This window comes from Bubalus kerabau, chromosome 1, assembly GCF_029407905.1.
Source record: "Bubalus kerabau isolate K-KA32 ecotype Philippines breed swamp buffalo chromosome 1, PCC_UOA_SB_1v2, whole genome shotgun sequence".
NCBI classification, from domain to species: domain Eukaryota; kingdom Metazoa; phylum Chordata; class Mammalia; order Artiodactyla; family Bovidae; genus Bubalus; species Bubalus kerabau.
The window spans coordinates 55,639,521-55,711,609 of NC_073624.1; positions in this window are offsets into that span (position 1 = coordinate 55,639,521).

Below are 72,089 nucleotides of genomic sequence, written 5' to 3' on the forward strand. Positions count from 1 at the left end.
AGTAACAACCTCCCCTCAGAGACTACATTTATACTTTTGGTGACAAGGTGAAAACAAACAAACAGACCAGACTCCCTATCCCAAGGAGAGAGCTCAAAAAAAAAAAAAAAACAAATAAAAATGCAGAGACAAGTGGAATTGATCTAGAAGGCTTGGAACTCAGGAAGGGGGAGTAAAATTTGTAATTCTCGCCTGACCTTCCTAGAGCCGGTGCTGGGAACAGCTTCCCGCCTAGGCCTTGTCTGTCTTTGCTACGGTTGCTGCCATTTTCTGGTGGTTTCTGAACTTTTCTATTTGTGGAAGCTCAGTGCTTCAACACTGACAGTAAATAAAGTTAAGGTGAACATATTTCTTTAGAAATAGGCTCTGCCTTCTATTGCAAAGTTGTAACAGAAATATAAATACTGAGATTAGTGAAATGAATCAGGGATAGCGATGTTATATTCTTAGCAATCTCTCTAAGGGAGACAGAGAAGACATACATTATTTCTTTTATACAATGAGGAAAACAATGAAAGACCAGTTACAGTATGTGATCACAACAAAAATGAATATTATGATGCCTTCCTAAGTGGTACTTTTCCACTAGGATCAATCCGAAAGCCGTGATTTTCCTATGAGTAAGAAAAACACATAGAACACATACACACATATATCCCTAACTTAGACATGATGCTTAAAGGAGGAATTAATGGGATCCAACACCTTCAGCTTGTGGTAGATGTCTTGCTTTCCTAACGAAAGACCTTCCCTAGATGAAAGAACCTTTAACACTGGAAACCTCTAACTTTAGATCTTTTTTTTTTTTTTAATTTTATTTTTAAACTTTACATGGAGGGTTCAGGATGGGGAACACATGTATACCTGTGGCGGATTCACTTTGATATTTGGCAAAACTAATACAATAACTTTAGATCTTTTAAGCTCTAGCAGGCATGAGAGCCATTTGCTTACTATAAACAGACTACAACCTGTGTGTGTGTGTGCTCAGTCATGTCTGACTCTTTTCTACCCCATGGACTATAGCCCAGCAGGCTCCTCTGTCAATGGAATTTTCCAGGCAAGAACACTGGAGTGGGGTGCCATTTCCTACCCCAGGAGATCTTCCTGACCCAGGGATCAAACATGTGTCTCTTGCATCTCCTGCAATGGCAGGTAGATTCTTTACCACTGTGCCAACTGGGAAGTCCAGAGATTTTCTAGCGCCTAGCTTAATTTCAGTCATCTCTCTCTGTGTATTAACCAAAAATGTATCCATGTAAAATTTTTAATTACATTTATTTATTTTTGAAAGATAATTGCTTTACAGTATTGTGTTGGTTTCTGCCAAACATCAACATGAATCAGCGATATACATCTATACCTATGTCCCCTCCTTCTTGAACACCCCTCTATCCATGTAAATTTGTATCAGAATTTGTTTCTTTTATGTGGTTACCGCCAGTACTTTCTTATATTCTGGAAGACTATGTTCATAGAGTGGCTGAATATTGTACAGGTAATGCAAGTATTAGAAAAGTGATATGGTGTGATGAGCTTGGAGGTTCTTGTCCACCCTGCTGCTGCTGCTGCTGCTAAGTTGCTTCAGTCATGTCCAACTCTGTGCGACCCCACAGATGGCAGCCCACCAGGCTCCCCTGTCCCTGGGATTCTCCAGGCAAGAACACTGGAGTGGGTTGCCATTTCCTTCTCCAGTGCATAAAAGTGAAAAGTGAAAGTGAAGTTGCTCAGTTGTGTCCGACTCCTAGTGACCCCATGGACTGCAGCCTACCAGGCTCCTCCGTCCATGGGATTTTCCAGGCAAGTGTACTGGAGTAGGGTGCCATTGCCTTCTCTGCTTGTCCACCCTAAGACACTGGAATTCTGCATCTTCCTCTTCTTTATTCAGCTGTGATGACACCATTCATGTTTCCACATTCTAGAATGTCATTCCTGAGTGAGTTGTTTTTGTTCAATAACTAAGTCATGCCCGACTCTGCAATCTCGTGAACTGCAATATGCCAGGCTTCCCTGTCCTTTACCATCTCGCAGAGTTTGCTCAGACTCCTATCCATTGAGCCAGTGACGCCATCCAACCATCTCATCCTCTGTCACCCCTTCTCTTCTTGCCCTCAATCTTTCCCAGAATCAGCGTCTTTTCCAATGAGTCGGCTCTTCGCATCAGGTGGCCAAAGTATTGGAGCTTCAGCTTCAACATTAGTCTTTCCAATGAATATTCGGGGTTGATTTCCTTTAAGATTAACTGAATGAGTTAGTGTATGCATAAAAACCATTCAGAAGAAAAATAACCAAGTTTTACATTCATTAGAAAATAACTGATTAATAAACTAATTTATCTTGGTTTAAAACATTCAGCTCCACAGGACACTGTGCAAACCTAACTCTGTCAACCTCACCCAGAAACCTGGGTATCCTGTGTGAGGTGACAAGAGTCATTTTACAGTTGGAAAAATGGAAATGAGAAGAAGCTCGAGTCAAGAACCCAGGTCTCAGGCATTTGCGTTCTACAGTGTTCTCAGAAAACTCCCATTTCTTCATGTTGTATTACACCTGATTTTGTTGACAGAGATCACTCAAGACCAAAGTTCCAAACTGCAAGGGCTGGTCATCATGAGGGCACGGGGGAACCCAGGACAAGACAGATGTTCAGCATAATACGGAGAACAGTTATGTAGTCTTCAGCAGATTTCGGTGTTATTTATATTTTGTCCACAAGATGGTAGCGTACACTTTCCATTTAATGTAAAGCTGGCCTGTGATTCTAATTTCCCAGAAAGTAGAGAATGGTTTGTGTTCAGTTGAGGTCAGCCACTCACTCTGGATGTCCTTCAGTATTTGTGTGTGTGTAATGAACTGTTGATCTGGAGTATATTTAGCTCTGTTGTAGCAAGGTGGAGTTTCATCCGAAACAAAGAAAACCCAGAAATGTATTGCATTCCAGCTTTTTAAAGGAAATTTGAGAAGTGGGAATACTTTAGACATCTAAAAACCACACACCGAGTATCAGATACTGACATTTTCGAAAATACTACCTCAGTGCATCATGCGAAAGACATTCAGGATGTCAAGTTCAATTAATCTTGGGTGAAATTTTTCACAGTATCGAAGTTCCTTCCATGAAACCAGTTCAAGAGGGCTATAGGAGGTTTCCCCTCAAATCCATGGGGAAAGCCAGACCTTAGATGCTATGAAATTTCCATGAGCTAAATAAGAGGGCAGCATCAGCAAGTTGGCCTGATCCTCTGCTGTGAACCTCCCTTCCTCATCCAGCCCTCATGCCAGAGGGACAAGACACAGATGGGAAAAACATCTGGGCCTGTCTGCCTCCATTGACCAGAGGGCCTCCTTTGAGGTTCAGGTCTTGGGCTCACATCATCTTTTTTTTTTTTTTTAAACTCTTTTTAAAATGAGAAGCTCAAGTGGGATTCCCTTTCATCTTTCTGTATTATTTTCAAATTAAATTAGGTCTAATGCTCTGTATCAGAACCACAAAAGCAAGGCTCCAGGGCATCTAAGCGACTTCCCATTCTGTTGTCCAGAACAGCTGAGCACCCCACCTAAGAAAGAGAGAGGGAGATGAGCCAGGAACAGAATCTGGGCCAGGATAATGGCAGAGGGGCAGGAGGGGAGCCCTTACTGTCCCAACTTTGTGGTTGCCTTTCCAGTGGGCTCCAGAACCATGTCAAGACTTCAGCCCTCCATGGTCATATAAGCTAACCATTCCATATTCCCTACTCCCCTAAAGGCCTCCTCTGATCTAACCTAGAGAGCTCACCTCACTGCCCCATTGATTTCCTCCAGTTTTTTGTCTGTCTGTTCTTTTCAGCTTCAGTAACTCTGACCTGAATCAGAAACCCCATAGCTCCTGCTTGCACAGAAGAAGCATTCATGTGTCAAATGTTCTCTAAGAAGTGATGCAAATAGAGGGTGTGGTGAACTTTTTTTTTTTTTCAGGAGGTAAAGGAATACAGAGATGGGTGAAGAGACCATTAAAAGAGAGAGGAGAGTACTTTAAGAAAATGCCACTTCAAGTGTAACCATGGTTATGATTTGGTAACTCATCTGCTTTCCATAAAAACTGGAAATTTTCTCTTTGAGGTGAATGCATTTTATCATTACATCTGCCTAATTATATGGAAAAGTCAATGGTAACTTAACGAGTTTTTCTGTTCTCCATAATCTTGATAGGGTTTTTTTTTTTTTTTAATGTAGATCATACCTTAAATTATATGTGATGGACTGAATATCAGCAAGAAGAGTTCATCTCAATAATGCCCCATTCTGATACTTCTAGAAACCCTATACCTGCTTCTGTGGAGGACTATAAGGATCTGTTCATGTTAGGATGGAGCTGAGATGCTGCAGAAATGTCCAAGGATGGAAAAGCCATGGAGAGAGAGAGGAAACAATGGGGAAGGGAGACCAGTGGAGGAAGGGCTGGTTCCTGGTGATCACTGCTGACTCAGTAGATGGACTGGAAAGGAACAATGGTGTGGCACCATCCCCTGAATTCTCTGCATTTTTGTGTTTGAATAACTATAAGATTGTTTTCCTTCTAGAAGTCTCTACTAATCTTTCTAGATAGTGTAAGGCCAAATATGGGCTTCCCTGGTGGCTTAGATGGTAAAGAATCAGCCTACGATGCTGGAGACCCTTGATCCCTGGGTCAGAAAGATCCCTTGGAGAAAGGAATGGCTACCCACTCCAGTATTCTTGCCTGGAGAATTCCATGAACAGAGGAACCTGGTGGGCTATAGTCTATGGGGTTGCAAAGAGTCAGACATGACTGAGTGGCTACCACTACAAGGGCAAAATGGAAGATTATAGAAACACAGTTCCTTAGGGTGGAGTTAACTGTTTCAAAGGACTCATCATTCTTCAAGTCCACTTGCTCACTCACTCAATCACCTATTTATCATCTATCTATCTGGACTGTGCTATACATATCACTCTATAACCTGCTCTTTTTATTTAATAATATATCATAAACCTCTTCCCAGGGGATTCAATATTTTTCCCTAAAATGGGATCTTTAATAGCTGCATTACATTCTATCACATGGAAGCACCAGTTTTTCATTTGCTTGGTTTTTTAGCCATTCCCTAGTTGGGCATCTAGGGCATTAAGCAGCAAATTCACTTGATTTAAGCAGGGCTTTCCTGGTGTCTCAGATGGTAAAGAATCTGCCTGCAGTGCAGAAGACCTGGGTTTGATCCATGAGTTGGGAAGATTCCCTGGAGGAGGGCATGGTCAAACACTGTAGTATTCTTGCCTGAAGAATTCCATGGACAGAGGAGCCTGGCAGGCCATATAGTACATGGGGTTGCAAAGAATCGAACATAACTGAGTAATACAAGCTGTCTGAAGATGAAGTGAAGATAGATCTCAAAGACATCGCCACCTCCTTGCCCACAGAGAAGGGAAAACAGGCTGGACTGAACAAGCTGAGGAGGAATACTAGCTCTGGATGGGTGAAGAGGCCACACCTTCCAACTCTGAGAGTCTCAGATTACAGCTGCCTGAGGAGTGAGCTCCCGGGCACCTAAAGTGGAGCAGGGCAGGAGGAAAAGGCAGACAAGCAACAGGATCGTAAGCTATTGTTCAAATCTCCTAAAACTGTAGACTTTTTTCCTTTGGAAAGCGGGGTCTTGGTTTTCTGCTCCAAAGGACAATGTGTGCTTGGCCTCACAACTCACCTATAAAGGCAAGTATCAGTGGACCTCAGTTCACAGAAAGATTTATGTGTGGGAAACTGGTACTGCATGAGGCCCACACTTGAGATTTGCAGATGTTCCACATACAGTATCATTCCTCTGTGTGGTGAAAGTGAAGAAAATGTTCCATTTTTAATTGAGAATCTAGGTGGAGTCACCCTGCAGGAGGCATGGTCCCAAAAAAACCCATGGATGTGGGAGGTGGGCCAGTGCCTGCACAGAATCACTCATGCAAGGAAATGAAATGGATGCTCTTTGTCTACGAGGAATGTGGAACAGATTCTCAATCTTATTACTATTGTTGTTAGATGCCCTCATTTCCTCTTTCACTACAAATTTTGCACTTTTCAATAAAATATAAATTCTCTTCCACAGTTCTTGAGGTGAGGCATGCAAACAGGAAATCAGTGGGTTCCCATCTCTCTCTAATTCCCCCACCCCCACCCCAGCCACCAGGCTGAGAAGCAACACAGAAAAGTTCAGGTAGGGGGACTTTCTTGACAGTCCAGGGTTATGACTCCAAGCTTCTACTGCAGAGGCGGTACAGGTTCCACCCCTGGTCAGAGAACTAAGTGCAAGTCACTCAGGGAACTAAGTGAAAGTCACTCAGTTGTGTCTGACTCTTTGCGACCCCATGGACTATACAGTCCATAGAATTCTCTAGGCCAGAATCCTGGAGCGGGTAGCCTTTCCCTTCTCCAGGGGATCTTCCCAACCCAGGGATCAAACCCAGGTCTCCTGCATTGCAAGTGGATTCTTTACCAGCTGAGCCATGAGGGAAGCCCAAGAATATTGGAGTGGGTAGTCCATCCCTTCTCCAGTGGATCTTCTTGACCCAGGAATTGAACTGGGGTTTCCTGCATTGCAGGTGGATTCCTTACCAACTGAGCTATTGGCAGAGGATCAGGGAACTAAGATCCCCTACCAAAAGCAAACAAACAAACAAACCAGTTCTGGTGGGCTTCAAGTGCTTCCCAGATGGCGCTCGTGGTAAAGAACTCATCTGCCAATGCAGGAGACATAACGTACGCAGGTTCCCTGGAATAGGAAATGGCAATCCACTCCAGTATTCTTGCCTGGATAATCCCATGGACAGTGGAGCCTGGAGAGTTACAGTCCATAGGGTCGCAAAGAGTCAGACACAACTGAAGCAACGTAGCACACATGCAGGGTGGGCTTCAGTGGTTGTTTGTACTCACTCAGAAACAGGGAGTGCTGGAGTAAAGCACCAGGAAGAATGAACCAGAATATGCCTCCTGCCACCATCCCCATCTTTGAAATCGTAGCTCTGATTCAAATCAGTATTTGCTAATAAGCACCAGTTCTATGTCAGAGACTACTATGGACTTGGTGATTGTGTCTCCTCAAAATTCATATGCTGAAACCCTAATTCCCAATGGGATGGGATTTGAAGGTGGGTCCTTGGGGAGCTAATTAGATTTAAAGACGGTCAGAGATCATGAGAGTAGAGCTCCCAGGATGGGATTAGTGTCTTTATAAGCAGAGCAAAGGACGAGAGTTTGCTCTCTCTGCCTCTGTCTGTCTGTCCTTCTCTGCCACATGAGCATACAGCAAGACAGTGTCTGTCTGCAAACCACCCAGAAGGCCCTCACCAGACACCAAGTCTGCCAGCACCTTGATCCTGGACTTACTGGCTTCCAGAACTGTGATGATAAATGTCTGTTACATAAGCCACCCAGTCGATAGTGATTTGTCACAGCATCCCAGGAAGAGGAAAACAAGGGCTGTACTAAAAGAATAATTAAAAGACAAATTCACGTATGTACTCTAAAATATATATGTGTTGCCTACTGTATACCAGGCACTATGATGGGCACTGGGAGGACAATGGTGAAACAAATAAATATAGGAGCTACGCTTTCCATGAACCTGTCAGTCTAGTAGGCAATATAGATATTAGATTGAAAATGACTTTATCATTTTAGGATGTCACATTATTATACCACTTTTCCCAGATCCAAGTTCTAAAGTACCTAAGAGAGACAAGGAGTCAGACAGGTAAAGTCCATGCACTTCCTTATGACAGGTAAAGCTGTTTGGAGCATGCGGTTCGCTAAATCACCTAAGCCGGCTAATATGCCCCTGAATTGAATTTTCATGAAACTGCAGGCCTCCTTCACAGTACAGTACAGTAGTTTAATCGTCTAATTGAGAATCCCTGCAGGAAGACAGAGCCAAAATCATTCAGATCCTCTGCCAATAGCATGCATGCTCAGCTGTGTCTGACTCTTTACGACCCCATGGTGTAGCCCACGAGCCTCCTCTGTCCATGGGATTCTCCCAGCAAGCATACTGGAATGGGTTGCCATTTCCTTCTTCAGAGGATCTTCTGAACCCAGGGATTGAACTCATGTCTCTTGGTCTCCTATATCAGGCAGGTGGCTTCTTTAACCAACTACAATACCTGAGAAAACCCCCTGCCAACAATCTGGGACCAGCTTCACCTCCTATTTGACCAGGAGCTAACCCAGGATGGCCCTGCCCTTTGTCTGGGCTTCTCCACCAAAGGAAAGAGCCCCTTCCCTGGGTAAGCCCTATTGGCTAAGAACAAAAAGCCAGATGGTATAAGAGACCAGGTTGATTACTCTAGTGGAGATCCTTCCACAGAAAGTCAAAGCAATGAGGACTATGCCTATTCCTTGTTGGCTCAGCTGGTAAAGAATCCGCCCACAGTACAGGAGACCCCAGTTCGATTCTTGGATTGGGAAGATCCCCTGGAGGAGGGTGTGGCAACCCACCCCAGCATTTTTGCCTGGAAATCCCCATGGACAAAGGAGCCTGGAGGTGCAGAGTCAGACACGACTGAGTGACTAAGCACAGCACCCACAGCACATACCTATTCCTTACAATTCTGATGAGCGCTTCAGAAGGGGAAGCCCAGGGTATTATGGGAGGACATCAGTTGAGGACTTAACTTACTCCAAGTGGGAGGGTGTGTGAGCAAGGTATGGTTCCTAGTCTCAGGTAATTTGCAGGTTAACTCACAAGGAGAGAGACTCTTCAAACAACAGTAAGGATAAATTCTGTACTAGCATCATAAGTTAGAAACACAAGGAGCATGGAGGGACACACAACTGATGTTTGGCCACCACTGTTTACTGTTCTTTTAAATATGTATCTTATCCTGTTCTTATGCAAGAGATAATGTCATGCACAGATTGTCTACCATCTTAGTATGAGAATAGAACAATTACAAAGTAAAGACCTCAGTCATACTAGGGACAAATTCCAAGTCTGAGTGGGTTTTTTGTTTGTTTTGTGTTTTGCTATTAAATCTGTTGGTTGTCTAAGAAACTACCAAATCAATTGAGCTTTATGGCATCACGTAAACAAAATCCTAAATCCACCCAAAAGTGCAAACACATCTGAAAATACTTTTAAGAAGCTGTTTTTTATTATGAAATTAGTGTGTATTGGTTAAACATTTTAGAAAATACAGAAAATTTCCACCAGTGAACCTCATCCACGGTGATGGCTTTGATGAACTACTTCCTTTGCTTGTTATTATTTTTTCCTGTGCATAGTATTTATTTTGCTCTTTCAGTGATTTTGTCTTGTATGCAACTTTCTATTACCTGCAGTGGCTTAGCTCATTTGTGGACTATTTATAATCTAAGACAAAGAATCTGTGAGAAAACAGTAAAGCTATCACAAATCAGTGAAAAGCTGCATTCAACTGCATATCTATTGAACGCCTATTCTGTACCAAGCACAGAATTGCAGCGCAACCTGCTGGCACACATGGAGTTAACTCTAACAAGAGGAAGCCCTGTCCCCTCCCCGACCCACTGGGGAGGGGCCAGCCCCCAGCTTGGTTCCCTTGCCCCTAACCCCTGCATACAGGGGTTTGTGGCCCAACAAAGGAAATACTTGAGAGGTTCTGAGTTTTTATAAACTCAGGACTGGAGACAGAGGGATTGGGTTAAAAAAAAAAGGAAGAGAGAGGGAGTAGACCTCAATTCTACTCCATTATGAAGAAAGGAGAGGAACAGGTAACAATCCCATTTTTTAATCAGTTAATCCCTTGGCCATTTCCACCCAAGCAATTAATATGTTATGATTCTTATTTTATTTTATAATTTTTAGAATTTCAGACAGTATCCATGGAATGATAACTAGATTCCTAATTATAGAGGTTAATTAAATAATGTTTACACTCAACCCACTTCCTATATTCTGTGGCTAGTATAGTTTTAACTTTGATTTGGGAATTCTCTATAAGATCTAGTTGTCTACCAGAACTACTCTCTGATTTCCTACAGCTGCACAGGTGAGGTTTACTGGGAACCGTCTACAACTCTGATTCTTGGAATAGACTTCATTTATTATTTTTTGTAGACATGGCAGATACTGATAGTTGTTGACCCAATGCTGATTCATTCTCCTTTCTTACTGAGTCTTGATTTAGTTGGGTGTAGAAATAGTCACAGCTAAAACTACATTTCCCAACCTACCTTGCAGAGGAGGTTGCATGTATAACATGGTTCTGAGCAATGAATTAATCACAGGCAGAAGTCACCAGGGGGGCTTCTCAGAAAGGCCACCAAATGGGGAAGAATCAGTCGGCAAATGTCCCTTTCCCCTCATCTTCCTGCCTCCACGCAATGGCTGGAGTCCTGGCAGCATCTTGAGAGGGTCACATTAAGGACTGCAGTGGAGAAAGCTAGAAGGAACCAGGGTTCTTGAGCTGCCTCTCCAGTTCTGAACTGCCTGTTACTGAACTTCTTTTTATATGCGAGAAGAATAAACCTTATCTTATTTAGGCCATCACCAAATATTTGGATTTTTTGTTTTAGGTAGTCAAGCAAGTTCGTGGGTAATTGTTTTTATCGTCAATACTTGTCGGATTTTTATTTACATGATTTTTAAAAAAATGTTCACTCCCTTGGAGTTTATTTTTATATTTGCTTACTTGGAGTTTAGTGGGCTTTTTGGAATCAAGGGCTTAAGACTTTTTCTAGGTAAAGAAAGTTTTAATTACTTTTAGCTTGCCCACTGTTCACTGCCCTCCGTATCTATCATCTTCACTTTCAAGCAGAACTGGACGGCAGTTAATTCGCAGAGCTACTGGCAAGCGCTGAGCAGGAATTCATCTAGGATAGCTCTCCTGGTCCACAATGTGTCCCACCTTTATGGCATGGTTCTCTGAAACTCTGAACCGCATAGTTCGAGCTGTCACCCCAACTGCTGGGTATCTGTTACCATCTCCTCTAGAGTACTTTGAGGGAATTCTACTCCCAGAATGCAAAAGCACAACAGTAACCAGATGACCACCACCATCATCCCTGTCCCACCAGGTCCGACCCTGCTTTCTGGAAAGAACACTTTGTAAAATGATACTGAAAGATGGAGCAGAGGACACCTTGGGCTGCTATAAGAAATACTGCATACTGGGTAGCTTAAACAACCAGCATTCATTCCTAATCATTCTGGAGGCTGAGAAGTCCAAGATCAAGGTGCCAGCAATGTCTGGTGAGGGACTTCTGACTTGTACATGGCCATCTCCTCTGTATATCCTCACATGGTAGAGAGAAGAGAGAGGAAACTCTCTCATGTATCTTCTTATAAGGGCACTGAAAGTGAAATGATAGTCACTCAGTCATGTCCAACTCTTTTCGACTGTAGCCCCCCAGGTTCCTCTGTCCATGGAATTCTCCAGGCAAGAATATTGGAGTGGGTTGACATTTCCTCCTCCAGGGGATCTTTCCGACCCAAGGATGGAACATGGGTCTCCTACAACGCAGGCAGATTCTTTACCATCTGAGCCACCCACCTGCCAATTATGAGAGCACTGCTACTGCTAAGTCACTTCAGTCGTGTCCGACTCTGTGTGACCCCATAGACAGGAGCCCACCAGGCTCCCCCGTCCCTGGGATTCTCCAGGCAAGAACACTGGAGTGGGTTGCCATTTCCTTCTCCAATGGAGAGAGCACTAATCCCATTGTAATAGCTCCACCCTCATGACCTAATTACTGCCCAAAGGCCAACCTCCAAATTCCATCATATTATGGTTTTAACTTGAATTTTGGGGAAAAGACAAATCTTCAGTCCAGAGCTGACAAGGAAGAAGACAACTATGGCCTCCTCAAAGCACAGAACCTATCTGATTTCAACATGGCTACCTGGTTTTCTAATGAGGATGAGATGGTTGGATGGCAACACCTACTCCATGGACATGAATCTGAGCAAACTCAAGGAGATAGTGAAGGTCAGGGAAGCCTGACCTGCTGCAGTTCATCGGGTCGCAGAGTCGGACATGACTTAGTGACTGAACAACACAAGAAATATCCTGAGTCACAGAACCAGAGGGCAGAGAGTGGGAAAGGAATGAAATATTATCCCACCTTGCCCCATATTAGTCCAGGCTTTCTTAGTCTTGACTGGATGATGCATTGGTATGCCACTGATTGATTTTTATCAATTCAGTTCCACTGATCAGAAAATTATCAAAGATTCTAGGTTGTGTGTCAGTAGGAATGTTTAGTGTTGTGATTTTTTTTCCTCCAGGTACAATACCATAAACTTTCATATCTTATTCCTGGAAGAAGAATCATATCACATACTAATGCTGTGATTTTTAAACACATTGTATAAGTTGTCATTGTGTTTTTAAAGACAAGTTGGAAGAGACTCCATCAGGAGCTATAGAATCATAAACCCATATTAATAAACCCCATAATAATCCATAAAATGGCAGCCTATTTTATTAATCATTAGTTAAATATTCACTATAAAATATTTATAATTTATGCTATCAAAAAATAATCCCAAATATTATTTTTATTAAGAAAGATTTACAAGAGGGAGATTATTGGGTAGGAGTTAGGATTATGATTAAAGCTCTCAATATATATTAAAAACAATTGATCAAGCATCTTTAAAACTCATAATCTTACCTTTCTTAAATTCTTCTGGATCTTTTACAAACTACAGAAGTAGATGAAGTCTTTCTTGACTAGTTTTTAATTCTCCTTTACTTTTTAATCTTTTTAGTAGCATCGTAAGATGTCTATGTCGGCTGGCCAAAAAGTTCGTAAAAACCCAAACCACATTTTGGCATTCCGATATCATTCTCATTGTTTACAGATAAGGAAACTATTGTTTAGAAGGGCCATTTGTCCAAGATCACAGAATAAATGAGTAGCAAATTAGAGGCAACTGAGTTAAAGCTGTCTCGGGAAGCCCACGTTTCTCTGGCCTCAGATCCAATGCTCTTCCACCCCTCCGTGACCACATCTCAAGCATTGTTGTTTTGCACTTAGAGAAACTTGTACTCAGAAAGACACAAGAATTTGTCAAAGGCCACACAGCTAGGTAATGAAATAGATCCAGCTCTGCAATTCTTTATTAAGAAATTGCTATTATTCAGGATCAATTGTAATAACAAATATAAGTAATATGAAGAACTAGTCAAATGCAGTTTAGATACAACATGCTGGAACTCTATGAGGCATAATTATGCTTATAATTTTATGGTCCCTAATAAAAGTTTCTCCCACATCCTCTCAGTGCACTCACTTTTCACTTAACCTTTCTTCTCTCAACAGAACATGGTGGAGTTCAAATTCATCCCTTACCTGAATCCAGACTTAGAGGAAGGGGCAATCAAGAAGGCAGATTTCAATGACAAAAGAATGATGAAAAGGACAGCACCTTCCCCATGCACCATGCACCGTGTGAGGGGCAATTGGCACAGCTTGCCCAGGGAAAAATCCATTTTTGGAGTAACCTTTTCTACAAAAAGAATTTTCTTTCCCACCTTCATGCACTTGTCATTTTTATATGACTATGAGGGGGGCTTCTCAAGATATCTCTCCCCTTAACCTTTGTACTCTCTTTCATGTATTGTCCACACTGTGCTTTGAAAAATGGGATTCTTGTTCTCAATACAATGACTAGCCAGCAATTTCAGAAGAGTTTCATAGCTTCCCAATTATAAAACTTAACTTTGCTATGAAAACTTCTTTACAAAGACATCAATTAGGAAGCTAATGTCACAATGACCTGATCCACCCCTGCTACTCTCTCCATCTTTACGTGGTTAAAGATGACAGTATCAGTTGTAAAAAAATGACTCATCTGGAAAGCTGCAGCTCTGATGAAGACTGCAATGAGATAGCAAGGGGATTCCCACGTTACAGTTAAAGAGTTTGGGAGGTTTTCTCCCTCTCTCTGTCTCCAGGACCCACCCACCACTAGCCTCCCTTACTCCTTCTGTTCCCCCCACACACCAGATGCTACAACTGCTTGTGCTGTGCTGTGTGCTTAGTCACTCAGTCGTGTCCAACTCTTGCAACCCCATGGGCTGTAGCCCGCCAGGCTCCTCTGTCCATGCGGATTCTCCAGGAAAAAATAATGGAGTGGGTAGCCATGTCCTTCTTCAGGGGATCTTCTCAACCCAGGGATCAAACCCAGGTCTCCTGCACTGCAGACAGATTCTTTACCGTCTGAGCCACCAGGGCAACTTAATGAGTGATTCCTAGACTTTCTGTTTACTTCCCACCTCCTTCTATCACACCGAATCTTCATCTGAATTACATCTTTCCTACCCACTGAGTGAATACATACTATGATGTTTGACTTAAACTTCATCTCTTCTTCAAAGCCTTTTAAAAAACTTTTCATGCTAAGAACTAATCATTTCCTTCTTTATAATCTCATTCTCATGGTTTACACAATTAGAAAAAAAAATCTTCACTGCACTAGGTGGTTTTCTTTTCCAATCTCTACCCTAGTTTGCAAGCTCTTTGAGAGCAGGAAAATGATGTGACTAAACAGCCTCAGCATCTACCACAGGGGTCAGCAAATTTTTTTCTGTAAAGGTCTAGATAGTGAATATTTTAGGTTCTGTGGGCCATATGATCTCGGCTGCAACGACTCAACTCTACTGTTATTAATATAATGTAAAAGTAGCCAACACATAAACAAATGGGTGTGGTACCTAATATTTTGTGGCAGCCTGGAAAATCAAACCAAACTTACACCCATCCTATGGATTTGTGAGTTGTAAATCAAACTATTTTATTCAAAACAGAGTTGATGAAACAATCAAGTTAAAAGTGACATTCTGTCAGGTTATAATTCTTGCTTAGGGTACTTGTAATAGTTCCCTAATGATACTCTAATGACTAGTGTGAACTTCAGTCAGTTTAGTTCAGTCGCTCAGTCGTGTCCAACTCTTCACAACCCCATGAATCGCAGCACGCCAGGCCTCCCTGTCCATCACCAATTCCCGGAGTTCACTCAGACTCACGTCCATCGAGTCAGTGATGCCATCCAGCCATCCCATCCTCTGTCACCCCCTTCTCCACCTGCCTCCAATCCCTCCCAGCATCAGAGTCTGTTCCAATGAGTCAACTCTTCGCATGAGGTGGCCAAAGTACTGGAGTTTCAGCTTCAGCATCATTCCCTCCAAAGAAATCCCAGGGCTGATCTCCTTCAGGATGGACTGGTTGGATCTCCTCACAGTCCAAGGGACTCTCAAGAGTCTTCTCCAACACCACAGTTCAAAAGCATCAATTCTTCGGCGCTCAGCCTTCTTCACAGTCCAACTCTCACATCCATACATGACCACAGGAAAAACCATAGCCTTGACTAGACAGACCTTTGTTGGCAAAGTAATGTCTCTGCTTTTGAATATGTTATCTAGGTTGGTCATAACTTTCCTTCCAAGGAGTAAGCATCTTTTAATTTCATGGCTGCAGTCACCATCTGCAGTGATTTTGGAGCCCAAAAAAATAAAGTCTGACACTGTTTCCCCATCCATTTCCCATGAAGTGATGGGACCGGATGCCATGATCTTCGTTTTCTGAATGTTGAGCTAGCTTATAAAAACACAAACTTTTGGTTGTATAGTTCTGCAAGAAGTCAAAAATCAGTCTCACTGGGCTAATGTCGAGGTATAGACTGCACTGGGTCCTCCAGAGCCTTCAGGGGAGAATCTACTTCCTTGCCGTCTCCAGCTTCTAGAGGCCTTCTGCGTTCCTTGGTTCATGGCCCCTTCTTCCATCTTCAAAGCCAGAAGCATAGCATCTCCATATCTCTCTCTGATGCTCTGGTTTCTGCTTTTGGCATCACATCTTTCTCTGACTCTGACTCTCCTGCCTCCTTTTTTTAAGGATTACATCATCATTACATTGGGCAAACCAGAATAATCCAAAATAATCACTTCATCTCAGCCTTCTTAACTAAAGCTCATCCTTGAAGTTCCTTTACTAAGTAAGGTAATTCATAGGTTCTGAAGGTGAGGGCACGGGCATCTTCAGGACACCATGACTTAGCCTACCACAGTAGCTGATACTAATCACTAAGAGTTCCTATAGAAGACACTGCTCTTCTCTCCAAAAGCTGACTGCCAGCTTTAGCTGTTAAGGAGAGGGGCTGTATCATGCTCCAGTTCTGTCTCACACAGGTCCACTCTGAATCTGAGTTCTCTGAGATGGCTGTGTGTACTTTCAGGACCTGGTCTTTTCCATGGGGATGCTCAGTTGGGATGTGCATCTTAGAACTTATCTGGCAGAGTCAGTACTTTTCTCCTTGGAGTTGCAGACAAAAATAGACTCCCTTCTGTGCGAAATCTGAATACCCTCATACTTGCCATGAAAATACAATTAACCTCCTTCTCCCCTCACTTAACAACGTTGTTAAGTTTACACAGACTTGATAAGGAGAGTACCTTTTCCCTTTGCCTAAATTCTGAGTCAGTGAAGAAATCAGACCATCAAGAAAGGAAGAAGAGAACTCAAAACATCACCTTTATCATTATACTTCAGAATTTAGCTTGAGGCACTAAGCAAATAGGCTTTCTACCACTAAATTCCATAATTAGATGGATTTATCCACCCTGTACGGCTTCCCAGGTGGCTCAGTGGTAAAGAATCTGCCTACCGATGCAGGAGATGCAGAAGACATGGGTTTGAGCCCTGGGTCAGAAAGATACCCTGAAGGAATGTGTGGCAACCCACTTCAGTATTCTTGCCTGGAGAATTCCATGGATAGAGGGCCTGCCTGGTGGTCTACAGTCCATAGGATCACAAAGAGTTGGACATGACTGAGCACGCAGTCACATATCCACCTGTCCAAGCAGTATGGATTCTATTGGTCTCTCCAGGAGGGGGGTTGCCCAAGGAAAACTTAGGGCAGGGAGGCACAGAGCGAATGAAACACCTGTTTCTCCAGGCAGCTCACACCCAAAAGGGCCTGGTTGAACTATGAATATACAGCTCTTTTCCCAAACTCACCAATAAGAATAGTTACTCCACTTCCATCGTGGGAAGAAAGAAACGGGACAAGATCTAAGAGGGCTCCGTTTAGTAGAGCTCCGCCCTAGTGCCAGAAAACTTCAGCATGGTTGGAAGGAAGTTCCAGCACCATCAGTTTCCTACTCAGCTCAAACCGGTGGCCATAGCTAAGGAGTAGCCCAAGACTGTTACCACTGAATCAAGAGACTGGTAACAACATTGCTAAGAATTCCTCAAACACGGCATGGTGTTTATTTTTAATTGTTTATTTTTTTAAAAAGCAAGGACAAGGTAAGAAATGTCAGTTATCTATAAATTCACTCATAAGGGATTGAACCTTAATTCATACATGAAATTGCTTAAGAGCAAGCATGGCTCACTTGGAACTATTTGCTTTAAAAAGCATGAGTGTTATGTAAAAATATACAAAATTGAGAACTTGAATAAAGCATAAAGAGCAGTCAAATGACACATTTTTACCCAGTCTCCCTGACCATACTCTCTTTCCTTACTGATGTTCCTGCAAGATTAATTTACCTAAAACATACTTAGACCACATCACTCACTCACATGACTTCCTACAGCATGAAAAGCAAACTCAGCTTGGACTTCAAGGTCTTAATCTATCTCCGACCTTATTTCTTACGACTTTTCTTTACATACTCTTTGCTTTACACACAGTCAGCCAGTTCATGTCCCTTTACAACTGGTCACTCTGTTTTCCTTTTCAAAGGCCACTCCCTGCACCCACTTCCCACCTGTCCCAAACCTATATCCACCTTAACACCCAATTCAAATGTCACAACCCCCCAGGCTAAGAAGAATCTTTCACTCCCCCCAGCTGTCATTTAAGTCCTCTCTAGGGCCTGGACTGTAAGTCTCCTGAGGGCAGGAACTATACCTCGTAGATATCTTTATGTCCCCTACGCAGGAATGCTGCGGACGGATGCAGGCTGTGCACGGCAGCCCTGCCCTGGAATACCTAGCACACCGCCTTTACATGATAAGCATTTGATCAGTAATTCCTAATAAATGAGTGAATATCAGTTCAGTTCAGTCGCTCAGTCATGTCCAACTCTTTGTGACCCCATGGACTGCAGCACGCTAGGCTTCCCTGTCCATCACCAACTTCCAGAGCTTGCTCAAACTCACAACCATCCAGTTGGTGATGCCATCCAACCATCTCATCCTCTGTTGTCCCTTTTTCCTCCTGCCTTCAATCTTTCCCAGCATCAGGTCCTATTCTAATGAATGATTATAAATTAATTGACATTGCCATTATCCTCACATACCAATTTAATGAAAACTCAGTTCTTAAGATACCAAAAAGTCTGAAGTCAGAACTTAAGGAGTAATATAAAAGAGAGACAACATGGAGAGAAGTTTAAGTTCTTCATAGGATGACATCTGGGTCTAAACACCCTCTAAAAGGGCATCTAATGAGAGCACACCTTCATCACCCCCCCAGTCCCCGCCCAACACACACACACAAATACACAAGGTATACAGTTCCTCCCTAGCCTTATAGATGCATCCCTGCCAAGCCCACAGTGTATGGTCAGGAGAGCATGTCTGTGGCAGCCCTGTGCTGGCCCCACAGTTAGGCTGAGCCCTCCTCCTCCCCACCCTCACACCCTTGCCAGGATCCCTCTACTGTGAGTGTTATCTTCCCACTCGGTTCCTGTAGCCAGTACTAGGAAAACTTCTACTGGAACGACTTCCAGTGACAAGACCGAGATTTCTTTTCATGGGAAACTACCTGGCTTGGTAAAGAAAGGGTTAGAGTGCATGGCAATCACAATAATGCTGGGAGCCACCATTGCCAAGAGATGAAATTCTGAATATGTGGCCTGTGTTTAAGCTGGGGTGAAATACAGCTTGCTTATTCAAAAGAGCTCTGTCCCGGAAGAGGTATCATCACACTCAGCAGACTGGGTAGAGGCCAGGCTCACCCAGTGAAACCAGGACCCTGACTCACTTTCAGCACCACATATGTAGCCAACTAACAGTAAGCAAAAAGAGGCACCCTGACAGGGTCTGGGGGTCACTTCATATCCAGGTGGCCTGACCAGGTAGTGCCCCATCTGACCTCCATGACAGAATTTGGACCACACCCACCCGTGCGGAAAAGCTACCCAGAATCTAGGATGGGAGGCAATGGTGCCCAGCATCACAGATTTCAGGTGTGGCAGTTGACAGACTTGGGTTTGAATTCTGAGCCACTGCTCACAGGGGAAGTTCACTTTCACTCACTCACCTCTACCATTTGGGAAAGTCCAGTCATGTGGTGGGGGGACTGAGCCAGTTTTCCTTTGTACCCACCAAACAGAGCAGTGGTTACGAGGACTGATTCTGGAGCCAGGCAGGCCCCAGTCCAACTCCAGTCCTGACGTTTAACCACTTCTCTAAACCTCCTCATCAGTTTTCTCATCTATAAAATGAGACTGCTTAAAATAGCACTGAATTCAGAAGGGTTTTTTTGTGAGGGTTAAATATATATGATCATGTGGGTAACGTATCTGACACAAAGTCTTCAATTAATAATAGATACTCTAAGGAGGAAGAGTTCCGAAGAATAGCAAGGAGAGATAAGAAACCCTTCCTCAGCGATCAATGCAAAGAAATAGAGGAAAACAACAGAATGGGAAAGACTAGAGATCTCTTCAAGAAAATTAGAGATACCAAGGGAACATTTCATGCAAAGATGGGAACAATAAAGAACAGAAATGGTATGGACCTAACAGAAACAGAAGATATTAAGAAGAGGTGGCAAGAATATATGGATGAATTGTACAAAAAAGATCTTCATGACCCAGATAATCACGATGGTGTGATCACTGACCTAGAGCCAGACATCCTGGAATGTGAAGTCAAGTGGGCCTTAGAAAGCATCACTACCAACAAAGCTAGTGGAGGTGATGAATTCCAATTGAGCTATTTCAAATCTTGAAAGATGATGCTGTGAAAGTGCTGCACTCAATATGCCAGCAAATTTAGAAAACTCAGCAGTGGCCACAGGACTGGAAAAGGTCAGTTTTCATTCCAATCCCAAAGAAAGGCAATGCCAAAGAATGCTCAAACTACTGCACAATTGCACTCTTCTCACACGCTAGTAAAATAATGCTCAAAATTCTCCAAGCCAGGCTTCAGCAATACATGAACGGTGAACTTCCAGATGTTCAAGCTGGTTTTAGAAAAGGCAGAGGAACCAGAGATCAAATTGTGAACATCTGCTGGATCATCAAAAAAGCAAGAGAGACTCAATGGACATGAGTTCGGGTAGACTCTGGGAGTTGATGATGGACAGGGAGGCTTGGTGTGCTGCGGTTCATGGGGTCGGAAAGAGTCGGACACGACAGAGTGACTGAACTGAACTGAACTGAAGGAGGAACAAATGACATTCAATTAAATAAGCTGCCTTTTCTAAATGCAACAAATGAGAACCTGCACTGATTTCCTCTTTTATCATTTTTCAATGGTTCTTATTTTAAGAGGTAAATAGTCCCTGGCTTTTCTATAATTCTTTTTCAGCTCATATGGCTTGAGAACCTACTATTGGTCTGGCCAGGTGAACTTTAAACACACAGAGTATCTTTCAGTCCTTATGGAGGAGGATGATATATATTATCCCCACCTCACAGTTGGGGAAAGTGAGGCTCAGGCATGCTGAATGACTTGCCAAGTACATTAAGTCAATATATTTGAGCCAGGGCATGCTGACTTGACATCTCCTCAGAGCATAAGACTATTTCTACATAACCAAAATATTGACTTTATCAATGACCCAATAAATGTGGAAATCAGGTACATGCGAGCATGCTCAGTTGCATCACTGTGTCTGACTCTTTGCAACCCCATGGGCTGTAGCGCAGGCTCCTCTGTCCACGGGAATCTCCAGGCAAGAAAACTGGAGTGGGTTGCCATTCCCTTCTCCAGGGGATTTTCCTAACCAGGGATCAAATCCTCATCTTCTGCAGCTTCTGCATTGCAGGCAGATTTTGTTTACCACTGAGCCACCAGGGAAGCCCATGGAAATCAGGAGATTTCTGTTCTGTTTCTAAATCTATACCTGAAACTTACTGTAATGAGAACTGGGCCCACAGGTAGCCCCTAAACCTACATATTGAGCCAGTCACCTTACCTCCTAGCTCGCCCCAGAAGAAAGCAGCCCAAAGAAGCTGGTGATTTTCCCCAAAACTCTGTGCTGTTCACATGGAGATAGGAAGCAAGGGTCAGAGGCTGCAAGTGGTTCCTCCAGCAGAAGTAAGAAACAGAACCTAGCTAAGAACTTTATACCATATGATCCCACTTATATTTGGAATCTAAAAGAACCCAAATTGCCAGCATCTGTTGGATCATAGTAAAAGCAACAAAGTTCCAGAAAAACATCTACTTCTGCTTTATTGACTATGCCAAAGCCTTTGACTGTGTGGATCACAACAAAATGTGGAAAATTCTTTAAGAGATGGGAATACCAGACCACCTGACCTGCCTCCTGAGAAATCTGTATTCAGGTCAAGAATCAACAGTTAGAACCGGACATGGAACAACAGACTGGTTCCAAGTTGGAAAACGATTACATCAAGGTTATATACTGTCACCTTCTTTATTGAACTTATATGCAGAGTACATCATGTGAAATGTTGGGGCTGGATGAAGCACAAGTTGGAATCAGGACTGCCGGGAGAAATATCAATAACCTCAGATATGCAGATGACACCACCCTTATGGCAGAAAGCAAAGGAGAACTAAAGAGCCTCTTGATGAAAGTGAAAGAAGAGAGCAAAAAGGTTGGCTTAAAATTCCACATTCAGAAAGCTAAGGTTATGGTATCTGGTCCCATCACATCCAGAGAAGTCAATGGCAACCCACTCCAGTACTCTTGCCTGGAAAATCCCATGGGTGGAGGAGCCTGGTAGGCTGTAGTCCGTGGGGTCGCGAAGAGTCGGACTCGACTAAGTGACTTCACTTTCACTTTTCACTTTCATGCATTGGAGAAGGAAATGGCAACCCACTCCAGTGTTCTTGCCTGGAGAATCCCAGGGACGGGGGAGCCTGGTGGGCTGTCATCTATGGGGTCGCACAGAGTCGGACACGACTGAAGCGACTTAGCAGCAGCAGCAGCCCATCACATCATGGCAAACAGATGGGGAAACAGTGAGAGACTTTATTACCTTGGGCTCCAAAATCACTGCAGATGGTGACTGCAGCCGTGAAATTAAAAGATGCTTGCTCCTTGGAAGGAAAGCTATGACCAACCTAGACAGCATATTAAAAAGCAGAGACATTAATTACTCTGTCAATGAAGGTCCGTCTAGTCAAGGCTATGGTTTTTCCAGTGGTCATTTATGAATGTGAGAGTTTGACTATAAAGAAAGCTGAGTACTGAAGAATTGATGCTTTTGAACTGTGGTGTTGGAGAAGACTCTTAAGAGTCCCTTGGACTGCAAGGAGATCCAACCAGTCCATCCTAAAGGAGATCAGTCTTGAATATTCATTAGAAGGACTGATGCTGAAGCCAAAACTCCAAAACTTGGCCACCTGATACGAAGAACTGACTCATTGGAAAATACCCTGATGCTGGGAAAGATTGAAGGCAGTGGAGAAGGGGATGACAGAGGATGAGATTGTTGGATGGCATCCCTGACTCAATGCACATGAGTCTGAGCAAACTTGGGGAGTTGATGATGGACAGGGAAACCTGGCGTGCTGCAGTTCATGGGGTTGCGAAGAGTTGGACATGACTAAGCAACTGAATTGAACTGAAAAGAACTCAAACTTATAGAAACAGAAAAGACTGGTGGTTCCCAGGGCTGGGGTGTTGGGGGAAGGAAATGGATGAGGGTAATCAGTGGAGACACACTTCCAGTTTTAAGCTGAATAACTTCTGGAGATGTATATCATGGTGAGTATAATTAACAAATACTCTATTACGCATTTGTAAGTTGCCAAGGGAGTAAGTCTTAAAAGCTCTCAACCCACTACATCATACACATACACAGATTGTAATTGCATCAGTTGATGGATGTGCTAACTAACCTTACTGTGATAATCATTTTGCAGTATATAGTCAGCCCTCCTTATCTTTAGGTTCCACATCCTTGGATAAAAGCAGCCCTAGATTGAGGACTGGGGCCATGGAACTAAGCACTGGTGAATTTTGGTATCTATGTGAGCTCCTCCCAGCATCAATTCAATACCCCATGGATAACGAAGACTGTGTGTGTGTATAATCATTACCTTGTACATCTTAAATTTATACAATTTTATGTTAATTATATCTCAGTCATGATATATAAAAATAAATTAAACACTATTCAAAAAAACAGTAATGTGGGTAAATTGTTATTTGCATAGTGTCATATGGAGTGATCCATATATTTTATAATTTTCGGGTTCAGTTCAGTCTCTCAGTCGTGTCCAACTCTTTGCGACCCCATGGACTGTAGCACACCAGGCTTCCCTGTCCATCACCAACTCCCGGAGCCTACTCAAACTCATGTCCATCACGTCGGTGATGCCATCCAACCATCTCATCCTCTGTTGGCCCCTTCTCCTCCTGCTTTCAATCTTTCCCAGTATCAGGGTCTTTTCCAATGAGTCGGTTCTTCTCATCAGGTGGCCAAAGTATTGGAGTTTCAGCTTCAGCATCAGTCTTTCCAATGAATATTCAGGACTGATTTCCTTTAGGATTGACTGGTTGGATCTCCTTGCAGTCCAAAGGCCCTCAATAGTCTTCTCCAACACCACAGTTCAAAAGCATCAATTGTTTGGCGCTCAGCTTTCTTTAAGGTCCAACTCTCACATCCCTACATGACTTCTGGAAAAACCATAGCTTTGACTAGATGGACCTTTGTTGGCAAAGTTACATCTCTGCTTTTTAATATGCAGTCTAGGTAGGACTTCCTTGGTGGCTCAGATGGTAAAGCGTCTGCCTACAATGTGGGAGACCCAGGTTCAATCCCTGGGTGGGAAAGATCTCCTGGAGAAGGAAATGGCAACCCACTCCAGTGTTCTTGCCTGGAAAATCCCATGGACGGAGGAGCCTGGTAGACAACAGTCCATGGAGCAAGTGTCTTTTAATTTCATGGCTGCAGTCACCATCTGCAGTGATTTTGGAACCCAAAAAAATAAAGTCTCTCACTGTTTCCATTGTTTCCCCATCTATTTGCCATGAAGTTATGGGACCAGAACTTAGTTTTCTGAATGTTGAGTCTTAAGCCAACTTTTCACTCTCCTTTTTTTGGGGGTAAAGAAGTTCAAAAATGTTTTTCATTTCTACTATGTTCCAGTAATATGACTCTTATCAGTAATTTATAAATGTATACATACTTTTCATTTTCCATTCATTTTTTATGAAGTGTCCAGATTTACACAAACATTTTCAAATAGGTAAAATAGTATATCAACTTCAAGTACTTTCTTTCTTTTGTAAAAAAAACAGAAAACAGTGGTTTCAACACATAAGCATTTGCTTTTTTCACATATCAAGAAGCAGAAAGGAAGTCTGTCTAGGGTGATGCAGTTGCCCAACAATGCTGTCATAGATTTAACCTCTTTCTCTCCTTCTGTTGCACTGCCTTTAAAGGAACAGCATCATTGTTGCTGTCCTGGTGGGTGGCTGCTGCACCAACAGGAATAAAATCCAGCCTTTGAGCCGGTTAACAGAAGGTGAAAAGAAATAAATGCTAAAGAACCATGCTTTCTGGGTACAGTTCTTTGAAATAGCTTTCCCTAAAGTCCCATTCAGCAACTTCGATTTAGAGCTCACTGAGTCACATACACACACCTAATCAAAGTCTCTGGAGCTGCAGAAAGACAGAGAAAATGTATGCCAAAGAAGACTGGGACTATGTATGAGTATTAACAATAATAATAATGTAACATAGCTAGCAATAACAAATATTTATCTAGGACTTACTATATATTAGACACTGTCCAAGAGGTATTTTCATTAATTACTTCATTCAATGCTTGAAACAACCTTATGAGATAGGTACTATCATTATTCTCATTTACCTATGAGGAAATGAAGGCACAAAGAAATTATGCAATTTGAAGAAAGTCTCTTGGTGAATAAGTGCTCAAGGTGCAACTGAAACAGATGGAAGAACAATTTTAACCTAGGTTTACTAAGAAATTAAGAAAGGGATCTTTTGCTTCTTTTACCTTCTGTTAATAATAAGGCTTTTCACTGAAAGTCAACAAGTGTTTAACTAACCAATGTGAGTTGGGGATTTAAATTTCCAAAAGTCATGTGACAAAAAATACCAGAGTAAGAACACCAGTAGGTCCATTATTTAGCGAAGAGCCCATTTGATTTGGCTTGGTTATCCTAAATGATGGTCCTGGGGATGAAATTTGCCTTGATTATGAAATTACTGCTGCTCATAATATTAATCAAAATTCTCCAAGCTAGGCTTCAACAGTATGTGAGCCAAGAACTTCCAGATATTCAAGCGGGATTTAGAAAAGGCAGAAGAACCAGAAAGCAAATTGACAGCATCCATTCAATCACAGAAAAAGCAAGAGAACTCCAGAAAAACATTTACTTCTGCTTCATTGACTACACTAAAGCCTTTCACTGTGTGGATCACAACCAAATGTGGAAGATTCTTAAAGACATGGGAATATCAGACCATCTTACCTGCCTCCTAAGAAACCTGTATGTTATGAGAAACCTGTATGTTATGTTCTCAGAAGCAGCTGCTGTTGCCTTGGCCACAGAACAGCGTTTATTTGCTGATTTGGGGACATTTATGTGCAACGTTGGCTGAGCTGTGGGGATGCTGAACTTCTTGGACTACGAGGCTACAAGTCATGGGTCATAGGTCTGTGAGGCACCTGTAAGTATAATACCCTTGCTGGTCTGTAACCTCACAGCCCTGACTCTCTACTGACTACAGCCTAAACACAGAGGAGGCTTTTACCTGAGATGCGTAAAGTCCGGCCTTCACACACCTACCGTGAAGCAAAGGTTTTCTACTGGGCTTCCTCAAAGATCTCAAGACTCACTACTTAACACATGCTTATTTGTCTGACCAACTTTTTTTGCTTAACTGAGAAAAGAGGGACGCAGTCCAAGTCAAGTGGACGTTTCTGGAATCTTGCAGTCTTGAGAGTTTTGACCCAAACTCAGTTGACTTCCAGAGACTTACTGCTGGCCTCATAAATTCAGAGTAAATGGTTTTCTATACCCCCAGGCCTAGGCAACTGCCATGGTTCAACATTATACTGTCCTGAGAACCTTGCTAAAGAACAGGAGAACTCTAATAATGATGTAGTGGGCAGTGCCACCTCTGATTTCCCTGTCTGTTGAAAGCCTTCAGAAGCTTGTGATCTAGGGGCCTAGTCCCTGCCGACCACCTCCATCGTATCTCTTCTGACTCCTTACCCTGTGTCTTATATTCCAGCAATTCCAAGCCATGTAAAGTCCACATCCTCCCCAAAGACAGCCATGCTCTTCTTACCTGTCTGTTTTTAAGTTTCTTTGAAATGCCCTCTTCCCAGTAAATGCTCATCACCCTCCTCCTGCACCCACCCCTTTGTTCCCTGTCTTATTGTTAAGACCTTACACTGGTATCATTTCCTTCCTGAGCCTGGTCAGTCCAGTTAGAGGGTGTGCACACACCACACTGTTTCAGAACTGTACCAGTCATGTGTCTGTCTCTCCCATAGATGGTAGCTTCTTTAGAGGAGATACCAAGACACTTTTATCTTTATTTTTCTGATGCCTGACTCACGGACTACAGCAAAGTAGGCTCTCAAAATAATGCCGACTAAATTAAATGAATCCATAAGCATTTCTGGATGGGTAGGAGATTATGGTTTTCTTGTCTAGAGTTTTATTCAAAGGCAGACAGAATAAACAATGTCACAATAATAATAGTTATAGTCTATCTGAACAACTATTATCAGACAAGTATTTTCAATATATGGAACCCCTGCAGTAATAATCTCAAATAGATACTGTGATTATCCCTATTAAAATATAAGGGAGTAATTATGATGATGATAAATACTGCATATAGCAAAAATCAAGAATTTAAAATTAAGAAATTTAAGAGATCCACACAAGAGAGAAGTTAAATAACTTTTTCAGGCCACATATAGATATACATGTGGAACCTAGGATTGCTATCCAGTGCCATTTGCAATATGCTTAATACATGACATCTTATTATTTGGAGGTGAATGTAGAAGCTGGCTATGTTGAAGACCAACTGAAATTCCCCCAAATACCATGAAATTGAACTACTCTACTGGGAAAACTCTGACAGCAGGAGAATCAAGAAATACTCCATTCAGTCTGGGGCTGGCAGAATCTGTGTACACATGTACTCCAAAGGCAGGAACAGCTTGTTATCTGGCATTTAACTACAGAAATTACTATTCATCATTATTACTGGGAAGAGTTATTGATACATAATGATGGCCCTAGGGTATTGCTTAGTCATGAAGTACCTTCTGAATCATCAAAGAAAACTGAAGTTCTGTTCAGCTGAAGTTTAGTATTAAGTCTGCTTTATTGTCTTCAATTTTTTTAGGTGTTAGTAATCACTGAATAACATAGATACATCGAACTCTCTTAAATATTTTATTAATAGTAACCAGAACCTTCCCCTAAAGAGAAAGTTTGTTATTATTTCACATCTGTTTATTTTACTTGAAAAGATATATAAATGTCTGTGTAATTTCAGAAATGCATATTTGTGAGAAAATACCAATTCACAGTAGCTTTTGGTTATTACAAAATTTTCAACTACTAGGTATAATTTGCTTATTTAATAGATATTTGCCAAGCATTTACCATGTGGGCAGGAGCCGTACTGAGTACTGGAGTTGCAGATGTGATTAAAATGGGTACAGTCCCTGTCCTCCTATAATAAGGAAATCCATGAAAGTTTTTGATGTTAAGGTAGGAATTCTGATTTTCAAAGATGAATGCTATCATTAGTAAGACTAAGAGTCCCAGGTTGAATTAAATAAGTATTAAAATTGAACTATAAGCACATTTCTGAGTATAGAAAAGAAGTGATCTGCATTGGGAACTGAGAAGTAAGACAGTGTGGTGATCTCTTGGGGGTGGACAGATAAGCAGGAGGCATATGGTCCTGTAATGGGAAGCATTATTTGGTCAGATTGTTGGAACCCAAGGAGTTTGGACTTTATCCTGTAGAATAAATGGAAAATAGACTTTGGTCTGTATGCAAATTCATTGGTAGTGTTTACTTGAAGCACTCTTTGGGGAGCTTTATGAGGTCCCCTCTACATTTCAGAAAAAGTGCTATGAATGAAATTTGAGGTCCATTGATGATATTGGAGGAGGAATGACTACTCCAGTGCGAATGCGTTTGTCATCCTGTCTATAGAAAATAGGAAACAATCAATCATTCCATATTTATGGGTCATCTTCCATCCCTTGGATAAAGTATTGCTCCAAACCAGACTCAGCACCTTGAGAAGGAAAGAGTTCTAAGCATCTAGGGTCTAAGTACCTAACGTATTAGCATTGCTCTTAACAGTGTAGCTGCAAAGAAGCATATTCATGGTATAGTCAGTTTTCAGTACAGGCTCAAGGAGATATGAAATCCTGACGTTTCTTCATGTCCCAGACTTTGATGTATGGAAATGTGCTATTTTCTTACAGGAGAATTCATAGGCAAGGATGGAGAACTAGATAGACTGCTTGCATCTTTCCCTAAATCTCTAATGACAAGACACAATCAGGGCATAGGGGAAGGAGGTTAGCACTCTGAAACGATCATCCAAGCAGGGCCTCAGTAGTGTGCTAACCAACCAAATGCAGATGAAGTACTGTGGGCAGTGAATTACAGTTTTAGGTCCCCAGTTCCCTTCTCACTGCTGCTGCTGCTAAGTCGCTTCAGTCATGTCCGACTCTGTGCGACCCCATAGATGGCAGCCCACCAGGCTCCCCCGTCCCTGGGATTCTCCAGGCAAGAACACTGGAGTGGGTTGCCATTTCCTTCTCCAATGCATGAAAGTGAAAAGGGAAAGTGAAGTCGCTCAGTCGTGTCCAACTCTTAGCGACCCCATGGACTACAGCCTACCAGGCTCTTCCATCCATGGGATTTTCCAGGCAAGAGTATTGGAGTGGGGTGCCATTGCCTTCTCCGTCCCTTCTCACTAAGAATCTCCAAATCAAGGGTCCACTGCTTGAATTGGCTCTAGCTGTGGATTGGCAGTCCTCTTAGACTGCTGCAGTGCTGGGATTTATTTGCTTTAAAGTTTTCTCCAAAACATCTTTAATAGGCAGATGTAAATCTGGTTTTAGAAAAAGGCAGAGGAACCAGAGATCAAATAGCCAACATCTGCTGGATCATCGAAAAAGCAAGAGAGTTCCAGAAAAACATCTATTTCTGCTTTATTGACTATGCCAAAGCCTTTGACTGTGTGGATCACAATAAACTGTGGAAAATTCTGAAAGACATGGGAATACCAGACCACCTGACCTGGCTCTTGAGAAACCTATATGCAGGTCAGGAAGCAACAGTTAGAACTGGACATGAAACAACAGACTGGTTTCAAATAGGAAAAGGAGTACATCAAGGCTGTATATTGTCACCTGCTTATTTAACTTATATGCAGAGTACATCATGAGAAACGCTGGGCTGGAAGAAGCACAAGCTGGAATCAAGACTTCCGGGAGAAATATCAATAACCTCAGACATGCAGATGACACCACCCTTATGGCAGAAAGTGAAGAGGAACTCAAAAGCCTCTTGATGAAAGTGAAAGAGGAGAGTTAAAAAGTTGGCTTACAGCTCAGCATTCAGAAAACTAAGATCATGGCATCTGGTCTCATCACTTCATGAGAAATAGATGGGCAAACAGTGGAAACAGTGTCAGACTTCATTTTTGGGGGATCCAAAATCACTGCAGATGGTGATTTCAGCCATGAAATTAAAAGATGCTTACTCCTTGGAAGGAAAGTTATGACCAACCTAGACAGCATACTAAAAAGAAGAGACATTACTTTGCCAACAAAGGTCTATCTAGTCAAGGCTATGGTTTTTCCAGTGATCATGTATGGATGTGAGTGTTGGACTGTGAAGAAAGCTGAGTGTAGAAGAATTGATGCTTTTGAGCTGTGGTGTTGGAGAAGACTCTTGAGAGTCCCTTGGACTGCAAGGAGATCTAACCAGTCCTTCCTAAAGGAGATCAGTCCTGGGTATTCATTGCAAGGACTGATGCTGAAGCTGAAACTCCAATACTTTGGCCACCTCATGCAAGAGTTGACTCATTGGAAAAGACCCTGATGCTGGGAGGGACTGGGGGCAGGAGGCAAAGGGGACTACAGAGAATGAGATGGCTGGATGGCATCACCTACTTGATGGACATGAGTTTGGGTAAATTCTGGGAGTTGGTGATGGACAGGGAGGCCTGGCATGCTGCGATTTGTGGGGTCGCAAAGAGTCGGACACGACTGAGCAACTGAACTGAACTGAAACCTATATGTTCTCCTTCCAACAAGTCTTGTAAAGGTTAAAGAAGGGACACAGAAAGTTTTGCTAAATTCTCCTTCTACAGGAAACTAGAATAAAAGTGAATTAAAACTCCAATGCAGGTTTTCATGGTCAATAACTCTTACCAATAAATATATACACCTTGTGTTTATGCAAAATAATGTGGAGAATTTGTGGAGCTCTATGTGCAATTTGTGGAGTTTCAGATGATTATGGCCCACATTTTTTGAGCATAGTCACCTAAAACATTTGGACAATTGAGGAAAACAGCATTTATTAATTGAATTATCTGAAATTCTCCACTTCAGCGGACTGTATAGACCTGTATGTAGGTCAAAAAGCAAGAGTTAGAACTGCACATGTAACAATGGACTGGTTCCAAATTGGAAAAGGAGTACATCAAGGCTGTATATTGTCAACCTGTTTATTTAACTTTCACCATGCGAAATGCCAGGTTGGATGAAGCACGAGCTGGAATCAAGACTGCAGGGGAGAAATATCAATAACTTCAGATATGCAGATGACACCACCCTTATGGCAGAAAGCAAAGAGGAACTAAAGAGCCTTTTGATGAAAATGAAAGAGGAGAGTGAAAAATTGGCTTAAAACTCCACATTCAGAAAACGAAGGTTATGGTACCTGGTCCCGTCACTTCACAGTAAATAGATAGGGAAACAATGGAAACAGTGAGAGACTATTTTCTTGGGCTCCAAAATCACTGCAGATGGTGACTGCAGCCATGAAATTAAAAGACACTTGCTCCTTGGAAGAAAAGCTCTGACCAACCTAGACAGCATATTAAAAAGCAGAGACGTTGCTTTTCCAACAAAGGTCCATCTAGTCAAAGCTATGGTTTTTCCAGTAATCATGTATGGATGTGAGAGTTGGACCATAAAGAAAGCTGAGTGCAAAGAATTGATGCTTTTGAACTGTGGTGTTGGAGAAGACTCTTGAGGGTTCTTTGAACCACAAGGAGATCCAACCAGTCAATCCTAAAGGAAATCAGTCCTGAATATTCACTGGAAGGATTGATGCTGAAGCTGAAACTCCAACACTCTGGCCTGATGAGAAGAATCGACTCATTGGAAAAGACCTGATGATGGGACAGATTGAAGGCAGAAGGAGAAGGGGCCGACAGAGGATGAGATGGTTCAATGGCATCAGTTTGAGCAGGCTCTGGGAGATGGTGATGGACATGAGTTTGAGTAAGCTGTGGGAGATGGTGATGGACAGGAAAGCCTGGCGTGCTGCAGTCCATAGGATTGCAAATAACTGGACATGACTGAGTGACTGAACAACACAACAACTAATATTAGTAATGTCCTGATTATAGGCCTTTTATATCAACAGGTCTGAGGACATTGCAGAGCACAGTAGATACAGTGAAAGAAAGGACCACTTTAATGAACGTGGCCTGCAACAAAAGTGCAGGACCAATTTTCACATCCTTGGGTAATACTGCCTGTGTTTAAAGTGATAGACTTATGACTTTAAAACTCATTCTGAGAAATGAGACTGCTTCATGGTGTCACCAAAATTCTAATAAGGGATAATATCCCCCGCCCCCCAAACACTTCAGTTAAATCTTGCCACTCTCAATGCAGTAGTCATTACTGCTACCAATGCTTTTGGAGCATGCAGTTAAGACTGTAAACATTACCCCCATGCGGTTTGGGAAGTGCCATATGTCTAAATCTGCCCGTTGTGCTGTAAGTGAAAGTATCACATATTACTTCCAGGCCAGAATATGCCATTGTGATTTAGAAACCTATAACTCTCTTGTTTCTACCATTCAAGATGAAAACTGCTTTCTGAGCCTTGGTTCCACAGAGAGGAGGTATAGTGTGGAGCAGAGCCCCCAGCTGACCTGCAATATACATGAAATAAACCACCAAGATTTGAAGGTTTCTTGTTATTGCAGCACAACCCAGCCTACCCTGACTGTTTATACTGGGTCAGTCACTTACTCATTTAAATGAATAAGAACCCACTCTGTGCCAGACACTGTCTTAGGCCCTCCTAATATAAATAGGCCAGTGCTTGGCTTCCTGGAACTTAGACACTAGTGGAAGTATCTAGTGAGATCTAATTCAACAACTCTTCAGCCCAGAGAGGAAGGAATAAACTATAGAAGAAAATTAACCCTTCTCCTCGAAGACAAGGCTAAAATTAGAAAACTCCTTCCTGTGATATTCTCTTAATAATATTCTCTTAAAGGAAGCCAAGTCCAGAGGGCACTCGTCCCTCTGCTCCTTCCCCAGGACACCAAAGGATGTTCAATTCCTATTTGAATTTTGAACTTTTAAAGTAAATGATTTGGAAAGCTTACAGAAGGGAATTCTGGAGAAAGAGCAGGATTTAGTAAAGTGTGAAGGTGTGAAGGAGTCTTCTCGATTGCAGAAGATAAAAATCACAGAGATGTGAAAGTGTAGATTCTTCTCCCTCAAACCAAATGGACCACAGAAGCATCAAGTTATAGGATGAATAAATTCACCAAAACATCAACTTGAGCTCCTGAAATAGTTATTTCGTTTTGCCTAAGACTCTATAGTACTCACAAAGGTTCATTTCCCACAGGATGAAGCCCGTTTTTCCTTGAGAGGAATCCTGAGCAGATACACAAATAATTAAACTGAAATAGACCATTTTAACCCCCACTGCAGTTCAAACATCCCAGCCATCAAAGCGGGCCAGCCAAAACCAGCTGCTTAAGATCATCCTTTGAGGTTCAATGAACTGGGGCTTTGTTAGACCAGGAGTGAGAAAGGATTTCAAAGACAAGGGCCCTCCTTGGGAAATGATTTCCTGATGACCTCTTCGAATTACATGCTTTTTCTCATAATACAGTTAGCCCCCTAATCCTTATTCCCTCCACTGTGAATCTCTCCTAAGCCCCTCAGCCAGCCCCTCAGAAGAGAAAGATGGGAGGAATGGCCACATCTCCCCAACCCATGACGAAATTTCACAAATTAACTTTGTCCTCCATGACACAAAATGAGCAAGAGACAAGTTTTTCTCTTGTTTCTGACTCTACACGCTCTGGATAACTTGAGTCTGTGTTTTTCTATAATGGTTTAATTTGAAAAACAAAAAGATGCTAAATTTAAAGACTAGTAATCATATCACTCTGAGATGCCCGCATCACTGTCACTTTAACAGCTCCATTTACAACAATTTCTGAAGTTTTTTTTAATACTTTTGTCATTTTGTTTAGATTTTTTAGCTAAAACAAACGTTTGAGCTTTAACATCAGGTGTTGCTTTTTTTTCCCTGTAAATTATGATAACTTTTAAAATGATACTTACCATAAATTCAGCTGCCCAGCTTTGACCTAAGGCTATTATTATTGCTTAGAACTTTATTAAAGGGCTTTCTTACCTAAGGAGTTAATATTACAGTACCAGAAGAAAAGGGAATAGGAGGAAATGAATATGAACCCAGTTCCTAGAAGCAAACACACACTCTGGGACTCAATATTAGTTATGCTGAGAGCGTTCATAATAATCCGTTGTTTAAAAAAAAACAACAAATGCTTGCCTGGAAAACAGGATTGGGGGAGAATTTTGTATTTGGACATTCGCTTGTTGGATGACCTCAGGAAAGTAACTCTGTGCACAGACTGTCTGCCAGCCATTGTACAAACCATTTGTCATGAATTAACTCACTTACTCTTCACGTCATCACCTTTGTGGCAAGTATTACTATCATCCCCACTCATGAGATAAGGGAATCTGATGCACAGAGAAGTTAAAGAAGTTACCAAAGGTCACAGGTTTCAAGGTAGGTCCTTGCCCTTAACTTCTTTTTTTACCACTGAAAGTTCTGGAAAGTCTCATATAGGTTCACTAGCATAAGCTTCCAAAATCTTTACTTTTGAAGACACACCCTACCGCTTTGTTTTCTAAAATTATGTATAATTCCACCAGTGACTTCAGGTTTTCTGATTTTTTTTTTCCCCTTTTAAAAATATTTTTTTGAAGACTTTAATCAAGACCTTAGATGAAATCTTTGGCTTAGGTTAAAATTTTTAAAGAAGAAGATGAAAGATGAAGAAGGGAGAAAACTCCATCAATTATCTCTTTTTATTGTCTTGTTTTTTTAAGTTGATTTATCATTAATTCTTGGGCATCTCAAAGGAGCCACTTTGAGCTCTATGCATGGTCTTAGTTTTCTCAAGGGGATTGAGGCATCATCAGTGCACTGAAAAAAGCTTAAAAAGATGGAAACCAACAAGAATATGTCATGTAAGTATATATTCATTCCTTTGTGTTGTTTTTGTTTTGAAATAGCCAACCCCATTAAAACAAGAATAATCTACCAACCTAACACATTTCACTTTTATCTTAAATCTTGTGTGATGCCAGAAAGACATTACAGCATTGTGGCTCAGCTCAAGGACTCCAGAGGCAAATGCCTGGTTTAAAAACCTGTCTCTCCAACTTGTTCAGAGTGTGAGAATGTTATTTCACCTCTTTGTGCCTCAGTGAACTCATGAATAAAATGACATCAGTACCTTTCTCCCAAGGTTGTTTTGAAGTCAGCATGCCACGGGATGAATATTAATCACACGATAAATATGTAATGGCTATTATTCTAATTATTTTATAATTATAAGAACCCAGTTATGGCTCTAATCATAACCTTCTCACTTTTCTGAAGCAAAACTTCTTTCATTAACTCTACACATAGGAAAATTAATTACTTAACAATTATTTTTCAGCATTTTCTGCAAACCAGGCACTATTTTAAGTGCTTTGCAAGTATTAAGCTATATAATCTTTCTTCCCACCCTACCAAGTGGGTACTGTTACCACACCCATTTTACAGGAAAGGAAATTGAGGTGCAAGGAGGTTAAGAAATCTGCCCAACATCACTATGGTAATATAGGATAGAGCTGGGGTTCATATCCAACCCACTGGTCCCATAGCCTTCAGTCCTGCCCCACTCTGCTCTGCTCTGAAAGCTCACCAGCTGCTTTGCTCCTCCCCCTCCACTCCACCCCCACTCAGGACCTTTGCATAAGCAGATCTGTCAGCCTAGAACACATGCGAACTGACCTTGAATACCTGTTCACTTGGATACTTCTACCCCTTTCCTCCCCCAGGACTGGACTGTCTCCTCCGTCACCTCCTCCTTTCCACCAGGTGCTCAGCAGGTCATTCATTCATACCTCCCCTAAGGTTCATCACTGCAGTCCAGCAATCACTCCTCATTATCGCTGCTGTGCTGTTTGCCAGAGGGCCTCGCAGTGCCCTGATCTCCACAAGGGCAAGAGCTGAGCTTTAGTTTTGTTCGTGCCTACAACCATAACACCTGGGAGCACGTTAGCTTATGTATAATATTTGCTCTTGTTGTTGTTCAGTAGCTAAGTCGTGTCCAGCTCTTTGGGACCCCATGGGCTGCAGCATGCCAGGCTCCCCTGTCCTTCACTATATCCTGGAGTTTGCTCAAATTCATGACCATTGAGTAGGTGATGCTATCCACTATTTCATTCTCTGCCACCCCCTTCTTTTGCCTTCAATCTTTCCCAGTATCAGGGTCTTTTCCAATTATGCAATATATTGTATCATAGTATAGATAATACTGTTTTTATATATTACCTAGTATTATAATTTATTTATACTATTATATTATATATTATATAATATTTTTACATATAATGCATATATATGCAACTCCTATGGGGTTGCTCTGAGGATTAAATGAGCTTTTTCATGTAAAGTGTGTAGATCAGTTTTGCCCCATAGTAAGTGCTCAGAAGGACAGTTCTTATTATAATTAACTATCATGGACCTTATAATCTGGGGGTGGGGTGGGAAGAGGACAGACAGAGCCTGTCCCCAACTACAATGCAATGGGATAAAGAGATATTTGGTCAAACAATGTGAAGTCATTTTTGTCAATCAAAAATGGTTAAGAAGAGGCAGTTTTGTTTGATACAAATTAAAGTGGTCAGAGAACATAGAGAAAGGAGCAGTTGGTTTTGCTTGGAGAAATAAAGAAAAACTTCATGAAGAAGCTGGACCTTGATGGAATCCTACAGGCTGAGTAGACAGTCACTGAATACAAAAGGAGAGAGATGAGAAAGCAGGACCAATAGACCAACAGAGATGAGAAAGCAGACCATGCCAGAATTGAGACTAGAAGAAACCAAATTACAGCTCTTATTCAAAGTTCAGTCACAATGTTATAAGATTTATTAGTGGCTTCTGAAGAGTTAAGAGCACTCTTTTGAGTGCCCATGGACTCTGGTGCCAGACAGACCTGGTTTGAATCCCAACTCCACTATTTACTAAGTGAACTTGATCAGATGACAACTTCTGTGAGCATCATTTTTCCTTATCTGCAAAACGAGTTCAATAGGACTTTATCTTGCAGGACTGCTATAAAGATTAGAGATGCTGCAGATACAGTCGTCCTTTGGTATCCAGTGTTCCAGGATACCAGGCATCCATGAACAACAAAATCCACTGGATCCTAAGTCCCTTACATTCTACCCTCCTGAACTGTAGTTTTGCACTGTGAATACAGAGGACTGACTTTATATAAAGTACTTTGTGGATTATCTAACATATTAATAGTTTTCCATTAAGAATGGCCTGTATTAATAGTATTATTAATGTCTTGGAGGACTCAGTGCTCTATAGGAACCAACTCACTGGCAACATTCAAGGACTAGTAGCATCATCTATTAAGTCCAGGCAACTAAAGATAAATACTATGATTTCCCAATCAGAAGGCTTTAAAGCCCAAGAACTATTGTGTTAAGACGATGCATAGCCTCCCCCAAAACATCAACTAATATTTGTGTAGCAGTTTTCCATATGTGAAGCACTTTCCTATGGATTAACTCGTTTGCTCATCTCAGCAGCTTTATGAAGAAGTTTCTATTATTGTCTACATTTGAGGGGAAATAAACTTCACAGAAGTCCAGGCTTCAGAGAAATTCCCATCATAGCAAGTGGCAGAGTTGGGAGGCTCAATATAATTGAAAATGTAGACAATGTCTTTGTCTATTCCTTAAAAGACTGAACACAGAATTTATTTTGAAGATTTAGGAAGCTGTAACCTGACAGTCTCAGTTAAGAATGATAATGTGGGAGATTATACAATCATAAAATTTTGTGTGGAGCCCATCAACAATCATCTCTCTTAGTCTTCTCATTTCACAAAAAGAACATTGAGAAAAGAGCAACTAAATGACTCTCCTGTAGTCACTTTGAAAATTCATAGCTGTGCTTCTAGTTAGAGGTGGCAGATTTAACATATGCTTTACATTACACTCCATCTCCCAAACTCACTAAAAAAGACAATAAAAGGACTGATTTTAAAGACATTAACCCATAAGGACAAAAAGAATAAGAAGGAAAACAACAACAACAACATTTTGGAAGATAGAAAGCAGATGGTTGAGGGGCAACAGGCTTAGCAGACCCATGAAGCTGAAATTTAAGTTGACAGTGGGGAAGCCCAGAAGCAACCTGATTTGCACTGCAAAATACCAGAAAGCCTCAGAAAGCAGCAGCAAGAAGTACCTCTGAAAGTGGGTGTGCAGCCGAAGCTGATATAGGACTTGCTAACTATGGCACCCCACTCCAGTACTCTTGCCTGGAAAATCCCATGGATAGAGGAGCCTGGTAGGCTGCAGTCCATGGGGTCGCTAAAAGTCGGACCCGACTGAGCGACTTCACTTTCACTTTTCACTTTCATGCACTGGAGAAGGAAATGGCAACCCACTCCAGTATTCTTGCCTGGAGAATCCCAGGGATGGGGGAGCCTGGTGGGCTGCCGTCTATGGGGTTGTACAGAGTCGGACACAACTGAAGCGACTTAGCAGCAGCAACTGTGTTTGAGAAGTGGTCCCCTCACCCTCTGGCAGAAGACTGAAGACTGACTCTCCAGTAAGGCTGTTATCAGTAAGATTCCAAACCAAAGGATGACAGGCATGACGGAAGGCAGGAATATCCAACTGACAACAAGGGATTCATTACAAGCACACATTCTGAATGATGAGAATCTCAGCCTCTTGTCTCAGCTTAGTTCCTGGAACTGACAGCCATGCCGTAATCCCCTAGGCTAAAGGTTGAATGACTCTGGTCTGGGAACTCTGACCCAGCCCAACATTAAGATTTAAAGATATTGATGGCCAGGTATCCAGCTGATCCATTTAGATCAGCTTAGTGACACATAGGAGTCAACAAGCCTTATCCATGTACACAGATCTTTCCTCAGCTGCTCTGTGCTTCTCTCTTAAGATGGCCAGATTTAGCAAATAACAAATGGGATATTTAACATATACTGAAAATGTATTCATTGTTTATCAAAAGTTCAAATTAAACTATTCTGTATCTCATCTGGCAACCTTATCCTCTCTTAAATAAGAATGGGCAGCCAAGAATCACCAAATGTTTGAGGAAAGCCTCAACACAAAGACAATGACTAAATCACACAAATGGGAGAAAAGGGACAAAAAAAAACAAAAAAGGATGCAAAGAAAAAAATAATTTCAAAATTTCTGCCATTTCTTTTCTCAGAAATTTAAGAAAGGATGTTGTACCTTTGAAATAGGATCAGCTTGTTTTTAAAAGAAATAGTTAAAAAACACTGAAGAGCTACTGCTAATTAAAGTTATGATAGCAGATGAAAAACTCAATAGAAGGTTTTTAACGGAAAATACAGTTATAGAAAAAGAAAACATGGGGAATGGGGCAGGGGGAGAAATAATAAAAGAAATAATTCAAGAAAATTCTCCAGAACTGAAGAATATGAGTTTCAGATGCAAAAGACCCTCTGAGCACAAAGGATGACATAATGCCCTCAGTAATGGAAACGTACAAAAAAAAAAAAAAAAGGAGGGAGGGATTGAGCTAAGAGATATGTCTGTTTTAGTACTAGGAGTTCAGGATGAAAGATAATATGTTAATATGTTTGATAAATATTAAACAATTTGGTTATAGTTGCTCTAGCCTAGGACTTTCTGGCTGGCTCAGACAGTAAAGAATCTGACTGCAATAAGGGAGACCTGGGTTCCATCCCTGGCTTGGGGAGATCCTCTGGAGGAGGGCATGGTATCCCACTCCAGTATTCTTGCCTAGAGAATCCCCAAGGACAGAGGAGCCTCGTGGGTTACAGACCATGGGGTCACAAAGAGTTAGACATGACTGAGCAACTAAGCACAGTACGGCCTAGAAATAATACAAGAGTTTAATAAATCTATTAAGCTTTAAGAAATGAGGTTTTATAATAATAATGATATACATGAATAAGCACAATGTAGTGCAAAGAACTCTGGATCAAGAATCAGAGACACACATTCTAGTCCTGTGTCTGCCCCTGTGTGACTTCATACATATCACTTCATATCTCTGGACCCAGTTTTATCACGAGGGTTTAGAATTTCTAGAATCCTATTTGCTTAGGCAATCATGAAATATATGGCATTAAACATAACTGAGTACACAATTAAAATAATTTTTAAAATTCATATCCCAATAATACTTATTAAATATACAATCCTTTTTTCCTAAATTTTACATATTATTTCATTTTTATATAATAACAAATTTATATTTCTATGGTACTTCACAGGTTTCATTCATTCTCCAAATTCCAAATGATGTGAGGTATACATAATGACAGAGAAGGCAATGGCACCCCACTCCAGTATTATACAGGCATTGCACGTGCTCTCTTGGAGCTTTTATTCTAATAAGGAAGATAGTAATTTTTAAAACAACAAATAAATATATTTCCATGTAGGATAAATGTTATGAAGGAAAATAGGATTCTATGAAAGAAAATAATAAAGGGAATCACTTTTAAAGCTGGTGATTAGCAAAGGAATTTCTGAAAAAGTGGCTTTTAAAATGAGAATAAATAAGAGTTTCGGCAGGTAAAGAGTAGGAGAAACAGCTTACCAGGTAGAGGAGGAAATACATATGAAGGCCTTGAGGGGGAAATTGTGCTTTCAGGGAAATGTTGGTTGGCCAGGATGGATGTGTGATATTCTCCAGAGGAAGAATGGTGTGGGATAAAAGACAGAGACCAGATTATTCTGGGTCTTTGAGTCCATGAAAGAAGGTTGGGTTTTATTTTTAGGGCAACAGGAAGGCACTAAATTATTTTCAGCATGGTGTGACCTCTAATATACAATGTATGATCACTCACCATTATTTTATCTCTTTGGATCTTAAATACTATGCTTTGAGATAAGCAGTGTGTTGATATACTGCACTGAGAAAATGAAGCAGAGAGAGGTTAAGTGTCTGTCTTGTGAACAGGTCCAACAGTGAGTTAACATGGGCAGACCCAGAGCAAGACTTGGGTTTTCCTACACCACTTAGTACAGTGCCTGATGCATAATCTCAATAAATATTTGTTAAATGAATGTACATTACACCAAGACATTCTAGCTACTAAGATCCATGGTCTTTTGGTAAAGAAAAATGTGTTAAATCAGCCGCCAGAGGGAGTGTATACTTCCCCCATGTAATAGAAACATTGACCTTGGCAAAGACAACTGGCAGGAAAAAAAATCTTTAACTGAACAAAGTGCTTTCTCCAGTTTATACCAAAAAAGATTTCATGAAATAGAACTGGCAGCATCACAACAGAACCTTTGTTATGTGTTTGAGTCGGCCATCTGTCCATGAGACTCAGTTGTGGACAGCCTCCTGACTTAGAGTTCTCCTGACTTTGTAAAAAAAAAAAAAAGTGGTTCCTCCAAAGTAAAGTGTAATGAAATGGAAGTAGCAATATTTCCTGACACGATTCAAACTGTACATGCTGAACAAAAGACTTCTTATTTTTTTCACCCAACCCTGCTGTTTTGAATTTCCTTGAACTTGCTTCAAAATAGAGCTTGGGAAGAAGAAAACTTTGCCTGTGGCACAGAAGTGGTCCAAGATGGCTAGAGGAGTCTACCTGTTGAAGAGTGAGATCAAACTGTTGTTTCCACTGTGCAGCCAGGGGAAAAGAACTACATACACAAATGCATCTGGAAACAACACACATACACACACAAATACGTGGTTTAAGACATGGTTTTAAAAGATTTGGATCCTACCAGCCAACCACATTTTTCTCCATTTAATAAAGATATAATTTTGTCAACAGCCATTTGACAAAATTTTTTGTAGTTCTCAGCCAATGCGTGAACTGGATACAGATATACAGGTCATCAACTTTTACCTGAGTTGAGGGATCAAGGAAAGTTTCCAAAAGAGTCCCCTAAAAGTAAATCTGCTACTGCTGCTAAGTCGCTTCAGTCATGTCCGACTCTGTGTGACCCCATAGACTGCAGCCCACCGGGCTCCCCCATCCCTGGGATTCTCCAGGCAAGAATACTGGAGTGGGTTGCCATTTCCTTCTCCAATGCAAGAAAATGAAAAGTGAAAGTGAAGTCGCTCAGTCATGTCCAATTCTTCGCGACCCCATGGACTGCAGCCTACCAGGCTCCTCTATCCATGGGATTTTCTAGGCAAGAGTACTGGGGTGGAGTGCCATCGCCTCAGCCATCTATAATCAACCAACAAGAACTAACTGGTCAGGCACTATGTGCTAAGAACAGGATTTAATCTTGTGGGAGAAACAAACAAGGGACTGACACACAGTTCCTACACTCAACAGCCAACTCTTTTTTGTTAGTTATTAAGGATATTTTCCAAATATTCTATTTTTTTAAATTTAGAGAACTAATATCCAGGGAGTTGACTGAATTTTATTTGTTTGCTTCTGGTTGTATAAGGTCATGAAAAAACAAAGACCAGTAAGGGATCTCCTGATGGATCCATAGTGAGGTGCAGAAACTTCATTTATTTGTCTTTCCTTAAATCCTCTTACAGGCAGAATGTAGAGGAAGAGAACTGGGTGTTGGGAGAGGGTCTAGGGGACTTTGTGCTTGTCACCTTGGAAGTCTCATTATTACAAAGCTTTGTTATTTTTAGTTGCTAAGTCATGTCCAACTCTTTGTGACCCCATGGACTGTAGCTGGCCAGGCTCCTCTGGTCATGGGATTTCCCAGGCAAGAATATTGGAGTGGGTTACCATTTCCTTCTCCATACAAAGCTTTGGGCATTTTTTTTTTTTAATAAGAAGTATCAGTTCCATAACATCCTGGCCCTAGAAGCTTCTGGGTATATTACAATTGGACTTTTATATTTTCTTTTTCCATTAACTTATTTAAATAGGAATCCATGATCACTCTAAAAATGTTGGTGAGAGTAGTATTTTTGAGTATAAATGAGTTTGTGGTGAGAATGTTTATGTGTGGTGACTAGTTTCTAGCATTTCCAGTCATTAATTAAAATAAAAAATAAATAGAAGAAAAAACTTTTCAAAACAGAAGAAATTGATTTTAAAGTTTTATAAAATTACAGTGATTTTTTTTTTTAAAAACTTCAACATTCCAAAATATGCATCAGAGACAACTATGTAGAAGATATTGGCTCAGGTGCTATGCAAGATTCTAAAAAGGTCTATGATATATTCTTTCCCCCTAAAGTTCTTGGGAACTGGAGAAGTGAGAAGCAGGGATGTCAAGCTCTCAAAATAGGCAATATTAAGCTGACAGTGGACAGGACCACAACGAAGCCCAGACTAAGCATTGTAGGAATATAGGGAAGAGACATGGAGAAGGAAACGGCAACCCACTCCAGTGTTCTTGCCTGGAGAATCCCAGGGACGGGGGAGCCTGGTGGGCTGCCGTCTCTGGGGTCGCACAGAGTCGGACATGACTGAAGCGACTTAGCAGCAGCAGGGAAGAAACAGCCCCCACTGCATTTGAGTGAACATGCCCTTGAGGATGTTGGGCAAAAGAAAGAATATAAACAAAGGGACAGAGATTGGAAATCACTCTGGGCGTAACTAGGAAATACTTCCATCTCGTTTGACTAGGAAATAGGTTAATTATAGGACTGTAGGGGCTTCGCAAATGGCACTAGTGGTAAAAAATCTGCCTGCCGATACAGAAGATGTGAGATGCAGGTTCAATCCCTGGGTAAGGAAGATCCCCTGGAGAAGGAAATGGTAACCCACTCTGGTATTCTTGGCTGGAAAATCCCATGGGCAGAGGAGCCTTGGTGGGCTACAGTCCGAGGGGTCACACAGAGTCAAACACTCGGTGACTAGTCAATGAGTGACTAAGCATGCACGCACGCATAGGACACTACTGTTAAGCCTGGAAATATCTTTAGGATCAACTTGTGGAAAGACCTGTATGGCATTTTGAAGACTCCAAATTTAATTGAGAAGAGAGGTGAAAGGGTGAAAGAGTCCTCAGAAGTGGGCTTCAAGAAGATTGATTTGGCTGAGGAGCACAAGACAGAAACAAAACAAGAACACAAAAATCACAAAAACAAAACAAGAACACAAAATCAAGGAGACAACCGCCTAACAGGGTATTGCAGGAATCCAAGCAAGAAGAGATCATGTAATGTAAACTGAGGTGAAAACATGTGGAAGGAAAAGCAGGGGGCAGAGGCATGAGAAAACTCAGAGAACAAATATAAAAAGTGAGTTAAATAAATGGAGTGAGACAGTCACATAGTTTCAGTTTGCTAATGTAATATTTGTAGCACTTATAAGAATAAAGAAGTCAGAAGGCTGACTAGGTTTCAAAAAGGAAATGTGATTTTGGTTTTGAAAACTCATTTATGCTAAAATGCCAGCGGTACAGACAAAGAGAGAAGTCCAGCAGATTGTTGGAATTAAGGGTCTGGAATCCAGGAGGCAAGAGAGTCCTGGAGGGAAGCTCTATAGAGGTAAGGAGTGGTCACTGAGGCCATGGCAGTGGATAACACTACTGAGAGAGAGAAGAAGAGGTGGGGGAAGGGGAGGAGAGAAAGAAAGGAAGCCAAGGGAAAGACTCTTTGAGAATATTTTTCTTTTTCTTTTCCTCAGCTGAGGAGGAGTCACTTAGAAAACCTGAGAAAGACTATTCTTTGTTGCAGGAGAACTACTGCTATTACAATGTACAGGAGTCATTTCAAGAAGAAGAGGATGTCAACAGGGTCATTTTAAACCCTGGAGTGGGTAAAGGTGAAGGTAAGATTTGACAGAAGAAAAAGCTGGTTTGGGACTTACCTGGTGGTCCAGTGACTAAGACTCTACACTCCCAAAGCAGGGAGCCTGGGTTCAATCGCTGGTCAGGGAACTAGATCCCACATGCCACAAACTAAACATTCCATGTACTACAATAAACATCATAGATTCTGCACATCGCAGCTAAGATCTAGCACAGCCAGATAAATAACTTTTTTTTTGAAAGAAAAAGTTTGTTTGAGGAATTGATTCGAAAGTGAAGTCAGTATGGCACCATTATTAAGACAGATTCAAATGATGTCATTTGGGCAGAAGTCAGTTTGAAAGGATGTATGGTTAGGGGAACTGAGAAAGAGGGGCCAACCAGTGGAGACTACCAGTTCAACAATCCCAATGAGGAAGGAAACAGGAGGACTGTGGTGCCAGTTTTCAGGTTAAGAGGTGTATGTGTTGATTTTACATGCTGGGAGGGAGTGAGGGTCCTTTTTAAAAATGAGGAAAGGAGCTTTTGGAAAGCATGAGGCCGCCCAAGACAGGATAAATTAATTACCCAAGAGAGGAGACCATTGGGTGATCATGAGCCCAGGGGGTGCCTTCCACTTAGCAAGGAGGGCAAAGGTTTTGTCAGCTGAAGGAAAGGAGGGGAGTAGATAAAAACAGAGACAAGAGAACAAATCTTCAAGGAGGAGAGGAATGGTGAGTGAGGAAGATGGATCTTCTCAATAAAGTAGTTGAGAGTCAGCTGGGAGGGTGGGACTGAGGGTTTGAGAATCACAGAGAAGCATTACGCAACCCCTCGGGTGCGGGTCGGGGGCTGCAATGGGAGGAAAATATAAAGGAAAGAAATGACTGCTAAGTGGCAAAGATTTTTTTTCTCTCTGGGTTCCTGTGGGCCCTCACTTTCAGGCCTGAAACTGCTCCCTACCAGACTTCAAAGCCACTTGCAGGGTTGGCACTTGTAGCTTGGTAATTCCAAGCATTCGGACCATGCCACCCGACACTGCAGTGAAAGGCTTTTCCAGGTCCCTCATGAAAGAAAAGAGACGCCAAGGAGCAAGGCAAAGAAGTATCAACTAAAAAAAAAATAGGACTGGACCCCGGCCATCTTTCTACCTCTCTCTCCGCTAACATGTCAGAACCAGAGAAATGCCTGACTTCGCTTCTTGGGAAGAGTAAGGTATGTGTATCAAAATACATAAATCCTAAAAAGCCTATTGTGAAGGGCAGAGCCCTCATTATTTGTATTTTGATCACTTTTAAATATTTTTAAAGTGAGCGCTTCCAGGGGCAAGGTAAATAGTCCCATTTTGTGGGGCGCTTGATTAAATTCCAAACATATCATTTTGTGGGGCGTGCCTGCAGATTCTGATACCTTTGAGCAGGTTTGCCAAGAAAGAGCAAATGTGAAGGGAGCCCAGCGAAACAAGGAAACTATTCTCCCAGTGGCAGGTTGCAGGGCTGTGCAAGGGAGAGCCATCCGACTTTTGTCTCCCCACTGAAGGGGAGATTAGAATGGAATAAATTAGCAATGTGGGCCTGAGTTGTTACTACATAACAATAACACTCTGTGCTCCATTCAAGGGATGCCAAGCCCTTTGACAAGACTCTTGCTTTCTCTTTGGACTTCACCCCAGGGGTGGGGAAGGGCACTGGCTAAGCACATCCCAGGTCCAGAGAGAAGTGTGCCTCGCCACCCACTTACCACAGTCTCACTCTCTGCTCCTTCCCTACCAACTTCTTGCCTTCCTTTCCTTTCTGACCACCTCCACCCATCCTTCATCATGAAGAAACCTGCCCAGAAGGAAACCAAACTACTGAGCATCCACTTATAGTAGCAACCAAGGCATTCATTTACTGGACCATTATGTGATCATCACAAAACCTGAATAGACAAGGGATAGTCAAGTGATGGTCACATATATTTAATGATTGATTTGGCATTGATCCTTGGCTTGGGAATATCCCTTGGAGAAGGGAATGGCTATCCAGTCCAGTATTCCTGCCTGATGAATTCCATGGAATGAGGAGCCTGGTGGGCTACAATCCACGGGTTCGCAAAAGAGACAGACATGATGGAACAACTAACACTTTCACTACTTTTACTTTTTTGGCACAGCTACCAACCAAACAGAATGATATGGAAGCTGCACTGGAGCCCAGGATGAGAGGCACTCATCACGCTGGGCATTACCTCCTAGTTGCTGGAGTGTGGAACTTTCATCACCTGGAACAGAATTATTTCAATGTTTAGACAACAAGGACTGTTGAATCTTGGTCCTGAGCTATCGCCATATCACAGATAAAAATGGGTCCACAGAGGTTTTAAATACTTTACCCCCAAACCACAAATTGATTATAGGCTTGGGACCCAGTGACTCAACTGGAGGGTCTTTTCCGCCCACCTTGCTGGCCCTCTGCCCTCTTTCCTTTGTCATTTTGTGTGTGTATATACATATATATATTTCACATATATGATATGTGAAAGTTGTTCGGTCATGTCCGACTCTGTGGCTCCATGGATCATACAGTCCATAAAATTCTCCAGGCCAGAATATTGGAGTGGGTAGTCGTTCCCTTCTACAGGGGATCTTCTCAACCCAGGGATAGAACCCAGGGATCAAACCCAGGGATTGAACCCAGGTCTCCCACATTTACCAGCTTCAATTCAGTCAGTTCAGTTCAGTCGCTCAGTTGTGTCCGACTCTTTGTGACCCCATGAATCGCAGCATGCCAGGCCTCCCTGTCCATCACCAACACCCAGAGTTCACGCAGACTCACGTCCATGGAGTCAGTGATGCCATCCAGCCATCTCATCCTCTGTTGTCCCCTTCTCCTCCTGCCCCAATCCCTCCCAGCATCAGAGTCTTTTCCAATGAGTCAACTCTTCTCATGAGGTGGCCAAAGTACTGGAGTTTCAGCTTTAGCATCATTCCTTCCAAAGAAATCCCAGGGCTGATCTCCACCAGCTTAGAGATGAAAATATGCAGTGTTCTGGAGAGGACATGCAAGGGCACCAGAAGACTCTCCCAGGGAACTTCTCAAGTTGCATATATTAATCTCTGCTGTTCCCACGAAAAGTCTTCTCAGTAGTGGCAAAATGGGAGGGGAGGGAGTGAAGGAGTGAAGAAACAACTGACTGAAAAGAAAGCTTCTATTTCTTCTTTTCCCCACAAAGAGGCAAGGACCTTGTTTTATTTTGTTCCTCATGGTACCCCCTGGGGGTTAGCACATGGTTGACACCCAATGCAATTTGGTTGAATGAATGAATAATAATTTCTCAAGTTTCTACAACACTGTATATTCTTGAAAAGAGCCTGTACACCTGCTCTTATTGGACCCTCAAGGAGTTCAGCAGGATTACAGGGCAAACATTGTTATTTCCATTTACAGATGAAGAAGCTAAGATGCAGAGGGCCAAGATGGTTTGCCTGCATCATAAACCAACCATATTGGGCCCTGCCAACTTCCTGGTCTGGGGCTCCTTCTCCCACAGGGCAGTGTCTCCTAAATATGAATAAAAGTTAGCATAACTGGAAACAAAACAACTTACAATTTACAACCTACCGCATACTTAGGGTGACACTGAAGGAGTGCCAGCACACAGGAGGCCTGGTCTCCCTCTCCCTCTTTCTTTCCCCACGCTCGCCTCAATTCACCAGATCACCAGCTCCAAGGAAGTCCCTCAGTATTCCTATACCTCAGCCATACCACCTGCATATAGTGCTAGCTTTATATCTTTTCATTTTTAAGTGAATTCTCCCCTTAAGTAAACAATTTAAGTAAAATTACTTAAGGGAATGATTTTTGTAGCCTATATCAATTGGCTCAGGACTCCCTTTCTTATAAAGTTCAAATATGACATTTAATAGACGGAAAAGAATAGCATGACTCTAAAGAATAACATTAGTCTATCTAACTATGGACAATTCCTACTGATGAACTCCCTCTCTAGGGCCTCCAAAAGGCAAGGGGCAGTGGCCATGGCTTTTCCCTCTTTCTACCTATTACCAGTTCCTGCAGTGTGGTTTCTGGACCAGCAGTATCAGTAGAATCGGAACCTCTTATGAATGATAAAATCTTTAGTCCTAAACCTACTAGAGTCAGAGTCTCTAGAGTGAGGGGTCCAGTGATCTATTTTAAAAGGCCTCCAGGTGATCCTGGTGCAGGTAAAAGGGTGATGGCTACCAATCTATTATATCCTATTATTTTCCTGCCTGAGCCAGGAACACCTTGTATTCCCAATGGGTGCTCTGGGACTCTCTGCCCACTCAGGTCTTTAATTCTTCTTCCCTCCACACGAAAACCTACGATATAGTCTTATTAATGACATTATTAACTTACCTCCTTGGAGTAAGGGGTGGACTAGATAACCTTCTGAGATTTTTTTCAAGTCAAGAAGCTCTGATTCTTCAGGGGAGTCACAGCTAAGCAGATGGCCTTAAAGAAGAGGAGTGTGAAGTTAGCTATGTGTTTATCATGCATTGTGTGCTAAGTTGCTTGGGTCGTGTCTGACCCTTTATGACCCTGTGGCATTTAGCCTGCCAGGCTCCTCTGTCCATGGGATTTTCCTGGCAAGTATACTGGAGTGGGTTGCCATGCCCTCCTCCAGGGGAATCTTTCTGACCCAGGGATTGAACTCATGTCTCTACGTCTCCTCATTGGCAGGCAGGTTCTTTACCACTACTGCCACCTGGGAAGCCCTGGGTTTATCATATGTGGCCTTTATTATGGTGAGGTACTTTCCTTCTATACATACTTTATTAAGAGTTTTTATCATAAATGGGTATGGAATCTTGTCAAATACTTTTCTGCACCTACTGAGATGATCATATGGATTTTATTATTTTTTTTGGTTAATGTGGTATATCACATCGATTGATCTACAGATGTTGAACCATCCTTACAGCATTACAGCATTATTTACAATAACCAAGATATGGGCCCATCAACAGATGAATGGATAAAGAATATATGGTGTATATATATATATACAAAGGAATCCTACTCAGACATCGTAAAAGATGAAATCTGACCATTGCAACAATATCGATGAACTTTGAGGGTATTATGATAAATAATAGATATTATTATTTGTCTTTCTATTATTATATTTGTCTTTCTCAGCTAGAGAAAGACAAATATCATGATTTCACTTATATGTAGAATATAAAAAACAAGCAAACAAAAAATAAATGAACAAACCAAATGAAAGCAAACATGTAGACAGAGAACAGAAAACAGTAGTAGTTACCAGAGGGGGAGTGACCAGAGAGAGAGCAAAATGAGTAAAGGGACCAACTGCACGGTGATGGATGGAAACTAAATTTTTAGTGGTAAGCATGCTGTAGTGTCGGAGAAGGCAATGGCACCCCACTCCAGTACTCTTGCCTGGAAAATCCCATGGATGGAGGAGCCTAGTAGGCTGAAGTCCATGGGGTTGCTAAGAGTCGGACATGACTGAGCGACTTCACTTTGACTTTTCACTTTCATTCACTGGAGAAGGAAATGGCAACCCACTCCAGTATTCTTGCCTGGAGAATCCCAGGGACGGGGGAGTCTGGTGGGCTGCCGTCTCTGGGGTCGCACAGAGTCGGACTGAAGCTCCTTAGCAGCAGCAGCATGCTGTAGTGTACACAGAAATAAAAATATTGGGTTGTTCATTCAGGGTTTTCCATAGTATCTTACAGAAAAATCTAAATGAACTTTTAGGTCAACCCAATAGAACGGTGCACAACAAGAAACTTATATAATGTTTTGAACCAGTGTTATCTCAATAAAAATTAAATTATAAAAAAAGAAGACAGAAGAGAACTTCTGCCTGGTAAGCTTCCTTTGCTACAGGCTCCAAGGCTGGAGTAAAGTGAGGACATAGGCCAGTTGCCAGCTCTTAGTTACAGCCCCAGGAGATCTTTGATGTTCTCCCCTTGCAGTCTGGGGTCCCTGTTTTCAAGAATTTATCAGAATGACCTAGACTTAGCAAACTTGCTCTATGTACCTTGGACAAAATATCCGCTGAGTCAATTCTGTGAGGAGCCTTGGATTGTCAGCCTAAAAGCCTGTTTATAGTTGACTGCCTCTGGCAAACTGCTATCAGATGCAAAAAAAAAAAAAAGTGTCATAGGTTTGGCATATACTAAATTATCCTCAGCATTTGCATTAGGTAGGTGGTCAAGCAACAGCAGGTAGCAAATACAAAAGGAAGGATCTAGTCCCTGCCCCACTTTTCCCTTACCACCCCCTCCCTTCTTTCCCAGATTCCCACCATGAAAAGACAACCTAAAGGACTCAAAAGAAGGATGACTTCTCCACACCTGGATATTCTCACACAGTTAAGAAAGAAAGAACCCAATCTCTGTTCAGTTCCTGGGTTCTGATATGCTTTTCCTTTCTAAGCTTCTACAACCTACTGCTCATGACTTCATTTTGCCAACCACAAAATGTAGCTAACTCCTAACCTTCGGCTTTACTTTCCTCCCTCTTCTAGGTTCTTTGAGTTATGAAAGCACAATGAGTGAATGGAGAGACAGTCAAGTAGGATAAGATAAGAATGTTACAATCTCCATTGAAGACAACAGGCAAAGGTCCTGGAATTGGAGTCATGAGACTTGGGTCTCCAGCCAGGGCTTTGTCACTGGTGAGCTGGGAGGCTGAGGCAGGTTACTGCCCCACTGGGTGTCACTGCAAAACAAGGGGCTTGAGCAAAACAAATCTCTGGGCTGTTTTCCAACTGCTTGATACTGTGAATAGAAAGACAGGACGTAATTATGTCTTATTTGGGAGCTGCATTGCCCTTGTCTGAAAACTCAAGTTTGGGGACAGCAAGTAGACTTCACTTTGTTTACCAATCTGTTCTATCTGTGTTGATTGCCTGAAATGTGGGAAAGGGTAGCGTAAATGACTATAAGATCTTCCATGGGAGGGCAGGTAGTTACATCCCTAGTGCCTCATTTGTCTCTTTTCCTGCTCTTTCACAGCTTATAATCCTTCTGTGAATACTTTTAATTGCATCTAGGCTGCCTAAAATACAAGTACCATCAGATCATAAAGTCCAGTGCCCAGTACAAAGCCTGTTACCTGACAGGTACTCAGTAGCATTTTTTGAATGAATGAATATGGGTCTGTATATTAAGAGCCTGTCTAGAGCGATAGCACAACCAAAGGAGAGGACCACATTAGCACTGGACTCATGTAGAGAGAACAGTCCTATTTCACGTGTTCTCTAAGGGTACTTGCTAACACTGGTTTTTAGTTTCTCTGAGACTGAATGTCAGCTCTTAACTTGATAGAGGAGAGTACAGCAATAATGGGAAGAGGAATTTCCCTGGGATTCAGTGAACACTTCATTTGGATATTGCTTCTTTCTTGAATGCTTTCACTGAGAGTTTGAATAAGAGGCCATCAGCTTGAGAAAAGATTTAAAATGGATCCTAGCTGCTCTTTATTGCTCAGATTTTCCAACCACAGGTGAAGTTTCCCTGTGTCTTGAAGACCTCATTCTGCTCCCCTGTACTCTTCGTTTGTGTTGGAGGGGGCACATTATTATAGTTGGGTATTAAGCTTTTCGGAAGGCTGAGAGAGAAGGAGGCTTTCTTGGTAAGCCTGGCTCTGTGGCTTGGCAGTCACACAAGAAAATGACTTTATCCCCAAACCAGATGTTCAAGTTGTTTTAATAATATCTTATGAGCCCTCCTCTAAATAAAACAAAAACTCACTCTATCAGAATGTTCCCTGGGATTAGGAGGTTGATCCTTGCTATCTGGTTTTACCCACCAGAGGGTAGCACCAAGACGAATTTGTAATAAATCCCTGACAAAATTCAAATTTGGTTCGGAATGATTTGCTCAGGATTCTATGTGAAAGTATCAGTACCTGAGAACATCAAAATAAGTCCCTAAATGCCTCATAAAATTTCTAGTTAGACAAAGGTCTCTATTTATTACCAGAAATAGTGTTAGGACATTGAATAAATCCCCATGAACTGGGACCGATTCGCATTTTTCTTGCACAATCAGTTTACCTGGAATCTTAAAATGAGGTTTTCCAGTGTACAGGAAGTTGGCTTCCATGATTGTTATAGTTTTTCTTTAACTCAACCATTCTAAGACTTTTTGTAGGAATCATTGACTTGTCCAGACTTTTCAAATTTGCATTCAATTGTCCTGCTATCTCTTCAAGAAAATTAGACATACCAAGGGAATATTTATGCAAAGACGGGCTTGATAAAAGACAGAAATGGTATGGACCTAACGGAAGCAGAAGATATTAAGAAGAGATGGCAAGAATACACAGAAGAACTGTACAAAATATCATGTATGAAACGAGTTACCAGTCCAGGTTCGATGCACGATACCAGATGCTTGGGGCTAGTGCACTGGGACCACCCAGAGGGATGGTATGGGGAGAGAGGAGGGAGGAGGGTTCAGGATGGGGAACACATGTATACCTGTGGCGGATTCATTTTGATATTTGGCAAAACTAATACAATTTTGTAAAGTTTAAAAATAAAATAAAATAAAATAAAAAAGAGCTTCATGACAAAGATAATCACAATGGTGTGGTCACTCACCCAGAGCCAGACATCCTGGAATGTGAAGACAAGTGGGCCTTAGAAAGCATCACTACCAACAAAGCTAGTGGAGATGATGGAATTCCAGTTGAGCTATTTCAAATCCTGAAAGATGATGCTGTGAAAGTGCTGCACTCAATATGCCAGCAAATTTGGAAAACTCAGCAGTGGTCACAGGACTGGAAAAGGTCAGTTTTCATTCCAATCCTAAAGAAAGACAATGCCCAAGAATGCTCAAACTACCGCACAATTGCACTCATCTCACACGGTAGTAAAGTAATGCTCAAAATTCTCCAAGCCAGGCTTCAGCAATAAGTGAACTGTGAATTTCCAGATGTTCAAGCTGGTTTTAGAAAAGGCAGAGGAACCAGAGATCAAATTGCCAACATCCGCTGGATCATGGAAAAAGCAAGAGAGTTCCAGAAAAACATCTATTTCTGCTTTACTGACTATGCCAAAGCCTTTGACTGTGTGGATCACAATAAACTGTGGAAAATTCTAAAAGAGATGGGAATACCAGACCACCTGACCTGGCTCTTGAGAAACCTATATGCAGGTCAGGAAGCAACAGTTAGAACTGGACATGGAACACAGACTGGTTCCAAATAGAAAAAGGAGTACGTCAAGGCTGTATATTGTCACCCTGCTTATTTAACTTTTATGCAGAGTACATCATGAGAAACCCTGGGCTGGAAGAAGCACAAGCTGGAATCAAGATTGCCAGGAGAAATATCAATAACTTCAGAGATGCAGATAACACCACCCTTATGGCAGAAAGTGAAGAGGAACTAAAAAGCCTCTTGATGAAAGTGAAAGAGGAGAGTGAAAAAGTTGGCTTAAAGCTCAACATTCAGAAAACGAAGATCATGGCATCTGGTCCCATCACTTCATGGCAAACAGATGGGGAAACAGTGGAAACAGTGGCTGACTTTATTTTTTTGGTCAAAATCACTGCAAAATCACTGCAGATGATGATTTCAGCCATGAAATTAAAAGACACTTACTCCTTGGAAGGAAAGTTATGGTAAACCTAAACAGCATATTCAAAAGCAGAGACATTACTTTGCCAACAAAGGTCCGTCTAGTCAAGGCTATAGTTTTTCCAGTGGTCATGTATGGATGTGAGAATTGGACTGTGAAGAAAGCTGAGTGCCAAAGAATTGATGCTTTTGAACTGTGGTGTTGGAGAAGACTCTTGAGAGTCCCTTGGCCTGCAAGGAGATCCAACTAGTCCATTCTAAAGGAGATCAGTCCTTGGTGTTCATTGGAAGGCATGATGCTAAGCTGAAACTCCAGTACTTTGGCCACCTCATGCGAAGAGTTGACTCATTGGAAAAGACCCTGATGCTGGGAGGGATCGGGGGCAGGAGAAGGGGACGACAGAGGATGAGATGGCTGGATGGCATCACCAACTTGATGGACATGAGTTTGGGTAAATTCTGGGAGTTGGTGATAGACAGGGAGGCCTGGCATGCTGCGACTCATGGGGTTGTGAAGAGTCGGCCACGACTGAGCGACTGAACTGAACTGAACTGTCCTGCAATCATCAGTGGTGGCTTCTGACTCAGGGGCAGAACCCAGAGTTAAAGGATGACCCAACTTGATCCTTTGGTAGGATTATGGGTTTTCTTTGATTTTCAGGGACCTCTATGTTTGCTTGTATATTTTCACATAGCATTCTGTGCCTTTCTCCCATAGAAATATCCTAATTTTGTAATTAGACAATTCTGATTAATGTCCAGACCTCCTATAGTAGCCCTTTATGGACAGGAATCATGTATATCTTATCACTTCAGCCCCTAGAAAGACTCTGTCTCAATAAATACCTATTGAAAAATGAATAAATGATTGGATAAAATAATGAATGAATAAATACAGCTAGAAATCAGCATTCATTTTAGTAAGGTTCTTGAGAAGTTGTAAGTAAACTGCAGTTTTTTCTTAATTAATTACACAAATATTTGTTGAGCAATAGGCTCTAGGCACTGACAGATACGTTTCTGTCTTTAAGGAACTCACAGACTCTAGGGGGAAACAGAAATTAGACCATCACAATTGATGCCACATGATAAATAAGAGCAAAGGGTTTTGTGAAAATACAAAAGCAACATCTGGCTAAGTCTGGAAGAGATCAAAGATGACTTTTGAGATGGGGTGATGCCAAATCTTTAGAGTAGGTGAGGGAAAGTCAATTCAAGAAATGTCTTTAACAACAGATCTTCAACACAAGAGGTTACGTGTTTGGATTCCTCCTTATGCAAAAACTCCCCGTAGGGTCAACAGCCAAATAGGGGACACAGTTCGCAGGGAAGTTGAGAGCAGAATCTCTGGAGGCAGACTGTCCTGGCAGGAATCCTGCTTCTACCCAACCCCTAGGCTATGTGACCTTGAATAAGTGGCTTAAACTCTTTATGTCTCAGTCTCTTCATTTTAGAATAATAGTATTATCAGATTCATGGGATTGCATGAGGAATAAATGAAATGAAATATGCAAAGCTCTTAGAATAAATCTTGACACATGGAAAGACCAAATAAATACCAGTTGTTATTATCATTGTCATCGCAGTTGAGTACTTCCCAGATGTGGCACATGCTGAGGGCATGGTTTGGCTCTCTCTTTGAAAGAGAGAAAAATGAATCAGGGAAGGATCACATTGAATAGAAAAAAAAAAAAAAGTGCATCGACCATGTCTAAATAATGACCACTGATTTTCACCCACCCACCAATACTCCATGGGATAGTTCTGACATCACGGATTGACTGGAGAACAAAATAGAAAATCTATGCATCTAAATATATCATTTTCAAATCTGCCTCCACAGTGCCTGGAACAGAGTGGAGAATTAAATCATCATCATCATTATATTTATAAATATGTGAAGACCCATCTACCTTTCCAAATTAAACACTGTTTGTCAAATCCACTAATCAAGTTATTTATTGAGCAACTTCTACAGCAGGAGACATGCATGATTCTTGCATTCTTGATTCTTGTCTGAAGAACTCAGAATCTTATGAGGCAGACAGATGTGTGAACAGAAAATGAGAGTATAATAAATGTGGTGGGTACCAGAGGGATGGGACTTCCCAGGTGGTGCTAGTGGTGAAGAACCCCTGCTGATGCAGGAGACACAAGAGACATGAGTTAGAGCCCTGGGTCAGGAAAATCCCCTGGAGAAGGGCATGGCAACCCACTCCAGTATTCTTGCCTGGAGAATCCCATGGACAGAGGAGCCTGGTGGGCTACAGTCCATGGGGTAGCAAAGAGCTGGAGATGACTGAAGCAACTTAGCACACACCAGAGGGATGTCTGCATGAAGGGCCACTGGAGCACAAAGGAGGGGGCAATGTGCCCACCTAGGAGTCAGGAAGTCTCCAAGGAAGATAAGTAGAAACATGATGAGCAAACATGGGGAAGGCAAGGTCTCCCGAATTCACTGTGCTGTACTCACTAGGCAAGGAAAGTACCTTGCCACAAGGGTGCTCAATAAATAGACATAGTATCACTGAATGGGTGAATAAAGAGGCTAGCTCTTCCTACCGCCCATCCTTCTCTACCCCCTCCTCCCAGCGACATCTTCCCACATGCTCTTTTCAACCCCACGGGGAACCTCCATTACATTACTCATCCGTTTCACTGCCTGGTCTTCTGCAAACCTCTCAAAAGCCTCCTCTATTATTGCTCAACAAACACAGGTGTCCTGGGTGAAGCATAGAGCATTTAAATCATGAGGAAAGCCAGACACAATGAGCATCTCCCACTAATTTTTCACTGGAGAAATGTGAAGTGCTGAATTAGGGGAGGACAGAGTGTGCTGTGTGGTCATTGTAATAGCCATGCCATGTCCCACCTGGCCTTTTCCCTTCACCCTCCCTTCACAGAAGGGTGTCAGGTCTGCTGAGTTTCACATCTACACCCAGAAACACAAAACGCACGCCCCCGTGCCAAGAAGGCTCCTTAGTTTACCTCCATGCCAAGAAGGCCCCCGTGGCTCCTTACAACCTCATCAGAAAGAAAGGAGACCCTGAAGGAATCTAGGAAAATGGGACTTCCAAACCATCCCACAGCTGCAAGCAATGTAATGCTTTACTTAGGGCCAGACACTGCATCCTGGCCAATCCATCCTTTCACTCTGCATCAGCGCCATCCCCTCCGCATCCTTTCTGCACCCAGATTTCATTCCCCGTGCTAGACAGCCAACAGTTTAAAAGGTCTTCCAAAAAAAATCACATTTCCTTCTCTTTTCATCCCCAGAGCAGGGTGTATCCAAACCACGTGGCAACTTCACTCCTCATAAATCAATTGTTTAATTGACAGAAGAGGGGATTTGTTTAGAGGCTCTCAAAACTCAAAATTTCATATGACCCATCTTCCCCAAATGCCCAGAATACCTTGATAGTCTATTGTTTTCACAGGGACTTTGCAGCTTCCAAGGTCTGGAGAAGGGTCAAATGCCTGAACTCCAATTTTCTCCCCATTTCTCTGGTCTGAGAAGACAAGAGTATCATCTGGGATTTGTGGCCAAGCATAATCTGTGTGGCCTCTTTGCATGAGGAGGAGATGGAATGTTTGGATGAACAGGTTTTTTTTTTTTCTTATCCATAGATTGCCCGCAATGCTATGCAGAGAAGTGTCCAAGTTTTGGAGTAAAACAAAACAAAACACACAAAAAAACTTTCAAATATTTGAGGAAGCATTTTAGAAAGCACTGGGGGAAGAGAAAGTGGTAAGATTATAGAGGAAAAGAAATGGAGAAAGGAAGAGAACTGAAGCAGAAGGAACAGAGGAAGACAGGAAAACAATGAGAAGAGGCCTATGTCCAGAAACATCTATCTTTGAGTAGATCTTTCATTTAAATGAAATGCTAAGTTCAGAGAGGAGCTAGTGAAAACTCATGCACTGATTTCTATAGAGTCTTTTATAATATCATGGACTGATGAGGCATCTTAGAAGTGAGCTATAAGTGAAAGTAAAGTGAAGTCGCTCGGTCATGTCCGACTCTTTGCGACCCCATGGACTATAGCCTATGAGGCTCCTCTGGCCAAGGGATTTTCCAGGCAAAAGTACTGGAGTGGGTTGCCATTTCCTTCTCCAGGGGATCTTCCCAACCCAGGGATCAAACCCAGGTCTCCTGCATTGCAGGCAGACGCTTTACCATTTGAGCCATCAGGAAAGCCCAGAGAGAGAGCTATGCTATGTTATTTTGTAATTAGAAAATGTGTGTTGTTTAAGTAAGCTGATAAAGCCTATGATCTCAGGCACATTCTCACTAGGCTGGCCTCAGCTGTATATCCTGTCTAGCTCAAGTTCAACCACATCTCACCACCTCCTCTGTAATCACTATGGTGCTCATCACCATAATCTTCCTCCTGGAGAACTGCAATTGCATCAGAAAGGACTGGAAAGTCCAGGGTCCCCAGTCCTGAACACACTAGAATCACCTGGGTATCTTTTAAACCTACAAAAGCCTGGACCCCACCCCAGATCTGATACATGGTTAAATGAGCATCTCTGGAGGGTGGCCTTGGGCATTTTTCAAAATGCCTTGTTTTTCAAAAAGCCTTCCAGATGATTTTTCTTTGCTTTTTTAAATCATTTCGTGTATTTCTTTTGGCTCTGCCAGGTCTTTGTTGCTGCACAGACTTTTCTCTAGTAGTGTGGCCTAATGGCTACTCTCTAGTCATGGTGCTTGGGCTTTTCATTGCGGTGGCTTCCCTTGCTGCTCCATGGGCTCTAGGACATAAGGGCTTCAGTGGTGGTGGCCCAAGGGCTCAGTAGTTGTGGTTCCCCAGCTCTAGAGCACAGGCTGAATAATAGCTGTCGAGCATGGGTCCAATTGCCTCCAGGTATGTGGGATCTTCCTGGACCAGGGATCAAACCTGTGTTTCCTGCACTGGCAGGCAGTTTCTTTACTGCTAAGCCACCAGGAAAGCCCCAGATGATTCCAATGAGCCTGCCAGGGCTGAGAATCACTACTATAGGCCACACTCGGGGACACCACTTATTCATGTACTCAAAAGATAATCCTGAGTGCCTACAGGGTATCAGGAACTGCATCCATGCAAAGTCTATCCAGTACTCACCAGGAAAGTTCAGGCCTAGATTCTCCAAGTGTACCATGGTGTAGTGATTGGGGTCCACAGCCAAGTCAGTAGGATGTCATGGGGCTGTCATCTGGTGTCTGCATCACTGAATTACATTAGGATGGTGCAGCAAAAATGAAACAGCACACCCATGGTATTTTTATTGGGCTTTTCTTTCCCAAATGCACCTCGTCCATCTTTGCAACATAAGAGTATAATAATTTGGGGGCAGGTGTCATCTTCCTGGTTTCATTGAGGACTTGGTCCAGCAGTGCTGGTCTTTCAGTCCCTTGGCTGTGTACCCCAGGGCCTTTGAACTTGCTCTCCCCCTGCTTGGGAATCCTCTCTCACTTAGTCCACAGTCCAATCTAGAGAAACCTTATCTGACCACCCAGATACCCTTCCAGTTACGCTCTATTGTATCACCTTCTGTGGGCTTCCCTGGTGGCTAATACAGTAAAGAGTCTGCCTGCAGTGCAGGAGACCTGGGTTTGATCCCTGGGGTGAGAAGATCCCCCGGAGAAGGAAATGGCAACCCACTCTAGAATCCTTGTCTGGAAAATTCCACGGATGAAGGAGCCTGGCAGGCTACAGTCCATGGGGTTGCAAAGAGTCAGACACGACTCAGTGACTTCACTTTTCTATATTCTGTAGAGCACATATCACCATCTGAAACTGTATGATTTGTTTGTTGATATATTGTCTCCTCCCCTCTCCAGTTGGATGTGAAAGAGCTTAAGACACTGCCATCCTCACTGCTAAAAACCCAATACATGATTCAGTTTCTATTTTAAGGCTATTCCTCCTATTAATACAGAGAATGGACTGCAGACAGGCAATATGGAAGCAGGGATATGAGCTGTTGGAATAGTCTGGCCCACAGTAATGGCAGAAAGTGATGAGAAACTAAAGAGCCTCTTAACAAAGGTGAAAGAGGAGAGTGAAAAAGCTGGCTTAAAGCTCAACATTCAGAAAACAAAGATCATGACATCCGGTCCCATCACTTCATGGCATATAGATGGGGGAAAAAGTGGAAACAGTGACAGATTTTATTTTCTTGGGCTCCAAAATCACTGCAGATGGCGACTGCAGCCACAAAATTAAAAGACACCTGCTCCTTGTAAGAAAAGCTATGACAAACCTAGACAGTGTATTAAAAAGCAGAGACATCACTTTGCCGACAAAAGTCTGTATAGTCAAAACTATGGTTTTTCCAGTAGTCGTGTACAGATGTGGGAGTTGGACCATAAAGAAGGCTGAGTGCCAAATAATTGATTCTTTCAAACTGTGGTGTTGGATAAGACTCTTGAGAGTTCCTTAGACAGCAAGGAGATCAAACCAGTCAATCCTAAAGGAAATCAGTCCTGAATATTCATTGGAAGGACTGATGCTAAAGCTGAAGTTCCAATACTTTGGCCAACTGATGTGAAAAGACCCTGATGCTGGAAAGAATTGAGGGCAAGAGGAGAAGGGGGCAACAGAGGATAAGATGGCTGGATGGCATCACTGACTCGATAGACATGAGTCATTGTGAGTAGGAAATGAGCAAATTCAGGGAGACGGTGAAGGACAGGGAAGACTGGTGTGCTACAGTTCATAGGGTCTCAAAGAATCAGACATGACTCAGTGACTGAACAACAGCTGTGATGGTGGTGGAGGCAAAAGAAGACAGCGTATTTCAGAGATACTCAGAGATGGGACCAAAGCCTTGATCACAGGTTGGAGTAAAGGACGAAAAAGGGATTACAGGTTGATTCTGAGAAGACTGCTGACAGGGAGCTGGGTGGATGGTTGCTCTGCATCTGAGATGTACATGACTGGCGGGCCTCAAATGACTTATACACACCTCTTCTGTTTCTCTGAATTACACCTACACCCCTTTAAATAGTGTCTTGTGCAACAGGTACCCACTGGCATCCTACAGTCCCTTCAGATGGTTTTAAAATTAACTTGGTTCTTACGTACATTTACATGGTTCCAAAACCTAAATGATGTCTTATAGAATAAGGCATACATTGAGAGGTCTAGCTCCTACCCTGTCTCTAACTACAGTTATCCACTCATCTCATCATTTTTAGATACCCGATTATATCAGCTTTTTTGTGCAAGAAGCTTATTGGCTTAAAGCAACAATTTAGCTTGTGATTCTGTTGTGAACTAAACAGTTTTTTGGGGGCTTGGTGACCTTGGTGGACCTGAGCACCCTCTGTGCTTCTGGGGTCATGGTGGAAAGTGGTGATCTAGGCTGGTGTGGTCATACTGTATTCGCTTAGGTGAATTGCAAGTACATGTCTTAGAATTCCCTTCCCTGTATAATTCTGGACTAGACGACACAGGATATTTGCAAGATATTTGGGGGTGGAAGTGAAGTGGCAGTCATTATGCTTGGAATGCTGGTATAGAGCCTGAGGGACCAATTAGCCCACGTGCTTTGTCACAGATCTACAGGCTCAGCCTTCTGCTATGGGGAAGCAGAAAGACCCACAGCTCCTACAGCTTCCATGGATCCCCTCCTTCTGCCTCCCTGAGGCCTGGGCCAAGCACACGCATGGCTCCACAGCAAAGGGAGTAGATGGAATGGAAGACAGACACGGCTTCCAGGTTGGCCTCCATCTCTCTTGCTTTGGGTTCACCTTTTCTTTTGAATAATCTACACTGCTGACCTTGGATGACTTTCAGGAATAGCATCAGATAGAAAAGCAGCAGGATTCAGTAGTGTTTATTAGCTCTTCTTTGTGGTCTTTGACTAATGACTTCCAGTTTTGCAACGTTTAAACCCTACAGTAAGTCTCTTATTCTATGCCACTCTGCAGTTGACATGTTGCTGGCTAGTTTAGGGGTTGGGATATGAGGTAGGCAGCTGGGTCATATGTCTTTCACCATCCATCATGCTAGCCCAGGCTTTTTCACATGGCACTCGGTACTGCACGAGCAGCTAGAGAAGGCAGTTCCCAAATTCTGCTTGCTTCATATTGGCCAAAGGAAATTATATGGCCACATCCAGAGACAGTGTGGAAGGCACAACTCATGGAGAGTAGATAAAGAGAAGTGTGACCAGATAAGGCTGTTACTGCAAACAATGTGCCTTGGCACTTTTGTTGATTTCTTCTCTATCCTCTTTATGGGAACACAAGCAAATATGAACGTATATTTTACTTTCCCTCTTTTCTCATGTGAAAGACTGAATATCATATATATGCCATATATATACTTGGGATTTTGCCTTTTTAACTTAATAACATATCTCAACAGTATCTACTTTTCTATTCTTTTATAAAACTGCACAGTATTTCTTTTCATGACTGTGCTATAGTTTGCTTCATCCGAACCTTGTATGTGGACACTGTTGTTATTTCAAAAACACTGTAAAGAATCAACTTGTACCTGTGCCACTTTATTCATGCTGCTGCCTTTTTAATTTAGAATATTTTATAGTTTCCTCCATGGATTATTTTATGGGGCTGAGATTTCTCCCTTGTCTATGGTTGTCATGTTGGTGTCATACGGTCTGGGCATCCAGTGCCTTCTTGATGCTGGACATTGGGAAGGTCATCTATGCACTATCCTAGGGTAGCTATTCTAAAACTTTAATCTACAAAACATTCACCTGAAAGACTAAGTAAAAATTCATATTCCCAGGTCCCAGTCCTCAGATTCACTGAGAAGTTGTTTCAGAGTAAGCTTGGTATCTGTATTTTAAACAAGCATCATATTCCCAGGTCCCAGTCCCCAGATTCACTGAGAAGTTGTTCCTGAGTGAAGCTTGGTATCTATTTTAAACAAGCACCTCAGATACTTATGAAGCAGCTAATGTGCTGCACACAGAGAAGTAGGTTTGTAAATACTGGTTACCTGGAATTACAGAATGTCAAGTGTACCAAGGGCTCACAAGAGCAAGATACATTCTCTGGAAAAAAAAAAAAAAAAACACCACAATTTAAAGCAAATGTTCCTTTGTTGATTCATTCATCCTGCCTCTCTTGTTGATGCCCATCCCCCATGATGTATTATGGGGTGGAAGTTGTTTTAGTGATGGGATAAGGGCACAGAATTAGAAGGTGATTGTGAAAGCTTGTTCAATTTGTAAAGAAGACCAGCAAGAGGGCTCTGAGATGCCAAGAGGTAGCTTGAGTTCAACGGAGTCTTCTAAGACCCAAGCCAGATGGGGCTCTGTCTTTCTTGTGTTCCCCCTGCTTATTTAGGGAAAAAAAAACAACAACAACATTATTGGCTGAACAGAGTAGATCCCAGTAGTGCCTGACAATGAGACACTAAGGAGAAAAGACCAATACAAAGTTCAGAGAGAGAAATGAGATTCAGGAAGAGGGGAGGGCCTCCATTATTCAATCGAAGGCTTTAAGATAGAGTTGGACAGGTTTTCTGTGACTGCCCACATGACCTGGGTCTCTTGTTTCACACTTAATCCACCATCCATTACATAATAATTATCAAAGAATAATTCCTTCCTTGTGCACTCTTAGAGAGCAATTCTCCCTGCCTCTGAAACACATCTCCCATCTTTTTCATGTGGTCAATTGATTCTTCTGTCTCTGCCTAGCAGGCTGAAAGCTCCATGAAGGCAGGACAGTGTCTGAGTTTTGCTTCCACTGCTTGCCAGGCTGACTAACTGGTGTTCCAACAATGACTCAAACCAGACATTTTATCTAGATAGGAATATGTCATACAGTGCCTGGGTAGGACAGAGCTAACTAGGTATGAACCATACAGAACCAGAAACTAGTCTGTTGAAAACGTTTCTAATCATCACACACATAAGGCTGTAAGCAAAAGATTCAGTTCTCATAGATCCTTACTCACAATAAACTTGAAAATGCAGTTTATATAATTATAAATGTCACATGCATTTATTATTTTTCTTTTTTTATAAATGGGAAAACAAAGGAAATAGTATTTATCATTACACCTGTTTCTTGTTGGGTACAAACTTATATTGCTACTATAAATAAAGCTGATCAGTACATTTTTTTTCCATTTTCTTTTCAGAAAATAAATAATATTTACCATTGTCATATGAAGAAACTATCAAAGAATATTCAATCAAAACTCAGTTAGAAAAAATATTATATCAATGTGCCAGGCAGCTAACAAAAATTTTCCTTTGTGATATATGTGTTATTTGTCAACCTTTAAAAATCTGTGATTTGTTGTGATTTCTTTTCCTATAAGCATAATTTTATATTTTTCTTAATGAGCATCTCCCCCAAACCAGAATCTGCCTGTGGTTATGTCCCCATGAACTTTCTGTACACACTTAGGTAATGAGCAGTTGTACCACTACTTTAAATTGAGAACACAGTCTCAGATTAGAAAGTTTAATTAGTCTAAGGTATCATTAACACATCCTAAAGTGACATAGGGCTGCTTCCTCTTTCTTTAGTGTGCATATAGTTCAGAAATATATATTGAGTATATTTGGAAAACTGCAATCAGATAGGGGAAGGTTGGTTGATTTCTTCTATATTTTTCTACCGTATGCATTTCCTCTCCACCCACTTCCTAGCTGGCCATCCGTTTTTGCCCCCTCGAAGGTTAGAAAGGAGTGGTGAAGAAAAGCCTTAATGGAACTGCATTGGGTGGCTTCCTGTTCTCTGGGCCTGGCAGATTCTGTCTCTATGGAGGTATTTCAATAGGTTCACAAGATGCTTTGCACTGGGTTCCTCTCCCTGCAGTTCCTTTGATTCTGGCAGATGTGGACACAATATACATCTCTTTTGAGTGGTTGCTCTTCTACAGTATATGGGGTCACAAAGAGTCAGACCCAACTGAGTGACTTTCACTGAGTGGTTGCTCTTAACTCCTCCCTCACCAAAGTGCCCACCTCCAGATTCTTGCTGCTGGGATCCCCCTGTACCTCTAGGATCAGAAACGACCCATCTCTTTCTCTTGGTTAGTCCATGTTTGGTCCTTAGAAAATCCTCTTGCCTCCTTTCCGCCAACATGCCCTGGGAGTACAGGCTAATCCCATTAGGGAGTTCTTTCCTTATCCAGCATGAAAATGATGGACAACCTTCATCATCTTACAGGTTCCCTGGGAAGGGGTCAGACTCTGCTCCCAGCTACACAATGCTTTCCTCCCAGTCTCTCTCTAGAGGCAAAGAAATAATAGATCACCTGCCACTCCTCCCTTTTCATAGTCTTGATCTGGCTGAGAGGTAAAAAATTCATTGACCATTCTTCAGGATCATTTCCTTTGTAAACATTCAATTGGTGGTATCTCCTTTTGGAATTTTTCCGTTGACTGAATGTTGGGACCTGGTCATAACTTCAATTTTAACATCCTGTTACAGCCTGAATTGCCTTTGCTTCATTTCACGGTATACAGCTCCTTTGTCCCTTGGATCACTAAACTGACTAGTAATTAAGAAAGGCATGGATACTTTTAAAATGATATCATGTGTCCAAATTAGCTCAATCTTCCTCTCACATTTGCTCATTTTTAATTTCTTTGAAAGGAATCAAATTGCACTGAAATACTTTTGGCCAATGCATGAGCCTATATAAATACAAAATTCAGTTCAGTTCAGTCACTCAGTCGTGTCCGACTTTTTGCCATCCCATGGACTACAGCATGCCAGGCTTCCCTGTCCATCACCAACTCCTGGAGCTTACTCAAACTCATGTCCATCGAGTCAGTGATGCCATCTACCATCTCATCCTCTGTTGTCCCCTTCTCCTTCCATCATCAATCTTTCCCAGCATCAGAGTCTTTTCCAGTTAGTCAGTTTTTCGAATCAGGTGGCCAAAGTACTGGAGTTTCAGCTTCAGCACCAGTCTTTCCAATGAATATTCAGGACTGATTTCCTTTAGGATAGACTGGTTGGATCTCCTTGCAGTCCAAGGGACTCTCAAGAGTCTTCTCATTGAGTATGTATAGAGTGTTTCTTTTGTGCAAAGCAGTCTACTGGACACACAAAAACCAACACACAACAGAGGTTATGTGAAGGGAGGTTGTTTAAATCATTCTACAACTATTTCCCACCCCAACAACCATATTTTTTTTTTTTTCTCAAACACTTTCCCAAATCCAGAGAAGCTAAGGCCAGACTGGTAGGAATATGTTGCTAATGACACATCAATGCTGCCCTTCAATGTAGGATTAAACCCTGAGTTCAATCCTGGAACTGAAAATCTATCTCCCTATGTTCCCAAAAGAGAATTACCCTCTTAGCATCTCTTGTTCATCATCTCACAGGTGCTAGATTCCAGTGTGGTACATCCAATGTGAATTTCACCATCTCTCCCTGGCACCTGAACCTTCTTGATTTCCTGTGTAGACTCTCATTTTGAAATTGGTTGTATTTTTGAAATTAGGCCTCTTAGGCTGTATGATTTGATGGAATTCTTCACAGGTCCGAATGCTAATACAAGTTGGTAACTAATTCCTAAGTCTTAGGAAAAGGAGTTTTTCTAATTTGGGGGTGCATTTGGCAAGGATCCTTTTCAAGAGCCCTTCAAGAAGACAGAATTCCTTTTCTTGAAGTGTTAATTTCCTCAATCAAGACAGGCTCTGTTGGGAGTTGGATCTCTCCCCACTGCTCTTAGCTTTAGTTGAGGGGGGAGGGGGAGGGTGGGTAAGCTGCTTTCCTGGTACCCTGGGGGAGAATAAGGAGTGACCTTAGATGTCTTTTCCCAGAGACTTCTGGGAAGAAGTTCCAGCTGCCATTTTAGTTTTCTTACAGACAGTATCTTGTATCTTTTTTTTTTTTTAATGCCTTCAAGGGGTAAAATCAAATATATCTTCTTTATGGCCATGCCAGGTTTTGCATTTTGCTAAGCACTAAAGGTTTTCTTAAGGTCTTAAAACAAGTGTCAGGGGTTTTAATTCTATAAAAAAGAAAGAACTGGATGTTCTGAAGGCAGACCACATGGTCACCACTTAAAAGTACAAGTTTATAGCAAATGGCTGAAACTTTCTAGTAATGCTGAAATGATTTTGTATAAATGTACTGTTTCCAAATATTTTTCAGGATTCATTTGGGAATGATTAAGCTAATATTACATCTTTTCAGTGTTATGAAAAAGATGACTTTCAATCAGAGAGAGATTTCATCGAATCGCTAAGGATATAGAACCAACCTGGTCCTCTTCTCCCCCTGGTATGTGAAGAGAATGAGATTTTGTTATTAGGGCACCTCAGGACACTCTGGGTGTCTGCTATGTATCCAAAAGAATGAAGAACATGCATCCTCTGGAACTCCCTGGGGAGTTTAGAACTGACTTTTAGTTACAGCAGGGTATTGCTATCCAGAGAAGGCAATGGCACCCCACTCCAGTACTCTTGCCTGGAAAATCCCATGGATGGAGGAGCCTGGAGGGCTGCAGTCCATGGGGTCACTAAGAGTCGGACATGACTGAGTGACTTCACTTTCACTTTTCACTTACATGCATTGGAGAAGGAAATGGCAACCCACTCCAGTGTTCTTGCCTGGAGAATCCCAGGGACGGGGGAGCCTGTTGGGCTGCCGTCTATGGGGTCGCACAGAGTCGGACATGACTGAAGTGACTTAGCATATAGCATAGCACAGCATAGCTATCATGCCCATGACAACCTTGGAACTCTCAGAAGGCATGCTACCAATTTGCTCTGCAGTCCCAGCAAGGATATGCTTCATTGCATTATACAAATATACAAATGAAATGAAAAGGACTGGTTAGAACCATCTGGGAATAGGTCAAGAGAGGAATCTGAACGTTGTCGCCAGCCAACAGCTGAATGGGTGTTGTGAGGACAGTGTGCCTATTGGGGGGACCCCTGCATGCATTTGGACAATCTCATGCTGACAGGGAAGTCTCCTGAATGTTTTATGTATTGGTTACATTCCCATGAATGCTAGCCTGAAGTCACTGATACATGACAGAGAGACACAGCTTACCCAAGGTAAGATCCAAGAGAGGAAAAAGCAAAGCAAATTCAGATAAAAGATAATTTGCAAATTTCACCCACATTGCAGAGGGCAATCTGCTTTACTCGGTCTACCAATTTAAATGCTAGTCCTATTCAAAAACACCCTCAAAGAAATACCTAGAAGGATGTTTGACTGAATATCTGGGCATCCTGTGGCCTGATCAAGTGAAATTAACCATCACAGCTGCACCCTTTGTCAACTTGGCATCCACATGCATCTCCTTAAACCATACAATCTCCAAATGAAATCAGTAACAAAATCATAATTCCACCCAAGGTAACTATCCTGCATTCAACCTAAAATGCACTAACCCCCTCCCTCGAAGAGGAGATCAAAATCCTTGGGTCATGTTTATTCTTCCCCTTGATAGCTCATAATTAAAATACTATGACTTAGGTTAACAACACTTAAACACTATGATATAAAGTCTATGCATCTTATACTAATGATAAGGAGATAAGAGAGGGAAGAAAACAAATTCACTCACACATAACTATAACAAAATAAAGAGTAAATATGCATGACAATTTCAGCCCTTAGTTTTTTAACTGGTCATGTGGTTGTAACTGGTATTTATAACTACCTTTATCCAGTACCCATATCATATTCCCTTTACTTTTAGCACCAATTTCAGCTGGTGGGATGATCTAAACTTATTGCTAGAGGGTCTGAGCCATTACTAGTCCTACTTGGATTGAGTCGTCCTGGTTTTCCACTGACCTATTCATAGGGCACGGTAATACTAAGAGATGGCCTGAGGGATCTCTTAAATTCCAAGCATACTCTTCCTTACCTGCATTGTGGAATACTAGTCCAATGTCCTCTTGGTGGTCAGGATTATTTCCCAAATCAGTTGAGCAACTCTCTTCTTTGCCTGTTGATTCAGAGGCATTGGGCAGCAGTCTTAACTTCTAGTTCAATGAATCTTTGTTGCATCTCTTAGTGAAAGCCTTCCTCTTTTTGAAGTTAAGACCTCTAGACCAGCAGAGCATAAGGATGTAGGAATAGGAAGCAAAAATGTAGCTAGTGGATCACTAGGGGTGCTGCCACTGCCATTTCCACCACTTATTCCATCTGTGGATACTGGCTCTCAGACAAACAGCGCATATATTGGCTGCTGATTCACAGTATGTATAGCTTTGCCCTGGCCCTGCCACATATTGCCACACAGCCGACACAATAACTGAGTCTTCAAAAGACCATTCCAATATTCAAGCCAGTTGCTCCAGACTAGTGGAGTAACAGCAGTAAGCAGGGGCCCACTGCGGCACTTCTTTGGCTGTGAAGTGAGATCCTTGATCAGAAGCCCTGCTGTGTGGGACAGCATGATGGTGGGGAGGCATTCTGTAAGTCCACAGATGGTAGTTTTACCAGAAGCACTGCACACAGGGAAGGCAAATTTGTATCCAGAGTAAATGTCTATTCCAGTAAGTACAAAATGCTGCCCCTTCCATAACAGAAAAGGTCCAATGTAATCAACCTGCAGCTGACCAGACAGCTGGCTGATCACCCTGGTGAATGGCGCCATAGCCAGGACTCAGTGTTGGCAGATGGGCACTCAGTAGCAGCTGTGGCCAGGCTGGCCTTGGTGAGTCCATGTTGCTGAGCCCTCACATATCCTCCATCTGTGCCACCAGAGCCCCTTTGTTCATGAGCTTATTGGGCGATGACAGGCTATTTGGGAAAACAGACTAGTAGCCATTGAATGAGTATTTCTATCTACCTGATGATTAAAATCCTCCTCTGCTGAGGTCATCCTTTGGTGAGCATTCACCCTAGGCTAGGATACAAATTTCTTCAGGTTTTGTGTTTTGCCCATTCAGAGAGGCCTCTCCACAGACCTCATCCCCAAATTTCCTCATCAGTAATTTCCCCATTGAATTCTTTCCAGTCCTTTACCATCCAGTCAAACCACTGGCCACAGCCTATATGTCAGTATTTAATTGCCTGCCTGGCCATTTCTCCTTCCAAGCAGAGGGACCAACCAGGTGCGCTGCTCAGAGTTCCTCCATCAGTAAGATTCCTCTTTACCACTGTCCTTCAGAGAGGTTTCAGGAAGGGACTGGAGTGCTGCAGCTGTCCACTTTGGGGTGGTACCTGCATACTGTGCAGAACCTTCTGTGCACCAGGCCTGAGTCTTGTCAGCTGATGATAGGGAACTCCTACGAGGCAGGACAGCAGGAGTGGGGACTGCGGGGACATATGCCACTTCCTCATGTAACTTAGTTGTGCCATCAGGGACCGCTTGGACCTGATCATGTAGGTACCACTTCCATCTGACGATAAAGTGCTTTCAAGCATACTCAGCTTTATACCTCAGTGGGTCAGATAACACTTAGTTCATGGTGGGCAGCTCATGTCATATGGTAACTTGGTGAGCCATGGTTGACTGTTCAGTCTCTACTAAGGTAGGAGGTCAAGAGCTGTTCCCCAGAAGGAAAGCAGTTATCTGATCACAGAGAATAGCCACGTTGTGTTGTGATGCACTTGTAGGGGCCTGCGTGCATGTGTGTGTGCTAAGATACTTAAGTTGTGTTCAACTCTACCCTATGGACTGTAGCCTGCCAGGCTCCTCTTGTCCGTGGGATTCTCCAGGCAAGGATACTGGAGTGGGTTGCCATGCCCTCCTCCAGGGGATCTTTCGAACTCAGGGATCGAACCTGTGCCTCTTATGTCTCCCACGTCAGTAGGTGAGTTCTTTACCACTAGTGCTACCTAGGAAGAGGGCTCTAAACAGCATCCCTGTCCAGCACTGACACTTCAAGCACCACTGGATCTGTTGGTTCAAATGGCCTGAATGATAGAGTAGCTTTCTAACCACCTGGACCCATTGCTGAGCCTTCTCTTGTTTGGACCCCACTCAAAACAAGCAACTTTTCAATTCACTCAACCATGGGGCTGGAGTAACACTCAAATGAGGAATACGTTGTCTCCAAAATCTAAAAAGGCCTTCTAGGCATTGTGCCTCTTTCTTGGTTGTGGGAGGGGCCACATGGCAACTTATCTTTCACCTTGACATGCTTCATACAACCAAATCCCTAGGAGTTTCACAGAGATAGAAAGCCCCTGAATTTTAGTTCGATTTATTTACCATCCTCTGACATATACATTTCTTACTAATAAGTCTGGAGTAGTTGCTACTTCTTGTCTGCCAAGTCCAATCAGCATAATGTCATCCAGGTAATGATACCTTGTGGAAGGAAAAGGCAAACTACATAATACACAGAGCTGGGGAGCCGCTGAAGCCCTGACGTAGGACAGTGAAGGTGTGCTGTGGGGCTTATCAGCTGAAAGCACACTGATTCTGGGATTCTGGCAGGTCTGTGGAGAGGGCAGACACAAAGGCACCTGCAGGTCGACAGCCACACACCAGGGGCCAGGAGGTGTGTTACTTGCTCAAGTGATGACAACACATTTGATTCAGTAGCTGTAACTGGAGTCAGCACCTGGTTAAGCCTGCACTATTATCCACATTCACCAAGATCCATCTGTCTTCTGCAGAGACAAAATGGGCAAGTCAAATGGGGATGTGCTGAGGCTCACAGCCTCTGCATCTTTCTGGTCCTTGGTGGCACTCATCTCTGGAAACCCTCCAAGAATACCGTACCGCTTTTGGTTTACAGTTATCCTTGGTAGTGGAGAAGGAAAAGACAACCCACTCCAGTATTCTGGCCTGGGAAAGCCCACGGACAGAAGAGCTTGGCAGGGCTACAGTCCATGGTGTAGCAAGAGTTGACAAGACTTGGCAACTAAACCACCACTATCCTTGATAGAATCAGTATGAGCAGCTTTCACCTAGCCTTTCTCATGATAACAGCCTCACTCCACAGGCCAGGGAACCAGGGTGGGGGTTGGGATTCTGCCAGCTGCTGAGCATGTCTATTACTATTATGTATCCAGAACTGAGGAAATAACCACAGGTTGCGTTCAGGGACCCAAGCGCTGTAGACATGAGCTAAGATTCCATTAACCACCTGGCCTCCATAAGCCCCTACTCTGAGTGGTGGT